A 60,948-nucleotide genomic window follows, 5' to 3' on the forward strand; every position below is an offset into this window, starting at 1 on the left:
ACTGTTTTCCATCCTTTTACATTCAGTCTATGAATTTCTTTTTGGGTTTGGTGTGTTTCTTGTATAGAGCCTATTGTTGGATTTTGCTTCTTAATCCATTCTGCCAGTCTATTTCTTTTGATTGGTGAATTAAGGCCATTAACATCGAGGGTTATAATTGATAGATATTGACTCATCCTTGTCATGTTTTACTTTTGTTGGCTCTTTTCTTATTTTGCCCCCCTTTCCCTTTAGTTTCTTACCTTGCCTGGTGGCTTCCCTCTGTTGGGCCTCATGGAGTTGTGACCTTCATTGTTTTTTTCTAGGATATTGTTTAGAATTGCTTGGAGTGCTGGTTTGGTGTTCATCAAATTTCTCAGCTGTTCTTTTTTGTGGAAGTATCTAATTTCCCCATTGATTTTGAAAGATAATTTTGCAGGATACAACAGTCTGGAAGTCTGAAAGTTATTTTCGTTTAGGGATTGAAATACTTCACTCCAGGCTCTCCTTGACTTGAGGGTTTGTGTTGAGAAGTCTGCTGTGTTTCTGATGGGTTTTCCTTTGTAGGTGATTTGTTTCTTTTCTCTAACTGCTTGTAGGATTTTTGTTCTTTTATTGGGTTTCTAGAATCTTGACTATTATATGTCTAGGTATAGATTATTTTGATCATGGCTAGTTGGATTTCTATATGCCTCATTTATCTGTATGTCTAATTCTCTACCTCTGTCTATGAAGTTTTCAACTATTACTTCTGTGAACATTTTTTTATGTCAATTGTACTTTCTCCTGTTTTTCCATGGACTCCTATCAGTCTTATGTTATTATTCTTTGCATCATCTAGCAGCTGCTGGATTGATTTCTTGTAGTCCCTTACTATTTTTAAGAAATCTCTGTTTTCATGGTCCTTCACCGCAATCCTGTGTTCTATATCTGCTATTCTATCTTCACATTCCCTTAATCTGATGTGCATACTTTCAATGGAGTTTTTAATCTCCTGAACATCTGTTTGAATCTGCTTCATGGATTCCATTTCTTTCTTGTGTTGGGCGATCATGGCCTCCATTTCTTTCTTATGCTGGGTATTCATGGCTTCCAGCATGTTTCTGAGCTTATCTATTTTTTTTTTAATCTGTTTCTGTTCTAGAGCCTCTAATTATGTCTTTTACTCTGCTCATCATCTCCATAGTTATCTGGGAGATTATTTCTGCTTTGAATTTTTCTAGACCCTCATTCATCTGTTTTGTTACTTCCTGTGCTATCCATTCAGGGTTTCCAGGTGGTTGATTATCAGATTTTTCCACCTCGTTTCCCCCAGAATTTGCCTTTTGTGGATGTGGAAGTCTGAGTTTGTGCCTTGCTTAAATGTCTTCTCATTTTTGTTTTTGGTACTGTCCTTGGTTTAATTCCTGTGTTGATACTTCGAAATTCCTTATTGTGAGTATCTTTGTTGCATGTAATTAGAACCCTTATGGAATGATTGTTTCTCAGAGGTGTCTTCCAGATAAAGCTGGTGTTTAGGTTTTGAGTCTCTAATGACTCTGAGGCTGTCTCATTTTCATTATACTAGGCAGGACAACTGAATAGATCAATAACAACAGCTTAGCCCAAGTGATACAATCAGCAACACCATAGCATCAAGTACATCTTTGAAAATGACATTTTGTGGTAGTTATTAATCTATCACCTTTAACTGTGTGAATTAAATAAAAAATCAAGGACCAACCCAACATATGTTTATAATGAATAAACTCTTCAATATAACAACTGTACCCTTCAGGATGGGCAGTTAGAAGTTTGGGAGGGAAGGATAGATAGGTAGAAGGATGGGGGAAGGTTAGCAGTGAGGCCAGAGGACACAGGCGAGAGAAGGAAAAATAGGATAAAAGAAAGATAAAGAAGAAATCTGAATTAGGACCAGAACAGGAACAAAAAGGGAGATAAAGAACAATGTGGGATAGCAAGAGAGCAGGTGTGTGTGTGTGTGTGTGTGTGTGTGTGTGTGTGTGTGTGTCAGAGAGAGAGAGAGAGAGAGAGGGGAAAGTGAAAAGGTAAGAAGAGAAAAATAAAAATTTGAAAAGACTAGGAACAAAATTAGAAATTAGAACAAAAAAATAATAATTTTGAAAATAAATAAAAAATAAAAATGATTATGAAGGGCCTCCTTCAGGATATGTCTCTGCTATCAATAGACAATTTGAGCAGCAGTGTGCAGATATAAGTCAGTGAGTCTCAGCAAGCCAGTCACAGACCCGTGGGATTCAGGCAGATTTCTGGCTGAAAGCCCCAAGTTGAGCTCCCTGTTCTCCCACAGGGTTGAACTCTACAAGGTTCTACTGTAGGTTCCAGCTGCCCTTCCCCTGAAGATAGTCCAGGTTCCGATGGGAGGTGATGATCCCTCCAACTTACCAAGTGCGGTGGTCTGGTGTCCCCTGTGTCTTTGTATTGCGGAACTAGGTAGCAGTACAGCCAGGAGGCCAGAGGCGGGGGATGAGGGAGTGGGTGTCCTGCAGGTCCCCACATGACTAAGCAGATTGCCGCCATGGGCGTGGCCAGTGGCAAGGGGTCCTTACCTTCTGGCTGGTCCCCACCGGTGTGCGTGGAGTGGGCTGGATGGAACAGACTCCCAGTGACCATGACACAGAAATTTTAATTCTACACTTTTTTTATAGTGAAGATAATGAGATGCTTTTATATCTGAAACACAAAGCCATTTTCTAGAAGAGCACAGATAAAAGAAACTTTTGTAGAGGAACTGGGGATTCCTATTTACAGAAATAGATACACATGTAGTTTTCTATGGCTCAGAGGTTATTTCCTGAGATGTTTTCTGAATCTGTAAAGTAAAATCTCAAAGATCAGGAAAGAGTCGTGGATACCAGCATTTCCCCTGACTTGATTTCTGTTTAGGTGGATATCCTGGGGAGGGCGCAGGCCTGGCCCAGAATGTGAGAAAGGCAGTAATTGCTGTAGGACACTCCTACTCTCAAGCCCTCCTAGGCTTTCCTTCCTCATAGTCTGCTATCTTTCCAGTGGGCTCCCTGTCTTTTCCTGGGCTTTGCCATGCATCTCTGTTGATGGTGTGATTGGCTCAAGAGGAATAGTTTGTTTTCCTACCATAGGAGTATAAAAACAGCTAAGATTAACAGCAGTATTCGATTCAAAGAAACTTAGCACTGGATATTTCCTTAAGAGAGAACAACAGTCACTCTGATAATTTTCTAGTAATTCAAGACTATCTTTTGGAAATACAGTGACCTTGGCCTTGATGAAGAGGGGTAGAACTGGTGAATGACCCATCAGAATCAATGCCTTTGGCCAAGGAATTCCCTAAAGAACCTCACTCTGCACAACTTGTAAGAAGCTTGACGTCATCCACAGCCCAAAAAGAAAAGAAGAAAATACCTCTTTTGTTAATGGAAGCCTTTGACCTTAAATGACTAGGTTGAGCCATCTCTGCTATGAGTCTAAAATAAGCTAATGCACAACACAGAAAATTGATAAGGAACAAAGGGAAAGTTACAAGTCAACAAAGATCCAAAAGTTATAATACTAGACTAACATATAATGCAAAATGAATAAAGCCTATAAAATGAAGATTTTAATTAACAAGAATCATCTATAAGAAAAATAAACGGCTCAGTTGCTCATGAAAACTGGTGTTAGCTTTCAATATATATTTAATTACCATACTACATAAATGTCCAAAGTGGAAAGTAAAAGGGGAAAATTATTCTGAAAAATCTAACAACTCAATAAGTGAGAGAAAAAAAATAAAAATACTTATTGAAAAGGAAGAAAATAAAAAATTATTATTTTGTTTCTACGATTCTTTACTTAAAGTGATGTAAGAATCCACAAAATAGAATTAATTGACAGATTGAGGAGAGTGGCTGGATATAAGGTCAACACTCACAAAAGAACGTTGAAAATATGGGTCTATTTTTCAAATTAGTAAAAACAATATTTTTTGTGTATTTTTGTGATTTTTGTGATCTCAGTTTCCCTATACCTTTTTTTCATAGTTTAACATTTTTAATTGACTCAACAATTCCACTTCCAGGAGAATGCTATAGAAACACTCTAACAAGCACTCAAGGATATATGTACAAAGATGTTTGTTGCAGGATTACTTATAGTGAAAACACAGAGTGGATTCGTTATTTGACCACCAGGGAGTGATTGCATGCATTATGTTGCACTCTATAGAATTCCAAGAATCAGTATAGGAAATAAATACTATGGAATCACATGGCTGTGGTTTTACAAGTGTACCCTGTTCTTTCTAGCTTTTCACACCTTTGTATATGCCATTCTCTCACTGGAATCCCTTTCCAGTCTTTCTTTCCCTGATCCCCACCCCCTACACTAGGAAGGGATGCAAAGACCCAAATAGAGGCTGCTTGTGTTGGTAGTGCTGACCCCTCTCAAAGCACTTACCAAGCTGTCCACTCACAGGCCTGTCTTCCCTACGAGTGTGTGCACTTTGTATCCACTCATATATACCAAAGGTTAATAAACACTTGTTAGGGACTGATTACTTACAGTGTCTTTACACACCTCTCTTTTATCCTGCACTTCCAGTGTAATTCCAAAGTCTTCCCAGTAGGGAAGTCTGCATCACAAAATCTGCAAATACCCTCAGGTCCCCCTGCTTCCTTCTGATTATTATACTTCTAGTCAACTTCCCGCAGTGCTCAGACTGGGTTCTTCACATGTGGACAATCTCTGGAATCTAAAGGTGGGTTCTCTTAACTATCCAACCAGGTAACAAAGAACAGCAAAAATGATCTTTCAATAGAGTTGTGTCTACTACTTTCTAAGCAGAGGGGCTCTCTGCTAACTCATCACATCCAAAGCCCTCAAATGAACTCGAGTGACCTCCCTGTTCCCCTATCAGCAGAAATTATTCCAGTGTCCAATCTTTCCAATGACTCACATAGTATGAACATCAAGGGCAGGATCTGTACACTCCATTTTATGCCTTGGTTCAGGATCTACTACAGTACTACCTACACCATTTGAGAAAGCATAATTTGTAAAATTCTATCTGGACTGTCTTCATGTACTCTGGACTTTCAATTTCTTCTACTTACAAAATGAACAGCATTAGACCTATAGCTTGGAGTTTACACACAGCAATGCCTATAACACCTACCACAGGATGCTGCCAATGCTGACATTTTACAAAGATTAAATAAATGTCTGTTTCTGGCCATTAATCTTACTGTGATTGTGGTCAGGGCATGAGGCATTTGCACTTGCTGTCCAGCTGTGAATGGCCTTTTACTGAGAAAGTCTGTGAACTCAATGGACCCGGTAGGGTAACTACTCAGCATTCCTTCCTTTCTGGTGGCCCCTTATCACCTCAGCTCCAAGGATAGATCATGATCATTTATGGTCACACCTACCAACTGGTGCAGAAAGAGGGATATGACCATGAAATGTTAATGCTTCAGTTGCTGCATGCAGCCAACCTATGGCTGTGAAGGGACAAGTTGATGCTGGGAACAGAAGGGAGGAGGAAAGAACCAGGAGCCTTGATGACATCATCGAGCCACTGAAGCTGCTGTTTCTTCTGATTAACAAATATCCTTTGCTAAAGCCAGTTTGAGTAGGGGTTTCTTCCATTTAGAGTCAAAAGCAGTCTGATTCTTATCTACTTTACTGATGAAGTAGTAATTTAAAGTACTGAATGTTCATTTGAATCTAAATTTCTAATATAGTCCTTTTTTCAGCTTTCCAAGATGCTTCTTTATCCCTGGTTTATCAAGCAGGTAACTTTCTTCTGAATGCACTTCCCGAAGAGTATGGCCATCCAAACAATTTTCATGAGCAGCTATGTTCTCTGATTGTGCAAAGTATAGTACAGTATAGTCGGTACCTTTGGGGCAGAGTGCACATGTCCTTTTTTCCATCCTTTCTGCAACCTGAAAGACACCAGTGGGGCGGGGAACCTGGTCCCTTGCAGGCTGGGTCTCAGGTCGCCCAATAGCTCGGGTGGCAACAGCTACAGTGACAGAGATGGAGACGGGAGTGCCTGAACCATGCCTACCTGCTTCAGTGGCTGGGAGTTTCCCTATACTTGATCTTAGCCAAAAGGCCAAGAAGTGATTCAGGTTCCCTAATAATATAGACTTATTCTGCTCATGTGTGGTTCAGAGAATTGGCTGGCATTACATTCCTGCTAAGTACTTGAAGACCCCTGCATTAATAAGTGTACTTGGGAGGGATGATTTAGGCATCACGTGCTGTCGTATAAGATCAACTCATTGCTTATTAACATCTGGATGCATTTCAAGTAGTAGCAGGACAGCAAGGGTTTATGCTAAAAGCCTTAAATCAAAAGAACTCACAAAGGGTCTCTTGATGTGCAAAACTCTTATATTTTAAATAGCTGCTGTATCTACTATAACATAAACTTGTTAAAATTAAGTACAAAATCGTATTCAGCTTCTCTTTTGACTCAGTGTAGAGAACAAACAAACAAGGAGGCAATCACCAGATAATAAATTAGGAAGATGTATCTTAAGAAAAACATATTAACTCATATTTCAGCTGAGTGGTGGAGGCTGGAATATACCCCCGTAGAAGAGATGGTGGGGGATAAGGAGAGTCCGATCCTCAGACACATAGGTAAGTGGCATTTCTGAATAGTTACTGATAGTGTGTAGCTTGTGTATTTTCTTTGCTCCATCCTTTGAGAAAATATACTGCCTGATCTGACTGTAACACTGATACCTGCTACTGGCTCTCTGACCTCAACTTAACATCCTTTCACATGCCTTTCATACCCATTCACAGGATCCCCATACTTTTCTTCAAAAAGACCAGCACGCACCTTTGGAAGGAATTCACTTTCAGAGATTCACATGATTTGGTCTCTCCTTTCCTGCCTTAAATGGCATCAGCAGGCATGCCCTGAAAACTACCCCTGCCCTCTTGTACTCTCTATGGAGCCCCGTCTGCTTCCTTTTCCTTCATAGTACCTATTATCATGTGGTTTATTACTTATTTATGTACTTGTTTAATCTCTCTGCTCTATTATGATGTTTTTAAGGAACCATGTTTGATTTATTCACTGTTTTATCTACTCTCACCGAAGTGGTGTCTGGCACATAATGAGTACTCAATAAATATTTAATAAAATGAATGAATAGCCAAATATTAATCTTTGATATGAAGAGAATTAGACCACTTTCTGGAGACCACTTATGACATGGCTCTCATTGTGCCTCAGTAAGAGAGTGATTAGTGGTATTTCATTAAATGCTCTGTTGGAATCCTTTTCTACTCCTTGCAACCCCATTGTGGGGCAAAAGAAGGGACCCCCCCACCCCGACCCAAACAAATTGCAAAAATACCCAACGTGAGTGTGTCAACAGATAATAGAACTGGAAGGAATTAAAATTCAGCCTGAGCAAAATAGTCTGTACATGCAGATTCAATCTGTCTCTCTTCTCTCTCTCTCTCTCTCTCTCTCTCTCTCTCTCTCTCTCTCTCTCTCTCTGTACTAAGTAAAAGAAAGCTAGCAAAATGGAATGTAAAAATGAAGTCATATGGCCAGGAATATTTTAGGATTCAAACTATTTATTTGAAACAATCAAATCTACTTTGAAATTGAAAATGATAAATCATTAAATTAGTAGGATTTTCTGAAGTTCTAAGAGCCTTTGAAAGGTTAACAGATTTGGGTAAGACATTTCTTAAATGCACTGACAAGTGATTTTAGAAAAAACAAGACCAATGGATGGGAGAAAAAATACTTAGCAAGAAGAAAATCTGACTTTTCATTAAGAAATTTCCTCATACAAAAGGCTGTACTAGGAAAGAGATTGTGCTGACTGGAGCTGGGTTCTGCAGATTAGGCATCAGTGAGAGAGAACTGCAGGAGGTGCTGGAGGTTGCCTGTGTGGAAGGAAGCCAAGACATCGGAGGAGAGTGAAGATATTTGGTTGAATTTGAATGGTCTTATGCTTGTCTAGATGTGTGAGAACATTTTTTCCATATCTAGGAAATAGGAATGCCAGGATAACAAAACTAATTTATCACTCAGTTACTGACATGATACTTTTTATTAATGCCTATACTTTGCATTAAATGTGAATCTTTCTTCCCCAAGGTGATATTTAATTCATCTTTCCCTTCGAAGTCTAGCCTCTTGAAGGAGAAACATACTCTTGCTTTCTGCATTTTCCTACCTCCTTCTATGTTTTACCATTGCTATATGGTGGACATTCATCCAGTATTTCCTAAAGATTGTTCTCATGGCTGCTTCCAAAGTTGTCTAATCAAATAACTTTCTATCCTAAATGTTCTTGCTTTCTCAAGGGCTCTAACAGTGACAAAACCCCACTCATTTTAAAACTTTCATCCCTAGCTGCTGTTCCTCCTCCTCTTCTTCCTCCCTCTCTCCTTGCCTACCTCTTTCCCTTCCCATCTTCTCCCTCCTTCCTCCCCCTTCCTCTAGCTCTCTCCCTTTTCCTCCCTTTTCTTTTCAGTATTTTTATACTTGGCCTCTAACAGTGGCTGGTTATGGCTTTATTCTCTATCTCCTGGTATTTCAACTTTTTGGAAGTTCCTTGGAATACCTCTTTATCCCCTCTTGACTTCAACTATTGTGTATGTATTAATATTTGATCTTTAGGCCTTTATTTTTAGCTTACAATGCATGTGTGTTAGGGCACATTTCAGGAAACTCTGAAATCTCAAGAGCTTAGCACAGTAATAGTGTCTGGCCTACATCATGGTCAGATGTGACTATGTGGCCTTTCTCCAGGGTAAAGTTTTATCCTGGAATGTATGTATGGTCTCCACAGGTGCCAGAAAGAGGGAAAAAGAGAAGATACTGTATGCTTACTGGCTCTTTACTGCTAGATTTACTAATCTCTCAAATGTCTCAACAACACCTAGTTGGCTTCTCAGGTCTTTCATTACCTATAAGACCAATTCATTGAATTACTTTCCCTGTTTCAAGTCAAATGTGGTTTCCATGTTCCTGATTGGACACTTATTGATACAGACACATCTCCAAGAAAACTTTTCCAATGTTCAAAGCATTGAACACACACACACACCATTATTACTCTTATCACACTGCATGGTGTTGTTGATACACTGTTTAAGGTTTTAAAAGCAATTTGTATGAATTATTTGGTTTTCCCAATAGAAGGGCTTATTTACAGATGAAGAAATAGATTCAGAGAAATGATTTGATGTTCAATTCCTTTTATAAGCTGTGCAATGATAAATTTCAAGGACTAGATCAGAATAAAAAAATAACACATCATGTTGTCTGATTTCACTAGCTGTGCTCGTATCTTAAGCTCTCACTTATAAAAAATGTTGGTTATATCTGCAGAGATTATCTTTATCAGGAAGGGTGTTGTATACAAGGGCAACAATACAATTGGTTTTATTAATAAACAATTTGTCTTCATTTTGAAAAAGAAAACATACTTTGATTATTCTTAAAACTGATTTAGCAGAAATTTGATTCCATATTTCATGGATTCAGATTTAGAATATTCATAGTACATGAAGTACTATCCTTTACTTCACCAATATTACACACAAGATTAAAAAAACTATTAAGATTCCCCAAATTTGTTTTACTTGCATGTTATGGTTTACATCTAGAATGTCCCCTAATAGGTCATATATTTAAAGGCTTGGTATCCAGTATAGCAATGTTCAGAGATGGACCTTTGGAAAGTGCTTGAATTATGAAGGTCCTCAATTTGGATTAGTCTATTGATAGGTTCATAATTTGACAGACTCTTGAGGGGTGAAGGAAACTTAGGAGGTGGAATTTCGTTGAAGAGAGTGAGTCCTTGAGCCATGCACTTGAGGACTGTATCTTGCCCCCAGTTCCTTCCTCTCTCTCTCTCTCTCTCTCTCTCTCACTCTCTGCCTTCTCATTACCATGAGGTGAACGGCTTTGCTCCACCATGCCCTTCCACCATAATCTTCCCTCACCGCAGGCCCAGAAACAGTGGAAACCCAGCCAACCATGGACTGAAACCTCTGAAATCATGAGCCAAGTAAATTTTTCCTCTGTTAATTTTCTCAGGAATTTTGTCACACCAACAGGAAGCTGATGAACACCATATACATATATTAAAATGATATATGTGAGGCTATAATAAATTCTGTAGGAAACAACATATTTTCAGTGGTAGTACATGTTTCCTTAGCCTTCAAGTTCTTAAATATCGGGGCATTATTTTTTTTTTAAATGAACAATTGTGTGCTAATTCACATAACATATTGTATGTTTTATAGATTCCTATTATAATTTAAAGAAAATAAGTATAATTATGCACTTCACATGATAAATTCAGGTAATATATGTGAAAAACACTTTAAATCCATAAAGTACTAAAACTCTACATAACTATCAGCATGGATATAGATAAATAGATAACATATATAATGAGGAATCCTGAATGACAGAGACTGAGACTAGAACAGTATACATCAAAACATTAAAGTGATCATCATGGATGATATTCTTCATGCTCATTTTCTATAAAATTGTAATAAACATGTGCTGCTCTTGTAATAGGAAAAATGCTCAAAAATGGGGGAAAGGAAATCTAATCTCATTACAATTTCTGCTCTCTTCTATCGGTCACTGCAAGAAGCCCAGGACTTCCTAGATATCCTCTTCCCAGGATTTGGCCATTTGACGGCCCAGAACTTGAGCTTCTGTCGGTCTCTGTAGGCAGAGAAACTGCCCTCATGTTCCTCTGGTTTATTTTCACTCTCCAGTATTCTTATATATATTTTTACATATTTTACCCATATTCATTTTATATCCTTCTTTTTGGTCCCCAACAAAATATTTCTTCCTTTTAACTATTTACCATCCTTCTTGGATGGTTGTGACACCAAACTGGACACCTAATGTTGACTCTTCACTTTCAGAACCATAGCCTGAAAGTAGCTGCAGTAGGAAAATCAACTCTAAGGTAATGCTTTTGTGAAAACCCTGATAAGAACAGCTGTATCTAACCTTAATCACTAAGGCCACGAATTCTTGACAGGAGAGCAACTGGGGAGAGAGTCACAAGTTTGAGGTTGTCTCATTTCCAGCCCAAGGTATGGAGTGCAAGGAAGCCTCTTGACTGCCTTTGCCCAGTACAGAGAGGTAATGTGGTCAAGGAAGGAGGTAAGCAGGAGCCTATGTCTCGGATGGAGTTGGTGTGTATAGCAGCATTTTTCCTGGTTTTGATTATATTTTTATTGGTGTATATTTGCAGTACGTAATGATTACAGTCCTTGTGGGGAGCTGGTGCATATACACAACATCTTAATTAGTGTTCATCCCCTTCCGCTCCTTCCTCTCTTCCCTCCCTCCACCTCTTGGTCTCCTTCCCATCTGCAAATGATTTATCTTCCTATTTTCTATTACCTGCTTTGCTTTTGCTTTTTATTTATATTTTGGGCTTCTCATATAAGAGAAATCAGATATTAAGTCTGAATTGTTTCATTTAACATTATGATTTCAAGGCGCATCCACTTTCCTTCAAATGACTCAAGCTTATCTTTCTTTGTGACAGAATGGTACTCCATTGTGTGTAAATGCCACATTTTCTTTATCTAGTCATCTGTTTGTGGACATACAGGCCAGTTCTAAGATTTAGCTATTATGAATTGTGCTGCTAGGAATATGGATAAGTATACATCACTGTGATATGATGGCGTCTCTAACTCTTTTGGAAAGTTATCTAGAAGAGAAATAGCTGGATCAAATGGAATTTCTATTTTTAGTTTTTAAAGGAATCTTCATACTTATTTACATTCCCACCAACAATGTAGAGGGGTTCCTTTTTCCTTGCAGCCTTGCCGGCATTTGTTATTATTTGATGTCTTGATTATGGCCATTCTTTCTGGAGTGAGATGGTACCTCAGTGTTGCATTTTTCTAATGGCCAGAGATGTTGAATATATTTCTACGTATTTATTGATCATTTGTAGTTTTTGTTTTGAGAAGTGTCTATTCATTTCAGTTGCTGACTTTTTGATTGGGTCTTTTATTTTGGAGGGGTTTCATTTTTTTGAGCTCTTTACAATTTCTAGATATTAATCCTATGCCTGAGGAATGGATGGCAAAATTTTTTCCCGTTCTATAGGTTTTTTCTCTTCACTTTGTTGATTGTTTCTTTTGATGTGGAGAAAGTCTTTAATTTGATATGATTCCATTTGGTGATTCTTGGGATTATTTCCAGTGGAACGGGGGCTCTGTTCAGAAGGTCTCTGCCTATGCCTATGTGTTCAAGAGTTTTACCTATTTTATCTTCAGGCAGATTAAGTGTTTTAGATTTATCATTTAGATCTCTGATCCATTTTGTCTCAGTTACTTTTTTTGTTGCTGAGACAAAATACCCAACACTCAAAGTTAAAGGAGAAAATGTTTATTTTGCTCATAGTTTGTAGGGGTTTCAGTCCACAATCAGCTGGTTCCGAGGCAGGGCAGGGAGGCAGGCAGGGATTGCAGAAGAGAAACAGTTCACGGTGGGCAGAAGGTAGCAAAGTAACAAGGGAAAACCATAACTCTTTCTACCCCTTGTATCTTATCCAGGATATTTAGGGCAGGTAGCACTCACACCCTTAATCCTAGTGCCTTTGAGCCTAGCATTGCACCATTAATCAATCCCAGCATCACACAGTTTAGAACCAGCCATCCGTGAAAAAGTCACACCTATGACTGCATAAGACTTTGGGGGGACATCTAGACACAAGCCATAACACATTTTGACTTTAGTTAGTGCATGATGAGAGATATGGGTCTAGATTCAATCTTTTGCATGTAGATAGCCAGTTTTCCCTGCACCATTTATTAAAGAGGCTACCTTTCCTCCAGTGTATTTTTTTTTTGCCACATTGTCAATGATCAAATTGTTGAAAGTGGTGAGGATTGCTTCTGTATCCTCTATTCTGTTCCATTGATCCAGATGTCTGTTTTTGTGTCAGTACCATGCAGTATTTATCACTGTATCTTTGTAATATAACTTCAAGTCTGGGTTGTGATACCTCCTGCTTTGTTCTTGTTGCCTAGGGTTGCTTTTGCTATTCTGGGTATTTTCTGGTCCCATATGAATTTTAGGATTGTTTTGTTTAATTCTGTGAGGAATGCTATTGGTATTTTAATTGAGATTTCACTAAATCTGTGTATCAGTTTTGGAATTATGGCAATGTTGACTACATTGTTTCTGCCTATCCAGGAACAGAAGATATCTTTCAATTTTCAATCTCCTTTGCAGAATACTGTAGTTTTCACTGCAGAGGTCTTTTGGTTCCTTACTTAGGTTAATTTCTAAGTATTTAATTTTCTACATGCTATTGTGAATGGCATTGTTTTCCTAACTTCTTTTTCAGTGAGATCATTATTGGTGAACAGGAATGTTACTGATTTTTGCGTGTTTATTTTATATCACATTATACTACTGAATTTGGTTATTAATTCTAGGAGTCTTTTGGTGGAATTTTTTGGGTCTTCCATACAGAAGATCATGTCATTTGCAAATAATGATAATTAGACCTCTTCCTTCCCTATACATATCTCTTTTATTTCTTTCTCTTGACTGATTGTATATTAAACAGGAATGGTGATAAAGGACATCTTCATCTTATTCTTGATTTGAGAAGGAAAGCTTTCAATTTTTCCCCATTTAATATGATGTTGACACTAGGTTTGTCATAAATGGGCTTCATCAGATTGAGATAAGATCCTTCTTTATTTACTTTCTTCCAGATTTTTATCATGAATGAATGAATTATGGAAAAGTGAATGAAAACACAGTAACTTTTGAGTTACCAGAGGTCCTATAGGATCTTTGTTGTTTGATACAAATGAGAAAAAACATCATATTCAGGTAATGAGATGGCTCATAGCAGGGTTAAAGAGAGGGGAAATAATTTAAATAGCTGCAGTAAGGTATTCATAGAGAAGGGCCCATCCTGCCCATGGACAACTGAACTTGGCAAAGACGGAGCCTGGAGGCAACTGGATTCATGCCAGGAGTTCAATAGGTGAGGAGCAAAGAACTGCTACCAAGGGAAAGTTGAAGTTTTGGAGCAGATTCTGTAGGAAAAAGAACATAGCAAGGTTTGAACCACAATTATGATGAGCAGAGCTGTCCAATATCACAAGAGGGCAATATGAAGCCCATATATTCAGATCTAATTTCTTAAAGAATAAAATGCTATGAATTCAATTAGTGTTTATGGCTTTGATATATGCAGTATCTCTTTAATGCAGAGAAAAATTTTAAGACCAAAGTAAGGAATTCTTACATGCTCACAGATTCAGATCCAGTGGGTGATGTTAGAGCATTGTCCCCAGTAGAAGAACACAATGATCAATGATAGCAGGAGCAGGAAGGCTGTAGTGCACCCAGGAGGCAAAGGAAACAGTTTAGAGAAGCTGAAGTATGAGCCAGGTAAATGAGACAGAGAGAACTGGGTCCAGAACAGTAGCTGTGAATAACAGACGTGGAAGAAGACAATGTGTTACTTAAATAAGAGCTGGGCTCCTCCTTGAAGGCTTGGCAAGATACAGATGAAATGAAAAGGAGGCAGAAATGAGACATCCGAGTTTCTCAGAAACCTGGGTTTGTTTGGACATAATTTACTGTGTAGAACAATAGTGTAGGAGGATTTACTCTGCCTGAGGAGGTTAGGCACAGTTCATGTAGACTTGCAAATGAGATGTTGAAATAGGATAGCCTTTGAGTTCAGTAATAAGACTAAGAGTATTCCAGCAGTTCAATATATAAATAAATAAATAATAAAAACTTCAGATTTGGCTATTCTGTTCTTGTTCACACTTTCAAAGGTCAATACATCCACAGATGGGAACACCAGAGTCCTGATAAAGTCCAGGGGGAGAAAACAGTAGTGGTTGGTACTGAAAACTGTAGAGCTGGTTTAGTGATGGAGCTCTACCACCTAGCCACACAGGTCAGGCTCCTAAAATTCCCTGACTCTCAGTGCAGCTGTCCATTCTCTGAGACATAAACATTGCACAGCATTACAGGCACGATCATTCCCTCTTCATACCTATTTTCTTGACCGCCATCTTAATAGTCCATTCCAAAATAGAAAAAGGAATAAAAATAAATATTTCAAATATTAGAATTACCATGCTACTTATATTTACCAAGAGTAGGGAAGCTTAGACAAGGTTTTCAAAAATGAATATACTAGAAAACCTTTTAACCATGGCTTTGTTTTTGTGGAAATTACACTTGACACAATTTCCCTCCTCTGGCCCATTTGATACTTAAGATTCTAGGAACACAATTAATGAATTTTTCTAGGTACTATAGTGCTATCATTCGTAGATGATGATCTTAGGTGTGCCTTTGTTCGTCTTCCCGCGTTATTTTTTTTTTCCAGCCTTGGCAACAAAGAGGTTCAAAGGGATAGTGTGTGAGATCCAGGGGGAAGCTTGGACAGGATCAAACAAGTTACCTCAGTGAGGGGAGGGATGACTGATGAAAGAAGAAAAAAATTTTTAAGAAAATTGTTTCTTCCTGAAAATCAATTAAAAGTGTTTGATGGAGTTGTCTATCAAGTTTTCCTTATTGTTTTTAATCATAGAATCTGGATCTATTTCCCCAGATGAGGTCTCAAGTTAGCAACTTATTCATTTCTTCCTAACCAGAAAGTTCATGTATAGAATGTTGGGGGGCAGAATGGATACAAATAGTACTCTGTAGAAACTTTAGAAATTTGTATAAAATCCAAAGAACACAAAATATGGCATACAATTACACATTTCTTATTTGTATTATTATTTTTATTAATTATTTGTATTAACATTATCAGAGATGAGACACATGAAAGATAAAACAGAGGAGTGTTTCATTATTTTAAGGAGTTTTAAAGGAAAATGAACATGAGAAATGAGTTGGGAAATCACTACAGGATGTGACTGAATGTCTGGTGTGAGGTCAGAAGCTTGTCGATTGTGCCATATCTTCGTAATGGAAAATTATTCTCAATTATTGAGATTAGAAGTATAATTTATCTCTATTTGATAAATATCTTTTGAGACTACAATGTGATTGTCAGAGCATGTTCTCTAGGATCAAAGGACTTACATCCTAAGAACAATCAATTATCCAGTAACTTTGATTAAAGAAGGTAGGTCAGGTACTATCTTTAAGTAATACTTAAATCAATGTCACCCATATCTAAAGAACTGATCTGAACAATTTATATATCCCAGTCTGACTTACCAAGACAAGATTATATGTTGGATGTGAGTCAAATGCATGGTAAAAATACAGAATTTAGGAAAAGGAACATATTACCACTAAGAAAAAAATCTTCTCAAGTCTGTCTATTCCTATCTAAAACCCTTAAAGTGTTTGAAGTGGGAAAATAAGCTGCATGAATATCTTGTTAGAAACCACTAAGACCAGCATAACTGAAAACAAGGAAATTCCTTTTTTCCTTGATTTTTAGAGACGGCATCAATGGCTTAGTTGCTTTTCATTCTTCCCCTATAAATTATCCTTCCATACAAACCACACCAAATATGTAGAGGCAGTCATTTGGAAGTTGTCTGACTCAAGGTTTCTGGTTATCTTCCTTTCTGGTTTCAGATTCCTGAGTGATCCTCATGATATGCAGAATGCAGTATGTGGGTTATATGGAGGCAATTCCCTCTGAATTAGGAGTAAAACCCACCCTGTTCTCATTCTTCCTCTGGGACCCCAAAGCTGTGTAAGTGACTTTCCCTTGGACCACTGACACCTTATTAGTGCTGCCTCCAGAGGCTGCGGAAATGAGATAGGACCCATCGAGCCACCCCAACTCAGAGAGTGCAGATGTTCAGAACTCCAAGGAGGCCCATACTCACCAGCCCCTGTGCTTTGTGCCTCTGTGATTGAACAGTAACTGAGCATAGCTTCTCCTCTTGGTCCTCACTGTGGTTATTGTGAAGGTAAAATCCTCCTCTGCTCACTATTAAATGATAGACCAACAGTGACATACAATAAAGAAGAAACTGGGTGTATTACAGGGCACTATTTTGTCTCCAACTGTTCCTGATGCAAAGCAAATGCTTCAAAACCATTTATTGAATAAATGCACAAGTAGATTTAGGGGGCAATGAGGATTGGACTCAGCGCCTTTGCACTGAGCTATGCGAGTCCCTAGGCCACCTCCCCACACATACCTTTTTTTATTAAATTCTTTTATTGGTACACTTTAGGTATACAACACAATTACATTTCTCATTGGGAATTGTACCTTTACATAATGCATCTTGGTTCTTATATTTTCCCCATTCCTAGCCCTCCCTTCATGCCCTCCACCCTTCCCTATTTACAAAGACTTTATTTCCATTTTTTCCATTTCTCAGCATTTTTCCTTTCCCTTCATTCCTTTCCCCTGCCCCTCCTACTACCCCTACCCCTTTAGACCTTTTCTTCCTATTTTACATTATCGATTATTCATTCTAATCATTGGTACATTTTAGGTATACAATAGAATGACATTCATCATTGGAAATTTGCACCTTTACATAGTCTCTCTTGGTTCTTATTTTTCACCCTTGCCCAGCCCTCCCTTCAACCCATCCATCCCTCCCTATTTACAAGGACTTTGTTTCCATTTTTCCATTTTCTCATATTAATCCCTTCTATCCTTTCCCCTAGCCCTCCCACTTCCTTCCCCTTTGCCCCTTTTCTTCCTATTTCACATTACCTATTATACATTTAGTCCTTATTTACACTTTCAGTTTCTCACACCAGAGAAACTATTTGGTATTTATTCATGTGTGTCCTATTTATTTCACTTAAGAGTATCACCTCAATGTGCATCCACTTAGCTATAAATGTCTCTCATTTCTCATTTTTGATGGCTGAGTAGTGCTCCATTTTACAAAAAAACCACATTTTCTTTATCCAGTCTCCAGTTGATGGGCATTTGGGCTGTTTCCAAGTTTTAGCTATTACAAACTGTGCTGCTATGAACATGGGTGCACATATATCACTGTGGTATGATTCTTTTAATTCTTTGGGGAAGATCCCCAGCAGTGGAATAGCAGGGTCAAATGGGACTTCCAGTCCTAGTTCTTTGAGGTATCTCCATACTGATTTCCACAGTGCTTGCATCAGTCTACACTCCCACCAGCAGTGGAGCAGGGTTCCTCTTTCCCCACAGCCCCACCAGCACTTGTTATTGGTTGATTTCATGACAGCAGCCATTCTTTCTGGAGTGAAGTGGAATCTCAGCCTTGTTTTCATTTGCATCTCTCGAATGACCAGTGATGTTGAACATTTTTTCATGTATTTATTTGCTGTTTCTACTTCTTTATCTGAGAAATGTCTGTTCATTTCAGATGCCCATTTTTGGATTGAGTCTTTAAATCTGGGAGGTCTGATCTTTTCAAGTTCTTTATAGATTCGAGATAGTAGACCTTTGTCTGAGGAAGAGCGGGTGAAGATTTTTTCCCACATTGTGGGTTGTCTCTTCACACTGCTGGTGGTTTCTCTTGCTGTGCAGAAGCCTTTTAATAAGAAGAGATCCCACTTGTTGATTGTTTGTGATAGTTCACGGGCAACTGAGGTTTTGTTCATAAAATCTTTTCCTACATCAATGTCTTCAAGGGTTCTACCTAACCTCTGTTCCAACTGGTTCAGAGTTTCTATTTTAATATTTAGATCTTTCATCCATTTTGATTTTAGTTTAGTGCATGGTGAGAGATACAGGTTTAGTTTTAATCTTTGGCAAGTTGAAGCCCAATTTTTCCAGCACCATTTATTAAAGAGGCTATCTTTCCTCCAGTGAGGGTGTTTGGCTCCTTTAGCGAAGATGAGATGGCTGAGTGTGTCTGGCATTGTTTCTGCATCTTCTAATCTGTTCCACTGGTCCTCAGGTCTGTTTCTTTACCAGTACCGTGCTGTTTTTATCACAGTAGCTTTGTAGTAGAGTTGCAGGTTGGGGATTGTGATACCCCCTGCCATGTCTCTGTTACCTAGAATTGCTTTTGCTATTCTGTGTCTCTACTTGTTCCAAATGAATTTTTGGATTGTTTTCTCAAGGTCTGTGAAGTATGAAGAATTTCAATTGGGATTGCATTGAATCTATATAGCAGTTTTGGAAGTATGACCATTTCACTATGTTGATTCCTCCTACCCAGGAGCAAGGGATGTCTTTCCATTTTCTGATATCATCTTCAATCTCTCTTTTCAGAGTGCTATAGTTTTCAGAGAACAGGTCTTTGATTTCTTCTGTTAGATTGATTCCTAGGTATTTCAGTTTCTTGGATGCTATTGTGAAAGGATTTGTTTGCCCTATTTCTCTCTCAGTGAGTCTGTCATTGGTGTAGAAGAAAGCTATTGATTTTTGTGTGTTGACCTTGTAACGAGCTACTTGACTGAATTTGGTTATTAAGTCTAGAAGACTTTTGGTAGAGTTCTTGGGGCCTTCTATATAGAGTACCATGTCATCTGCAAATAATGACAATTTGACTTCTTCATTACCTATCTTTATTGCTTTTGTTTCTTTCTCTTGTCTAATTGCTGTGGCTAATGTTTCCAGAACTATATTGAACAAGAGTGGTGATAGTGGACATCCTTGTCTTGCTCCTGATTTGAGTGTGAAGGATTTCAGTTTTTGACCATTTAGTATGATATTGGCTGTTGGCTTTTCATAGATGGCTTCTATCAGTTTGAGGTAGAGACCATCTATTCCAATTTTTTGTAGGGTTTTTATCATAAATGCATGTTGGATTTTGTCAAATGCTTTTTCTGCATCTATGGAGATAATTATATGGTTTTTTGTCCTTGGCTCTATTGATATAGTGTATTACATTGATTGATTTGTGTATGTTGAACCATCCCTGCATCCCTGGGATGAATCCCACTTGATCAGGGTGTATGATCTTCTTGATGATCTTCTGCATTCTGTTTGCCAGTATCTTATTAAGGATTTTGGCATCTATGTTCATTAGTGAGATTGGCCTATAGTTCTCTTTTTCAGTTGGGTCTTTCTCTGCTTTGGGGATGAAGGTGATGGTTGCTTCCAGGAATGAATTTGGGAGTATTGCTTCCCTTTCAATTTCCTTGAAGAGTTTAAACAGTAGTGGCAGTAGTTCCTCTTTAAATGTCTTGTAGAATTCAGCAGTGAAGCCATCAGGGCCCGGGCATTCCTTAGTTGATAAGTTTTTAATTACATTTTCAATTTCATGGGTTGATATTGGGTTGTTCAGAATTTTTAGGTCTTCTTTGTTCAACTTTGGTAATTGATATGTATCTAGGAATCTGTCCATTTCTTCTGTGTTGTCCATCTTATTGGCGTATAGGTTCTGGAAGTAGGTATTGATGATCCTCTGGATTTTTTCTGGGTCTGTTGTAGTTTCACCCTTTTCATTCCTAATTGCATGGATTTGGGCCTTTTCTTTCCTTTTTCTGACAAGGTTGGCCAAAGGTTTGTCAAGTTTGTTGATTCTTTCGAAGAACCAACTCTTGGCTTCATTGATTTTTTGTATCATTCTCTTAGTCTCCATTGCATTAATTTCTCCTCTGATCTTTATAATTTCCTCCCTTGTATGAGCTTTGGGGTTGTCCTGCTCTTCTTTTTCTAGAAGCTTGAGGTTCAACATCAGGTTGTTTAATTGGGATTGTTCTGTTTTCCTAATATGTGTATTCACTGCTATGAATTTCCCTCATAAGACTGCTTTCATTGTGTCCCATAGATTCCAATATGTTGTATTGTCCTTGTCATTTGATTGAAGGAACTGTCTGATTTCTTCTTTAATTTCCTCTGTGACCCATTGGTTATTCAGAAGTGTGTTATTGAATTTCCACGTGTTTATGAAATTTTTTGAGTTTCTTTTGCTATGGATCTCCAATTTCATTGCACTATGGTCTGATAATATACAGGGGATAACTTCAATTCCTTTGCACTTACTTAAACATGTTCTATGTGTGAGGATGTGGTCTATTTTGGAGAATGACCCATGTGCAGCTGAGAAGAATGTGTATTCTGATTTTGTGGGATGGAACACTCTGTAAACATCTGTTAAGTTCATTTGTTCAAGAGTTCGATTGAGTTCTAGTATTTCATTACTTATTTTTAGTCTAGTTGATCTATCTATTTGTGACAGTGGGGTGTTGAGGTCCCCCACTACAATTGTATTAGTGCATATATGACTTTTCATGTCTGTTAGTATTTGTTTTATATAGTTGGGTGCACTAGTGTTTGGTGCATAGATATTTATGATTGTCATCTCTTCCTCTTGGATTCTTCCCTTTACAAGCATGTAGTGTCCTTCTTCGACTCTCTTAATCAGTGTTGGTTTAAAATCTACTTGATCTGCAAAGAGGGTAGCTACTCCTGCTTTTTTTCGGGTTCCTGTCACATCCAGTATTGTTTTCCACCCTTTAACTTTCAGTCTATGAGTTTCCTTTTGAATTAAGTGTGTTTCTTGTATGCAGCATATTGTTGGATTTTGCTTCTTGACCCATTCTGCCAGTCTATTTCTTTTGAATGGTGAATTGAGACCATTAACATTGAAGGTTATAACTGAAACGTATTGACTTGTCATTGCCATGACTTTTTCTTTTTGTTGGGTTCTCCCCCTTTCCATTTAATTTCTTGTCATGCCAGATGGGTTCATTCTGCTTTGGTTCCTGGGGTTGTGATCCTCAATGTCTGTTCCTAGGATACTGTGTAAAATTCTTTGTAGTGCTGGTTTGGTATTCACGAAGTTCCTAAGGTGCTCTTTGTCATGAAAGTATCTTATTTCTCCATCCATTTTGAAAGATAGTTTTGCAGGGTACATCAATCTGGGTTGGAGGCTGTTTTCTTTTAGGGCTTGGAATATGTCACTCCAAGCTCTTCTTGCCTTGATGGTTTGTGTTGAGAAGTCTGCTGTGATTCTGATGGGCTTACCTTTGTATGTGATTTGTTTCTTTTCTCTGACTGCTTGAAGAACTTTTTCTTCTGCTGTGTTTCTGGAATCTTAACAATTATATGCCTATGTGTAGATTTTTTTTGATCAAGGCTATTTGGAGTCCTATATGCCTCACTTATCTGTATGCCAAGCTCTTTTCCCCTGCTTGGGAAGTTTTCTGCCATTATTTCTGTGAAGAGATTTTTTATGTCATCTCCACTCTCTCCTGTTTCTTCATTGAGCCCAATCAGTCTTATGTTATTCTTCTTTGCATCATCTAGCAGCTGCTGGGTTGATTTCTCATGTTCCCTTATAATTTTGAAGCAATTTTTCTTTTCCTGGTCACCAATTGCAATCTTATCTTCTATATCTGAAATTCTGTCCTCACATTGGCTCATTCTGCTCTGTAGACTTTCAATGGAGTTTTTCATGTCCTGGAAATCTATTTGCATCTGTTTTATGGATTCCATTTGTTTCTTATGTTGGGATTCCATCATGTTCCTGAGCTCCTCTCTAGATTTATTAATCATGTCTTGCACTAGGGGCACAATTTCTCCTGTTATCTGAGAAATTATTTCTGATTTCATTTTTTCCAGATCCCCTTTTGTTGCCAGTTCAGTGGGTCCAGGTGGTTGAGTATCAGAGTGTTCCATCTCATTTCCCTTTGGGGTTGCTGTAGGTGGTCTGGAAGTCTGGTTTTGAGACTTCATTCATGTGTTTTCTTATTTCGACTGGGGCGGGGGTCTGTTAGCGCCTGCACAGATTACCTCCTCTGAGTTGGGAGAGGTGGGACAGGGGCCAGGAGCAGCGGTAGGGATGGTGACCCAAAAGCCCTTTCCTGTGGGCTGGGAGCAGTGGGAGGGATGGTGGCCGAGAAGCCCCTTCCTCTGGACCAGGAGCAGTGGGATGGCGGCTCAGAAGCTCCTCCCTCTGGGCTGGGAGCGTTGGGAGGGATAGTGGCCTGGAAGCCCCTTCCTCTGGGCCAGGAGCAGCGGGACAGAAGGTGGCCCAAAAGCCCTTTCCTCTGGGCTGGGAGCAGCGGGACTCAGTACCTTGGTCTGGTGATCTGGTGTCCTCTGCATCTTTGTAGTGTGGAACCAGGTGGCTGCCTGTCTGCAGCAGTGTGATTTGGCATCTTCCACGCAACTCGCCCCACACACCTTTTTGAGACACAATCTAACTATGTCACTAAGTTGCTCAGGCTTGGCTCAAATGTGCTATCCTGCTTCAGCTTCCCAGAGTGCTTAGATTACAGACGTGTACAAACACGCCTAGCACAAGTAGCTACTATCCCCATCCAAAGAACTCACAAATTTAATAAGAAAAAAGCAAATAAACAGAGAAGGGACTATTGAACACCAATACACTGTCTATAACAAAAATAGGAAGTGTTGCTGTAATTCAGAAGATAGAGCGAAAAGCTCAGTGAAGGAAAATGAGTGAGGCTATGCAGAGGTGGGGAGAGTTCAACTGGATCATAAAAGGCATTGACAGGATTTTTCTGAAAAGAGAGAGTGCATCAAATATGCAATACATGAATGAACAGAACAGCCCGGAATGCTAGAATGTGGGGGTGGGTGACGGACGTGAATGTGTAGAGATGAATTCTGGGAACAGAATTGGAAGACCTCTGTCCTACACACCTGTCCCAGTCCTTCTGGTCCCCAGAAACACTGCCTCTACCCATCTCTGCCAACTCATCTTCTCACCTCTCCTCCTGGTTTCCCTTTGTCAGGCCTCTCCCTCCATACTACACTGCTTCCCAAACTGCCAACAGAGGTGACTTCCTTTTCTTATTAGTGTATGTTTGGGATACATAATAATTACATTCATCTTGGGGAGCTGGTATAAGTACATATTCCATCTTGATAATTTTTACTTACATCCCCTTCCCACCTCCACAGAGTCTATCTCCCTCTTCCCTCCAGCTCTCTTTTATTTTGCTCTTTAAATGATATGTAACTTTAGTCTCTCATATTAAAGAAACCATGCTGTATTTAAACTTTCACCTAGTATTATGGTCTCAAGATCTACAGAGTTGACTTTGTAGAAACCAAATCTGGCCACATAATGCCCTGCTTACAAACTAATTTACTCTTTGCTGTTTATAGAACTACATTTGAGCTCCTTAAACCTTGCACATAAAATTTCTTTTTGTACATTGAAAATGAAGTGAAATGTTATACTTCAAGTTGAATTTACTTTATCTAGACAGGCAATATTGGAATTTGAATTAGAATCTGATACATGTTTTGACTCTCCACAGCAGACCTCTATCAGCCATCTTAATCCTTCTAAGAAATCTCATCTTTACTATGCTCTCTCCCAATTTCTCACAGACATAATCACTTAAGGATAATTCTATATAGGAGGATTTTATGGTTTGGGGTTTTTTTTTCATAGTTTTGATCTGAGCTGTCAGTGACAAATGATCCCCTCTGATAATGATTCTTAAATTTCAACATGTGTCATAATTTCCTAGAGAACTTGTTAGAAGATTGCTGCATCCACCTCATGACTCTGTAGGTCTGCAGTAACATCCCAAACTTTGCATTTCTAACAAGTTCCGAGGTGGTGTTTCTGGGGGTCACACTCTAAGAACCACGGCTCTATAGCAGCTAGGGCCATGTAGCAATGACATTTTCTCAATTCGTTTATATATTTATGGGAAATGAATTCAGACAAGAATATGAAAGCACTGGGCTATTAGAAAAGCAACAGATCCCACTCTGCCACTATGGAGTGATTATACAGGTAAGTAAATGGCAGATACCAGGCCCCTGTGGCACCCTGCTACAGCTACATCAGCACCCTCTTCAGGTGAAACAATGACCTAAAGAGGGATCCGTCCTTTGTCACTGCATGTTCTGCCTGAGGGTGTCCCGGATCAAGGGTCAATGAATGGAAACCAAATCCGGTCAGCTTCTACAGTCATTACATCTGCGCAGAGTTTGCCTGAGCACTTCACAATGAGTACTAATGCTCGAATGACTGAGTTCCACTGAAACTGAGAAAAGTTCTGCACAAATAGGAAGCATTTTCTAAATATGTTTCTTGTCAGATGCTTGTCCTGAAGACACAATAATTTTAGGTGTGTTATAATTTTTTTCATCAGATAATACATTGTACAAGATCTTTGAGAGGTAAGAAATTCTTAATATCCTTTCACCTTGAGTGATAAAATAGATATGTTCTGCCATCTGGCCTGAGGCTGTACACTGAGTCACTGGGTGTGAGGATGAAAATCTTGACACTTAAGATTTATATCTTGTTCCTGAGACAACATACTTGACACATCATGGTGCTTTCATGCATCTTTAAAAAAATTACCAAAATAAATGAAAATTAAGAGCTTGAGAATAAAGAATTTATGATATAAGGGCCAGGGATTTAGCTCAGTAGTGCTGCTACCTGCCTCTCAAGCACAAGGTCCCAAGTTTGATCCCTGGTACAAAAAAAAAAAGAATTTATGATACAAGACTGGAATTGTTCTCTGAAACCACACACATATGCAAATGTCTAATATGTCTGAGTACAACACTGAACAAAACAGTGTTTCTTTTTGGGAGGCAAAACAAGTTATATAGCAGTGATGGTTTTAAAAAGAATTATTGGAGAATTGAGGTGGGGGAGACTTTGAGGAACCAGGAACAACAGCAATTCAAGCATGGATCAAAGTAGCAAAGAATGTACAAAAAACATTATCAGTGTGAATATTGACAAACTTATAAAGGATTTTTCACAGATAGAAAAGAAAATGATAGAAACCAGTGGAAAGAACAACATAGATCTTTGTAAATTTACGTTGAATCAGCTCGCTCCCCGGCAGCAATCCACTGGACAACCCCCCCACCCCCCCCACCCCCACCCCCGCTCCTCTGGCCTCTTCTCTGTACAGCCACCTGGTTCCACACTACAAAGACGAAGAGGACATCTGACCACCAGACCACTGTACTGGGTAAGTTGGAGTCATCTTCACCTCCCAACAGGACTGGGTCTATCTTCAGGGGAAGGGCAGCTGGAACCTACAATACAACTCTGCAGAGTTCAGCCCTACAGGAAGACAGGGAGCTCAACTTGGGACTTGCAGTCAGAAATCTGCCTGAATCTCACAGGTCTGAGACTAGCTTGGTGAGACTCATTGACTTATATCTGCACACTGCTACCCATGTTGCCTATTGTGAGAGCAGAGACATACCCTGAAAGAGGCCCTTCATCTTCATTGTTATTTTTTATTCTCAAAATTAGTATTATTAGTTTGGTTTTTTTTCTCTTTTCTTTTCTTTTGCTCCTCTTATCTTTAATTTTTTTCCTACTCTTTGCAAATATTTGTTTTTCTCTCCTTTTTTTCTTTTCTTGTCTTCTTTATTTTCTCTTCCCTTTCTCTCTCTCTTACACTCACTCTCTTGCTCTCCCACATTGTTCATCTTCCCTTTTTGTCCCTTTTACGTTTTCTGCGCAACTCGCGACCTCGGGACGGCGTTCACAGACCTGCCTGTCTGCAGCGGGCTGATTTGGCATTTTCTGCGCGACTCTTGCTTTTCTTTTTCTTGAGTTGTTAACTTTGCATTTAACTCTGAGGTTTCCATCTCCTTTTTCTTTATTAGATCTTTGTGCTTTTCTTCATTTAATTCAACTTTTTTCTGCATATCTTGATAAAGTTTGCTTATTTCTATCTTTTGTTCTTCCTCTTTGATTTTCATTTCATGTGCAAGTTTGGCAATATTATTCTTATATTCCTGTTTGTGAGATTTCAGCTTTTTCCTTGTCATATCAGCATTTCTTTTTAGTTGTTCATTTTCATCTCTCAAATTGTGTTGATATTCAATAGTCTGTTGTAGCCCTTTTATCACATCATGAAGAGCAGCACATTCTTTTTTAATTGAGGCTTTCTTTGCTTGCATTACTTTTAATAAATGGGTATTCTTTTCCAACTGAATTTTACATAATAGATGAATTTTACCATCTGTATTCATAAACCATGGATGCCTAGATTTTTCTGTTACGGACCAGACAATAAATATTTTAGAGTTGACAAGTCACAAGATCTCTGTCACAAATATCCAATTTTATTGTTTTCGTGTGAAAGCAGCTGTACATATATACACGCAGACAGAGATTTCCACACACTAAGGGAAATAAAAGGCATATCATACAATTATATATATGAACACAGTTCTCTAGATGCAATTATACAATAAGTATATACCGTATGGGAGGGGGAGTCCTACCTAAGAGAGAAAATAAAATGTGCCCCAGATACAGGGCTAGCACAGGTAGCAGGAAGAGCAGGTGAACTCAGAGCCAACTTTCCCAAGTAGGGAGGCACTAGATGGTGATAGAGATGAACTAAAACCAGAGAGAAGTCAGATAGCACCACAGGTATGGTGACATTTCTCCAACAAGTCTGAACTACCAAATTATTACTCCTTTTGATTTTTCCACTGAGATTAAACTCTTAATTCCTAGATTATTTTCATGAATACAAAGATTTGGCTCATTTCTGCCCTGCCAAGTCACCCATGATGCTGGGTTTAGTAAACACTGACAGCATGCGCATTTCTGCAACCGTATCAGATTTATGAAAGCCAAGTCAAAGGGGAAAAAAATCCAAAGAAGACTGTTTGTATATCATGAAAAGATAAACTTAACCCACGTGAGAGTATACTAGATAACAATTCATTCATCATATTTCAAGGATATAGAAATTCATTTCTCTGCCTTGCCAAGGACTTTAGAGGCAAATTCCACTTTTCTTCTAAGTTACAATTCATTAATCACATTTTACATTTCTGAAACAAAGGTTTTTACAAATGCTTTAGGAAAAATGTTCCTCATTTATAACTTCTTTTATATTCCCTATACCTACAACTTGAAGGCTAGTGCTAAATATGCGGAGAAAAGAAATGGTGAGAGATGATGCTTGCCTTTGATAGGATGGAGAATGGAAGAGAAGCCTTTTACATGACTTATAAATTAGGCTTGGATATGGTCCAGCAAAGACATAAAAAAAGACATTGACCCATGAATCTTTTTGGAAGGAGGAAAACAAAACTCTGAGAAAACAAGAAAATAAGAGATGTTTCAGACTAACAAGAAACTGTCATTTGAAGTGAATGGCATAAATCTGTAATAACTTCCACCTTCTACAACTTCTAAACTAGAAAGATAGCAAAGGAAATTACTAAATTAGGTGATTGCAACAATGGCGTGCTGAGTCTCACATCACTTAGTAAAATTAGAATATAAAGGTTAAAGACTTTTTATGTATTTGCATCATTTCTATTGCATTTATCATTTTATCAATTAGTCATATATTGAGAATATTTTTCCATTACAAGTTTTCCATTCTTCTATTAGTTGTTATAAAGCATTGACAAATACAATTGTATCCTGTTATGTGATACTATTTTGAAATACCTTTATACTGAAGCAGTGATGAAAAGGAAGGAAGAAAAAACAATTGAAATGGAAGAATTCTAAGTTAGTCCTTTTAAGAAATAATTCCCCCACCAGGGATTTAGCTCAGTGGTTCCAGCGCCTGCCTCACAAGCACAAGGTCCAGAGTTTGATCCCCAGTAACAACAAAAAAAAAAAAAAGCAAGAAAGAATTCCCTTCTCTCAAGAGTGACAGAGTCAGTAAATAGAATGAGATCTCTCTTCAACAAATATTTAATGGGCCCCAAAAATAGCAACTATTCCACTGCTCCCAGGGCAGAGGAGGTGAGCCAATCCCAGCACCCAGGAGGAGGCTCCCCAGCTGCCATTCCACCACTTCCAGGGCAGAGGAGGTGAGCCACGTGGGTGGCACCAGCACCCCACCCACACCCCCACCCCCGTGGAAATGAGAAGACACATAAACAAGCCTCAAAAACAGACTTCCAGATCACCTACAGCAACCCCAAAGGGAAACGAGATGGAAAAATCTGATACTCAACCCTCTGGACTCCCTGAACTGGCAACAAAAGAAGATCTGGAAAAAATGAAATCAGAGATAATTTCTCACATAACAGCAGAGATTGTGCCCATAGTGCAAGAAATGATTAATAAATCTAGAGAGGACACAGATAAAAAAAAATAGAGGAGCTTAGGAACATGATGGAATCCCAACATAAGAAACAAATGGAATCCATAAAACAGATTCAAACAGATTTCCAGGAGATTAAAAACTCCATTGAAACTCTACACAGCAGAATAAACCAATGTGAGGACAGAATTTCAAATATAGAAGATAAGATTGCAATTAGTGACCAGGAAAAGAAAAATTACTTTAAAATGGTAAGGGACTACGAGAAAGCAACCCAGCAGCTGCTAGACAATGCAAAGAAGAACAACATAAGACTGATTGGAGTCAATGAAGAAACAGGAGAGAGTGCAGATGACATAAAAAAACTGTTCACAGAAGTGATGGCAAAAAACTTCCCAAAGGGGAAAAGAACTTGACATACAGATAAATGAGGCATATAGGACTCCAACTAGCATTGATCAAAAAAAATCTACACATAGGCATATAGTAGTTAGAATTCCAGAAACCCAACAGAAGAACAAAATTCTACAAGCAGTGAGAGAAAAGAAACAAATCACATACAAAGGAAAGCCCATCAGAATCACAGCAGACTTCTCAGTGCAAACCCTCAAGGCAAGAAGAGCTTGGAGTGACATATTTCAAGCCCTAGAGGAACACAGCCTCCAACCCAGAGTGATGTACCCTGCAAAACTTTCAAAATTGATGGAGAAATAAGATACTTTCATGATAAAGAGCACCATAGGAACTTCATGAATACCAAACCAGCACTCCAAACAATTTTATACAATATCCTAGGAAAAGACAATGAGGATCACAACCCCGGGAAGCCCAGCAGAATGAATCCACTGGGCATGACAAATTAAATGCAAAGGGGGAGAATCCAACAAAAAGAAAAAGTCATGACAAGGCTTTTAAAACTTTTAACTTCATCTCCCTAATGAGTGTATAATTCAATCTTGTTATTGTGGTGATTACTATTTTTCTGATTCTAGTGTTGCACACCTTTTCTTGTGCTGTACTGGCTATTTATCATCTTCCTGGGTCTACTTTTTAATTGGGTTGTCTATTAATGAGCTGTAAGAGTTCTTTATATATTCTGGTCATAGGTTATATGCATTGTAAATATGGTCTGTTTAAGGACTACTTTTCATTTTAATGATGTCATTTAAAGTTCTAAATTTTGATGGGATCTCATTTATCAATTTGTTTCTTTTATACATCATGTTTTTTGTATCCTTGGAAGTTCTTGCCTACCCTAAATTCATGAACATTTTCCCTTATAATTTCTTCTTAAAGTTTTATACTTTTAGGCTATCATATTTAGGTTCATAGATCCTTTCAAGTTATTTTTATGTATGGAAATAAAGGGTTGAGGTTAATTTTTTATGTACGGATACCAGGTGTTCTAGTGCCATTTGCTGAAAACACTATCTTTTCCCCTGCTCTTGAATTGACTTTATATTCTATAAAATGCTAATGTTAAATAATCTTTCAAAACTCAGTGGACCATATATGTGTGGTTCTATTTCTAGATTCTCTGTTTTATTCCAATGATCTATATGTCTTTCCTTACACCAACACTGCCTTGATTACTGTAGCTTTAGAGGAAGTCTTAAAATTAGGTACTAAACTTCTTCCAACACTGTTTTTTTTTTTCTTTTTCTTTTTCTTTTTACTTTTCTGGGTCCTTTGTAATCCTACATAACTTTTAAATCTCAATATCCAATTCTTCATTTATAGCAAGTATACATAGACCTGAATTTTTATATATACCTTGTGTTTTCTAATCCTGCTAAATTCAAATACAAGTTCTAAGGGCTCCTAGAGATGTCTTAGTATTTTCTCTGTAGATGATCATTTCATCTACATATAAAGATTTTACTTCTACCTTGCCAATCCTATCATGTGTCATTTTATTGCCAGACTATTTTGGTTTAGGCCTATATTTCAAAGTTTAATGGACAGATGAAGAGTAGGCATATCTGCCCATGTTCCCCACCTTAGGGAGAAAGCGTTGTATCTTCTCCATTCATATAAGGCCTTTTTTCTGAAAGTATGGATTACATGTCACTGAGCTGTTGAGAAGTTTCTGTTCTACTTCTAGTCTCCTGATAGCTTTTACCATGAACATCTGTAGAATTTAGTCCAATACTTTTTCTCCAACTAGTGACAGGATCATATGTCTTTTTCTTTTCTTCTGTTAAAATGATGACTTTTAGGGGTGGATCTTCCAATACTGAACCAACACTGCCATCCCTATAATACTACATACTACAAAAATACTACATACAGCAAAAAAAAAAAAAGTAACTATGTCATTCATTATATTGAGAACAGTTATTTCTTTTTGTAATTTACTATTGGTATATTTCTTTTTATTTATCATTTGGCATTTTTCTTTTTAAATTTGCAGCATCCTTTGATCTTTCGTAAAAATTGTGGTATAAGCATTAACTGAGCACTATTTCCATCATCTGTAAAGTTTTCTTAATATAAAACTATCCCAATAGGAAAAAAGGTCCAAAAACAAAGGAGTGAAGGGAGGGGAAGAGGAAAGGAAAAGAGGGAAAGGAAAAGCTATGAGAAAAGAAAAAAAAATGGAAATGAAATCTATGTAAATAGGTAAGGGTGGAGGGGGTGAAGGGTACACAGGTAATGGGGAAAAAAATAAGAACCAAGATATATCATGTACAGGTACAAACACCCAATGATAAATGTAAATGAATTGTATACCTAAAATGTACCAATAACATATACCAATAAAATTAATTTTTAAAAAATATATATAAAACTATCCATACTGATGAAAGTGTTTGTACTTGTAACCAGTGAATTAAGAGCATTGCTTAATTCTGAAAATTTTTGTTAAGCTTTCCCCAGTCCATGAAAATGATTTCATTTAGCTGGTACTTACAATGTTTCAATTAGCATTAAAATTTATCACAGGCAGTTTCAGTTGGTGAGTTGTGAATACCATCGATTTGCCATGGTTTCATGCCTAAAAAGCTCCTGACAAACATTTTTTATCCAAATTGAAAGAATCATGGGAAGAGATTATGAACTATTAATTCAGTAAGCTATAAAACTGTATGCATTTCCTTGGAATGACTTTGTTTTCAAGATGACAGAGGGAGCAATATATCTAGTTTTATTGAGAAGCTGAAACTAAACTTGAATTTTCTTTTTTGCAAAGGTTGATCTTACTTTTTTCCTACAATATACATTGTTCTGTCTGGGGACAGTTTAGGAGCATCATTAATATACTTTATCTGATTATAATTGTGTGGTATATTGTATAATGTTCAACCATGTTAGGTTAATAAGTAGAGAAGTTTAGAAAGTTGTAATTATTTATTCACTAATTTCAATCCATAAATATTGGGTGTCAATTATGGGTCTCTAATTTTGCTGGATGTTTATTACTCAGTTAAAATAAGATAGAATTATAACAAGTGTATGCAGTAAATGCAGCAATAGAGATCTATAAAAGTCACTGTGGTCACCAAGAAAGATGGACTTAATTATGACTGAGAAATCCAGGGAAGGGATGTAATCAGAAGAAAAAGAAGGGCATTTCTTTTTCTTTTTCTTTTTCTTTTTTAATCTTTTTATTACTACATGTTTGTAGTACATGCAGTTTACAGTCATCTTGGGGAGTGGGTACATGTAACAATACAGCTTGGTTCTTAATAAAAAATCTTTCTCTTTCTTCCCACCTCTCTCCCTCCTCCTTTAAGTCCCTTTCTCCATTTTCATTCTTGTTCATATTAATTTTATCTCATGTTTATGGCAAATAATGTTTACACTCATTGATGTTACTAGGTTCCTGTACTTGGCATATCATTATTCTACTTCTTTCCCCTTCCCGCCCATTCATCTCTCACCCACGTTCTCTTTGACCTCTTCCCATTTGCAAGAGATCTATCCCCTTATCTAACCATCTTTTACTGTGCTCTCTGTACTTTTTCTTACTCAAAAGAGAGATACTATATGGTATTTAAGCTTCTGTGTCTGATTTATTTCACTCAACAGTATATTTTCCAGGTGTACCAATTTTCCTACAGATGTCTCAAATTTGTCTTTCTTTACAATTGAGAAGTATTCCATCATGTATAAGTATCCAACCTCCTGTTGATGGCTAGACAGGCTTCTTCTTGGATCTACCTATTATTAATTGCCCTGCTATAAACATTGGTATGCATGTGCCACTATAGTATGGTGCTTTCAGCTCTAAGAAGGGCATTTGTGCAGTGGAAATTGCACTTTTGATGAATGATTTGCATGAAGTACAGGCATGGGTCTACACAGTCAATGTAAGTGGTTTAGCAAGATTAAAGCTCAGTGGGGTGCATCTTAACCTTAGCAGTCACCATATGGTGTCTTTATCTTTACCCCCACCCAGGAAGCTTGTGCCCCTGAGATCAAAGACTGTGTCATATCTTTCTCTGTGGCTTCAGCAACAATCACAGTACATGGTCCATAGTTGGGGTTCAGCAAGTGTTTGTTGAGCAAATAAAGGGGGGCAGGAAATAAATGAATAGATCCACAGTCTAAATCTCAGAGATACTAAGTATTGATACTTCACAATAATTCTAAAAATACTATTTTAAACATTTCCCAGTTATTTCTGTTAGCTTTCACCATATCACTAAATAAGAGAGAAAAATATCAATTTATTTTCCTTTTATAGGCTTTTGTGGAGTGTAATTAGCAAGTTATGGTGTCTACTTTCATGGGTCTGATGTTCTCTTCTACCCACTAAGCCACTGAAACTTCTGTCTGCGATCACAAATGCCCACAACCTGGATACATCATGCACCCATTTCAGGCTTTGTCTTACAGAACTCAACTTCCGCTTTTATTTATGTTGTGCCTGCTGTCTAGAATGCCAACACACACGCACACACCACCGGCCCTGCCACCGCCATCGCCATCTCCGCCTCCACTGCCGCCGCCGCCACTCTTCTGGGTCTCATACCTAGGTCACTCCAATTCATCCACCCTTAAGTTTTTGCCCCTGAGACACTGCCTCTAGCAGGCCAGGTATTCCTTCCCTGTGCTGCTTGCCCTTAGTTCCATGGTACAATATAATGTCGTTGAATTTATTGTATAATCTGGAATTGAATTGCTATATTTTTTCTGTCTGATGCAGAGAAAATCAGGGGTGATTGGATTTTGTGCATTTTTGCATCTATCAGAGCCTTTGATAGGTAATCAATATATTGATATTCTCATTGCTAATAAGAACAATAAAAATTTAGGACAGCAAACTATACACCCATGAGACTTAGTAATTTTTGTTACATGTAGTGATAGAATTCTCAGTTTCTACCAAACACCTAGGCACCGTGGCCAAAAAGCAGATTGCTGTGATTGGAATGAGTGGACTGGGTGCCATCAAGTGCTGCTTAGATGAAAATTTGGAGCTCACCTGCTTTGAAAGAAATAATGATATTGGATGACTGTGAAATATCAAGTAGGTTTAGCTTTTATTTTATTTAAGCATACAATGTCTTAAAGTAGTTGTAACAATTTGGATAAAGGTTTCCTTAATGCAACATGGAGCACATCACGTTTTAAGAATTATTTAATGACTCTAATCTTCTTGCTTGTGTTAGTGATTGAGGAACTACGTCAATTTCAAATTAGGAATGAAATTTAGGAGATTCTATTCAAGGTACTGGAAATTGCATCCAATCCTCAGAAATACCAGAAAGGGATGGTGTTGGAAGATTATCTCAGTTACTCAAATGATTTTCTTATATGAAAAATTTTATGTATGTACAGTGTTTCATATATATAATGTTAATATGAAACATCTTTTGTTTTTACCATAAATCATATTGTATTGGGATTAATATTACTAAGCTAGTTCTCCTTTTGTTAGAACTCGGTAAGCATATTTTTCATCACTTAATTTTTACATCTTACTGTGACATTTGTTTTTAGGTCTGTCTTCATAAAAGTTAATTTTACTTTATTGTCCAATGTGAGCTGTGCAGTCTTTCATTAAACAATTATGTTGAGTATAATGTATGCATTAAAGTGCATAAGCATGCTGATCTTAAATGTGCAGCTTGATAATTGTTATGTTTATTCAACCTGTGCTCAGATAAAAATGTAGAATATTTCTAGAATTTTATAAGTTTCCCATGTGTTTCATTCCAGTTAGTACCCAGCCAAACTTAGAGGTAACTACTTGTTTCATTTCTATCACTTTAAATTGCTCTTGATGATCTTTGGAATTTTGTGTTCATGCTCTTCTTTGTATTAGTTCTTTCACTTATCATTTATATTTGGATATTTATTTAAATTGGGCTTGTAACAATAGTTCCTATTGTATTTTCTATTGCTATATAGTATTCCAGTATAACAATATACTACAATTCATTAATTTTTCCTGTTCATTATTTTTGGGTTATATATACAATGTAGCTTTCTGTCTAATATATAAAATTTTTCTTACAGTTCCTTCAGGAATTGTTTGTGTATGGCAAATTCATTTATGATATGAGAATAGAAAAGCTTACTTCTGTGTAGCATTACATTGTATGAATATGCCTCAAGCAATTTATCCATTATTTTGTGGATAGACTTTGGATTATTTTCACTATTTGGCAATTATTGATGAAGCTACTATGAACATTCTTGCACAGAGGTTTGGTAGATGTGTATTTGTTTATCTTGTGTAAAATCCTGGTTCAAGGTGTAGGCATATATTTAGCCACAGAGGATACTGCCATGCAGTATTCTAAAATTAACATAATGATTTATATATTCACCAATAACATGAGAGCACCACATGTTTCCAAGCATTTAGTATTGCTAGCTCTTCATCTGGGCTATTCTGGAGGGTCTGTAGTGTTGTCTCTTGTAGTCCTGTTTTGCATTTTCTCTATAGGTATAAATGTTGAACATTTTTTTTTGTATACTTATTAGCAATTTGGTTATATTCTTCTGTGAAAAACTTGTTCAAGTCTTTTGCCTACTTTTAATTTGATTGTCTATCTTTTCTTGTTTCATAAAAATTCTTTTATATCATGTATGAGTCTTTTGTAGCATCTTTTGTAGCACACAATTACTGTGAATATCTTCTTCCAGTATGTGGAATATCATTTTATACTATAATGACATCTTTGACAGAGGCTTTTAATTTTAAGAGAGTCCAGGTTATCAAGTTTTTTATGGTTCTTTTTGTTTCATAGTTAAGAAACTTATTCATCCAAAGATACTGAAGATATTCTCATATTTTTGTCCAAAACCTTTATTGATGTACTTACAATGTTTAAGACTCTGATTCATTTTGAATTTCTTTTTGTGTGTGGTGAGATTCAGAGATCTAGTACTTTTTTTTCTTATACAGATATCCAATGATATAGCACCATTTACTGAAATCTTCATCCCTCTTCTTAAGTTGCAACAGTGTCATTCAATTATTTATTCTCTTTTGGAAATTAGGCGACTATTTATTTGTGCTTACTCCTTAACTCTGTTCTGCTCGTCTGTTTTTCCACTACTCTCTTAATTACTACATCTTTGTAACAAAGTTTGATATTTTTGATTTTTTTAAGGATTGTTTTGACTTTGCAAAGATCTTTACATTTCCCTATACATTTTAAACATAGCTTGTCAATTTCCACAAAAAAAGAATCTACTGGAAGATAATTCAGAAATGTATAGATTTATGGATAAATTTCAGAAAGATTGAAATCTTAATACAGAGTAATCTCATATGTGAAATTGTATAACTGTTTATCACATAGTTTTTTGTCTACATATAACAATTATTGTGTGTAATTACTTATTATATACTTAAAATCACAATCACGTTACATTTTTCCTTTCTTTTTCTCTCTTTTGACACATAGTTTTTAGGGTGGAAGTTTTGTATGTCTTTTGTTAAATGTTCCTAGATATTTGATGTTTTTATGCTATTATAACTGATGTCTGTCACAAAAGTTTCATTTTTAATTTGTTGCTAGTATATGAAACAATTATTTTAATGTTATCCTTGTACCTAGACATCTTGCTAATTTCACTAATGCTTTGTATGTAAATTCCTTTAGATTTGTTGTGTACATACTCATAAATTCTTAATAACATCTCCTTCCAGATACCTCAAAGAACTAGGGCTAGAGGTCCCATTTGACCCAGCTATTCCCCTGCTGGGTATCTTCCCCAAAATAATTAAAAGAATCATACCACAGCGATATATGTGCACCCATGTTTATAGTGGCACAGTTTGTAATAGCTAAAGCTTTGAAGCAGCCCAAGTGCCCATCAACTGGAAACTGGATAAAGAAGATGTGAGGTTTTTTTAAATAAAATGGAGTACTACTCAGCCATAAAGAGTGAAAAACTAGAGACATTTATAGCTAAATGGATGCAGACTGAGGCCATACTCTTAAGTGAAATAAATAGGACACACGTGTAAATACCGAATAGTTTCTCTGGTGTGAGAAACTGAAAGTGTAAACAAGGATTAAAATGACTAAAATGAATAATTGATAATTTGAAATAGGAAGAAAAGGTCCAAGAGGGTAGGGGAAGTGGAGGGGAAGGGGAAAGGAAAGGAAAATTATAAGAAAAGGAAAAAACAGAATAAAAGTCTTTGTAAATAGGGAAGGGTGGAGGGAGTGGAGGGAAGACAGGGAATGGGAAAAAAGTAAGAACCAAGATACATCATGTAAAGGTACAAATACCCAATGATAAATGTAAATGTATTGTGTACCTAAAATGTACCAATAAAAGAATTTAAGGAAAAAAATAACATCTCCTTCCTCTCTAATATTTATGATTTTTGCTTCTTTTTCTTCTTTATTGCATTAGCCAGGGCCTCTAGAATAATGTTGCATAAAAGTAATGATAGAAGATAATTCTTCTACCTTCTATTAAAAGTATAGAAGAATGATAGTTCTCTTTCCCAGTCTCAGAGAGAATAGTTCAATATTTTACCAGTGAATATAATGTTACCAATGCTTTTTGTAGATTAAGAAAATGTATCATTTATACACAATTTGTGTAGAATTTCTTTTAACTCACATACATAGGTTATTTTTTTAAGTGATTTTTCTGCATTATCTGATCTTGTCAGATGATTTTTCTGTTTATTCTGTTAGTTCAGTGTATTTCATTGACTAATATTAAAATGGTAAAGCAAATTTTGTTCCTAGAGAAATTCCTACTTGGTCACTTAAAAATATATTTTTTAGTTTTTGCTACATTAGATCCACATTTTTGCTGATATTTCTATACTGCTAATAGGTAAAATTTTGCTATTATTATCATATATGTTTATTGCACACATTGTATTGTACTAAAAATTTTTCTTTCTTATAATACCTATGTCAGGTTTTCTAACTTGAGGTTATGAAATGAATTGAGAAATGTTCCTTGGTTTTCTATTTTCTTAAAGAATTTGTGTAAGGTTATATTCTTCTTCTTTCTCTAAATGTTCAGAGGAATTCTTCTGTGAAACTGCCTGATCCTGGAGTTTTCTTTGTAAAATTTTTAATGCCAAATTCAACAGACATAATTTATTCAAATTTTAACTGGTATAGATTTGAGGCTTTCAGATTTTTCTTTTTTTATGTGAAAATGGCTAAGTATTGTTTTTGAAGGAATATGTGTTTATCCAAATTGACAGTTTGTGGGTACTGTTCATAATATTATCATATAGCCTATTTATTATATATAATTCTACAGTGATGTTCCATTTTTATTCCCAGTATTAACAATTTATATTCCCCATCTTTCTTATTCTTCTTTGCCTTTCCTCCTTGTTCTCCTCCCCTTCTTCCTCCTCATTTTCCTCTTTCTTCTTCTTGTCAATTTTGCTAGAGGTTTATCAATTTTATTAATTTTCTGAAAATCAAATTCAGGGTCATCTTCTTTCCTATTCTGCATTTTTATTTGTATTTCATTATTTGTTTGTATTGATTATTTTCTCTCCTACTTTTTTGCATTTATGCTGTTTATCTAGGTTGTTGATCTGGGGTTTAGTTGGCTTGCAACTTTTTCTTCTTTTCTTAAGAAGATGTATGTTCTTAAGCTATACATCTGCCTTTAATCACTATTTTGTTCCCAGGATATATTCCTTGCTACAAGGATTATTTACACATATTGTTTAATTTCTAAACAATTGGGGTACTTCTGGGTATGTTCGTTTTATTAATTTCTAATTTAATTCTACTGTTATTGGAAAAAATACTCTGATTTTAGTCCTTTGGAATTTGTTTAGACTTTGACTGGACATCATAATGCATGTATTGGAAAATATGTTACATGTGCCTCAAAGCAATGCATAATCAAAAGTTACAGGGTTTATTTATCTGTACATGTCAATTAAACTTAGTTGCTTATTGAGTTCTTCAAAATTCTATGTACTTACCAACTTTCATTTTGTTGTCCTATCAGTTTTGTAGCAGTATGAGTTAAGTTCTGAATATGAGTTCATCTATTTCTCCTTTAAATTCTGATAATTTTCACTTAAATATTTTGAAACTATATTACTAGCTATCTTTCAGTTTAAGATTTCATATCTTTCTGTAGAATTGATCTTTCTATCATTATTATCTCTCCCTCATTACCTCTAATTTTTCCATGATACTTAATTTGTTTGGTATTAATGGAGTAACTTCAGTTGCCCTGTTTTTAATTCATTAAGTTTATTAGTACATTTTAGGTATGCAATATGATGACACTCATCATTGGAAATTTGTGCTTTTGCATGATATATCTTGGTTCTTATTTTTTTCCCCCCATTCCACTCCCCTCCCTTCAACCCCTCCACCCCTCCCTATTTACCTTAAAGACTTTGTTTCCACTTTTTCCTTTTCTCACACTTATTCCTTTCCCTTCTTTTCTTTCCCTCTCCTCCTCGCCCTTCCCCTTTGGACCTTTTCTTCATATTTCACGTCATTTATTATACATTTTGATTCTTATTTATTGCATTTTGATCAATGTTTTCATGTTATATCTCTCTTTCAGTCTAACTTTGCGACTTGTAACTACCATAAAAAGTTTGCTTAGTATTTTGGTTTGTTTGCTTATTTGATATATTAACAAGAGTGCTTATATGTAATGATACGTAAATATATAAAGCTTTAATGTATGATCTTTTATAATTTTTGTTTCATATATTTATTATTTCTACTCATTTGTTTTATTTTGGTTTCACTTCGCTATATTTTATTTTTCTGTTTTTCTTGTATGTTAAGTAACTAGATTCCATTCTTGGAGTATTATTAATGGTCATCCTTAAAATTTCAAAGCATCCTTGACTTACTACTTCCTACTTTGTTTGTATTTTTTATCACTTTTTGAAGAAAGCAAGGATCTCACAACAATTTATCTCCATTTTCCCATTACTATGTTTGTATTATATTATTGACTTCCTGAATATGTTGTGAACCCATGAGATATTATTATTAATTTTACTTAAACTGTCAATATTTTTTGCATTGATCCATTTTTGTTCCTTCTTGCATTTGCATGTTTCCTTCTTGATTCATTCCCTCTCAACCTGTAATATCTCTTGTCACATTTTGCATAATGTTGGGTTGCAGTCAACAAATTACCTCAGCTTTTGTCTGAAAATGTTGATTTCACTTCCATTTTTAAAAGATATTTTCATTGAGCATAGATGTCCAAGTAAACATTTTTTTAATTAGGCATTTAACTGACATCATTCACTTGTTTCTGACTTCCCTTCTTTTTATTGAGAAGTTACATGTGTCATATTGTTAACTCAATGTAACTTTTCTCTAACAGAGGGAGAAAATATTCATGGAGAAAATAAAAGCCAATGTGCTGCTTTATTACGTCTGAGCTTACTCTTCTTCTATGAAATAATTTATTTTGATTTTTTGTAATTATAAATTTTATTGTATTAGGAAGATTTTCTCCACAGAAAAATTCATCAGAGAAATTGCCTAGTATCTACAAATCTGTGACCATCAACACTTCCAAGGAGAAGATGTGCCTCAGTGATTTTCCTATTCCAGATCATTTTCCCAACTACGTGCACAATCCAAACTTGTGGACTACTTTAGGATGTATGCCAAACACTTTGACCTCCTGAAATACATTCACTTTAAAGTAAAATAGAAATGAAATATTGCGTGATGTGTGTGTGTGTGTGTATGTCTGTCTGTCTGTGTCTGTTGGTGTGTATACTGTGATCAGAGGAAAAACTCACTAGTGAGATTTCACCCTAAAAATTCAGGACTTATAATGAAATAATATTTTGAAGATTTCACTTGAATGCGAGGTGGGGAATTCTGCTCATCAGGACCTAGCTTGATAGTATTTCAGTGCAACATGGTAAATGTCCTCTCTCATGGTCTTAAATCAATATGTTTCAGAACTTAAGAAAATGGCAGCAGTAATTGACCCAAGTTATACTGTTTGTAGAACAAGAACCAGGCTTGTATAAAGCAACTAAAAGCTGATGTGTTTGGATCCACTTTGGTTCCCACAGTCTATCTACCTCTACCACCCACAACTCACAGATGCAGAACCCACCTCTATATTCATGATGGAACACTAATTCCTCTCCGATACTCAAAAGCCAACCCTGGAGAAAATGGACACACCTGTGCTGGGATATGGGAAACCTAAGAAATACTATTTTTTCATGTAGAAGTCTCCCTGGATAGATAATATTATTGCTGTGCTTTCAGTCACTCATTTGTTATTTCATAATTAAGTCTCAACTATTTCTGTTTGTATGAAAAATTAGATTTTTAATGAAATGTCCATCATATCTTGTTAATGCACCCACAGAAACATCACTACAGGGTGAGTACTAGGGAGCAGGAACTGCATTAGTGTGAACCAATCAGATGACTTGTACTATTCAGATTTATGGTGTTTGGGAGAGTAGGAAGGGAACCCAAGGATTTCAGGAGTGAATCACCTGTGTTTGTGCCCTGGATCTCAGACCAAAGTGCAAAGTATGAGGAAATGTCCAGATTTCTCAGTCAGTGGGCAATGGGATGTTGTGGAGACTGATGAGAAACAAGAGGCCTTCATCTTTGATGGGATCATGGTCTGCAGTGAGCACCACACAGACCCCTACTTACCACTTCAGTCCTTCCCAGGTGTGTCACTAAAAGTCTATTGGGCAAAACAGTACTTTCCAAATAACTTGCAGAGCAAAATGAAATTTCTCATGTGTAACACTGAACAATAACTACTCAACATTTATTTAAGAGGATGATATAGCCCATGAAGTACCAAAACAGGCAATAATAACAACTTCTACTACCATCTTACAGCTTCTAATAAGTAACAAAAATTAGCTCACATTTAAATGTTTTTAATTTTAGGCACATTAGTCTGATCTCACACCCTTCTAGAGAAAGTGAAATTAATAAAAATAAAGGACAAATGATAAGCAAAACAAGCAAAGCAGCTGGCAAATCCACAAACTTAGAAATCTTAAAGTATGGGAAAAGATCTTTACTAATGCTTATTTATCATGAATTTTCATTGATTAATAAAACCAAGCTACCAGACGACTGTTCTCTTTGAATTTTATGTGCTAAAATGGTGTCCACCATAGAGATTACTTTAATCCCCACCCCCAGATCCAACTAAACACTTTCCCCTTACTCCTGCTTCACTGCCCTCTATTTCCATCAATTACTGTCAGGAGTCAATCAGGAAATAGCTGAAATCTCAGTGCCTTTCCACGATCCCTACCTATCAGGCCATCATGAGAAACTCTTTGGGTTTTGAGGTCTATGTAGTAATTAGAAGAGTACCAGATGGAAATTAAGGGTTTTAAACTTGGACTTTGGTCACCCAACTGATGAGCTGAATTATGTGTGACTGATAACTAACCTTTCTATGCCCACACACCAATGCAAACATGTATAAAATGGAAGTACTTGATCTTCTAAATGTTAAAATGTAATATATTCTGGAAGTCATTTATAATTAAAGTATAATCTACAGATTGCATAATGACCTGTTGCATTTGTCAGCTTCTTTTTCACTTGCTCCTTGACAGAGAGACACTGTCTGTAGAGACGTGTGGGTGTGTGTATCTGGATAGATTTGCAGGAAGAGTAACATAAACATTTTCAAAGTGGGACACTACCTGGGAAGGCCAGACACGGATTGGGGGCATTGGGGACTTGGAAGGAAGAGAAGAGTCAAAATACGGAAGAGCTCTATCTACTTAGAGAACAGTGAAACTATGCAAGGAGCAGTTTCCTGCTTCATTACTTTGCTTAAGAGTACAGCATAATGTAATAATGGAAAACATTAGTCATTGTTTTAGTCTTTTTTGGGGTGGGTACTGGGGCTCGAACTCAGGCCCTTGCACTTTTGAGGCAGGTGACGGAACCACTGAGCTAAATCCCCAGCCCCAACATTGGTCATTGTTAAAAAATTTTCATTTTGGATAGATTCAAGACAGGTAGATCTACTATTCAATAAATAATTTGTGAGGTAAATGATCTATATTTAGAATGCACAGGCAGCACTTCTGAGTTTACTCCCCCTTTCCTCAAGATCTGTGCAATATAAAATATCATTTTGAGGGCAAAGTGTGATATTGAGTGACTGAGACTCTACATCTTGCTTCCAGATTATTCAGAATACCACTTTCCTCTGTGGTTTGATTAGCAAGTAAAATATCTTCTCACAATGAGAAATTCTCTTCTTCCATCTCAGGCATTGAGAAGTTTGAAGGATGTTATTTCCACAGTCAGGAATGTAAAAGTCCTGAGGACTTTGAAGGGAAAAGAGTCATAGTGGTTGGCATTGGGATTTCTGGAGTGGATATAGCTGTGGAGCTGAGTCAGGTAGCAAAACAGGTTTGTTTACTTTCAACAATCTTACTAATGGAAATCTAAAGATCTCATGTGACATACAGAATGTGGATTTGGTTGTGAACACCCAAAGAAAACAGAGAAATCTATGGGAAATTATGGTCTCAGGTGTTGAAATTGAAGCTGAACAGAGAATAAACACAATATTCCCATATTCATGATGGGAAAACACATATAAACAAAGTTCTACTAATTGAACTAATTGAGTAAAATGCTATCATGAGATTCCTCAAAAAATTAAAAATAGAAAATCTATTAGACCCAGCTATTTTCCTTCTAGGTATCTTCCCAAAAGAGTTAAAGACTTGATATTACACTGACACATGCTTATCTGTATTTATTGAATCTTAGAACACCCTACACATCAATCAACAGACAAATGGCTGAAGAAAATGTGGTATTTACACACAATGGAGGCTGCTATTGAAGCACCCTTGTTAGCAAGACAGACTCCATATTGCTGCTTGACCCACCTGCCTGCCCTTTAGATGAACTCAGAAGGAGGAAGCTTAGAAACCTCCTCCCCTTAGAGAGTCTCTTAGAAACAACAATTAATCAACTATTGTTTTACAAGTGTTCTAACAACAGGGTGTTCCACTTCTGTACCTTTTGCTTGCTTTGCTAGTTCTCTCCCATAGGGGGGCCTAGAAACTGCTGGCCTCAAAGGTGTATAAAATATGTTAATCTCCCCCCAGTCGTGGCTCGAGTCCACTGCTCAGCTCGGGTCCCGGCCCGTAATAAACCCCTGTGTGGATTTAATATCGGTCTCTGGTTGGTTCTCTCTCACTGAGTGTAACAGCTATAAAGAAAGATAAATTTCACTTGTAGGAAAATGAATGCATCTTGAGAACATAATGTTAAGTGAAATGGAATCAGACATACAAGCTTAAACATCACATGGTTTTTCTTATATGTGAAACCCAAAGTGTAAATAAATTAGAGAGCAAAATTAAAGAAAGACAATAGGAAACAGAGAAATAGATATTTTGCAAATGGGAAGGAAACAAGGAGATGTGGGGGAATGAAAAATAAAATAAGATGTATTATGTACAGGTAGCAACTCCCCATAATGAATGTAATCATTATGTACTGCAAAACTGTACTAATACAAGTTTAAATTTTTTGTATCTATGCAAACACTTTATTTTGATTTCATTACTGACATTTACATATTATTTTAAGACAATATACAGCTAATCTAACTGAAAAAAAAATACAAGAAATTTATTAGCTATAATACCAATGCAATAAATCTAAAATTAGTTTTTAATTTCATTTATCCTACTAGGAATACCACAACTTCTGGAATTGATACTGGCCTGTGAGTCAGGTGCTTTGTTCACTCTTCCAACTTTAGTGTATGTCCTGCTGAAACAAGCACTGCCTTTCCAGAAAGCATATCAGGCTCTTCTAAGAATTCAGCAAACAACTAGGTGTCTTACCAAAGCACAAAACGTTACTTAGAATTTAGGCCTTCTGAAAGAATCCAATGTTTGTTTTTGTAAAATGGTATTTTAGTTCCTTTTCTTTCCATTAAGTTTTTTAATGAATACATATCAAGAAATCATTGACTCAGAAAGCAGGTACATAGCATTTTTATGTTACAAAGGAAATCAATGAGAACTTCAGAAAAGCAGCTAATACTGTGGAAAAAAATCTCAGATCCTGACATTTGGAGCAACATAATTTCTGTGTCATCTCTTTTTTAAAAAGGCCTTTCCCAACTTTTTCCCCAGACTTCTTTTACTCCTTTAATGCTTTCTTTTTTCACACATTTCAGTATTCTTATATACTCTGTTGTGGTAGCCATAAACCTCGATACATCCTGTTTTTTAACACCCCAAGAAACTCTTCATGGCTAAGGCATATAAGCTCTTGTCCTATAGCTACCTTCACTGCTCTCTTAACTTCTGCTAGTCTGACAGGTCAATGAGCTAAGCTAAACATTTGCATGGCAATAGCAAAATCTTCCAAGTGGGTCGTAAAATGGCAAAATGACTTGAACTCATCCAAACTCATGCTTTCTCCTGCTGACATCTTCTCTCTTACATTTTTCCAATAAATGTCTTTATTTTCAGTGTTAGTGAAAAAAAGCAACCACTCTGCAAAGTCTTCTTTCCTCATGAAATTCAAACCTTTGGAAAACTGAATGAATTCCATTTCTTGAATTTTTGTTTGTAAATTTTCCATAAATCTTCAAAATTCTTTATAATGAAGTTTCCTTTCTCCTCTTTTTCCCAAGAAACACATCGGAAGGGTTGTGTCAATTTCAGATTCTTTTATTGCTTGATCCTGACATTCTGTTTCATTAGTTTTTATTTTCTTGAAGTCATCTTGTTTACTTATGATCTTCTGCAGTTTCAAAAACTCCTTTTTCTCAATCATCTCATTGCCATCTGTATCTAGCATTTTAAAAGCCACATGAAACCCAGTATGGGGTTTAGTGAGGATTGTAAGAAAGAAAAGATACTCAGTATATGAAATCAGTCCTCTATCACCAAGGTCTCTAAAAAAGGTTGATCCACAACCAGCCTTTTGGATTCCTGCCAGGACATCCTTGATATCCTTTTTTGCCAGCTTCTTGACTGAAGTTTTACATTCCCTTTGCTCAAACGTTACTGAAAAGAGGAAGACTTGTGGTGTCATATAATAATCTCCTTCATGTTCCAGTGAAGAAAACTGCATGAACCGCTGCTTACAAAGGGAGAGTTTCTCTACTGCTCCATGGTCAATGTTTTTCTGACAGCGCCGAGCAGCTTGGCTGTCATGAGATCTGGTGGTCTCCGGCTTGCCTCCATGTTGGAGGAGAGGACCAAGGTCCTTAGCGCGAAGTGCAAAAAATTAAAATGTTAGCATAATTTAACCTAAAGTATTAGATAATTAATATGACTTTTCTTACTACCACAATAGGACCTGCATGCTGAAATAGACCTCAAATAGCCACAAAGCCAAGACACTCGGAGTCTATCTGGGATCAGTAGATTGAGGTAGTAAAATAGAGGAAGATTGATAAAAATGCTAAATAGAGGACCTTCTTTAATTAAGAACATTGATGGGGTTAGATAGAAGGAAATAGCAACTTCTATTCAGGCATATTTTATTCAATATAAAAGCAAGTTATCTAAGGCCTTCAATTATTTGTGATCAGTATTTTTTCTAATATTGAAAATTTAATAATATTCTGAGTTTAGAGGAATAAAATACCTTATCTTTACTTATTTATATTTTATTTATCACTCATCATTTTTAAGAAAAATATTGACTTAATTACATTAAAAAATTTACAAAGCTTATTTTAAAACATTCAAAGAGGTGAGTATTTGATCCTCAAAATGTATAAATGATATTGTAAAATAGGAAGAAAAGGTCTAAAGGAGTAGGAGAAGTAGGAAGGGGTAGGGGAAAGAAAAGAAGGGAAAAGAAAAAATAGGAGAAAAGGAAAAAATGGAAACAAAGTCTTTGTAAATAGGGAAGGGTGGAGAGGGTGAAGGGAAGCCAGGGGAATGGGGAAAAAATAAGAGCCATGATACATCATGTAAAGGCACAAGATCCCAGTGATGGATGTAACTGTATTGTATACCTAAAATATACCAATAAACTTAATGAAAAAAAAGAGGTAAGTATTTGATCTTAAGTATATGCTTCACAGATTTCATTAGTAAGAATTCAGATTCACATAATGATCTCAAGACTGCAAAAGTATGAATAGTCAAATGATTTAATGTATTTTCTAAATTACATCAGAAGATAGAAAAACACACAAATATGTTACAGAAAGATTTGAAAAGTGATTCTGTTTACATTCAGTTCAGTTGGATACTAGTGCTAAATGATTTGGTTTATTGAAATGTTTAATGTACATGTTTTTTTAAAGACAAACAGTATAGAATTATGTACTAGATAATATGATAATTCACTTCTACATTTAAACCCTTATCTATATTTAAAGCATAGTTATGTTAATATTCATGAATTTTTTAAAAACAATTATTCAGAGACATACAGGAAAACTGAATGAAATTTTTTGGTTTTCATTCATGAATTCAGTGTCACAAAGGCAGTCTTTTCTCTGGAGATCAGTAGACTCTGCAAAGCACAGCCTGTGACACTCATGATATCTTACCTCCAGTCCTCAGAGCCAACACTCTTAAAAATATATAATGTGTGAATATCAGAGACTCCTGCAGCAGATCTGGTCTCCTGCCTGATGCTACAATGCATTGGGAGAAGAAAGACTTAAGAATTAAACAGACAGAGATGGGCAACTGTTATGACCAGTGCTTGAGTAAGCAAAGGCCTTGAACAGCCAGAACCATCAATATTTATTGGTGACACAGTTATTGTTAAGTGGGGGTAAAGAGGCTATGTGAAGGGGATACAGGTACTTGCTAGGGCTACATTGCTGATGCAGGCAAGGCTTATAAAAAAAGAGACAGGGGCCAGGTATTTAGCTCAGTGGTTCTGCCACCTGCCTCACAACTGCAAGGTCCCGAGCTTGATCCCCAGTAAAAAAAAAAAAAAAAAAGAGACAAAGCATTCTTGTGTTAGGTGGAGAATGGAACTTGGGTAAAAGTCACTCTGATGTTGGGTGTGTGTTATTTCATATGCTTTGGTCAGACTCACTTCTTAAAATAACCCAGTTGCACAGTTGACTCTTTACAGCCTGCACTGCTTACAGCCTGCTTTGGGCATGATCAAAAGAGTGGTCTGCCACTGGCAAAATATGAATAAAATAATATAATCTAAAACTTTCTCTCTCTTCTCCTCTATTTTGTTCTCTATCTCCCTGAGGTATTCCACAGCACTAGATGAGGAGCATGGATATTACACCATGTTTGGAACAATGGTACCCCATGGATAGTTTATTTTTCACTCGGTTCAGGTCCTTTCTCCAGAAAGTATTAACTACAGCCTCAATCAATAACTACCCAGGGAAGACACTGAACCCGAATAGTTTCTCTAGTGTGAGAAGTTGAAAGTGTGAATAAGGATGAAAATGATTAAAATGAATAATTGATAATTTAAAATAAGAAAAGGTCCAAGGGTTTGGGGATGATGGGAGGGGAAGGGGAAAGGGAAGAAGGGAAAGGAAAAACTATGAGAAAAAAAATAGAATCAAACTCTGTGTAAATAGAGAAGGGTGGAGGGAGTGCAGGGTGCACAGGTAATGGGAGAAAAAATAAGAACTGAGATATATCATGTTCTGATACAAACACCCAATGATAAATGTAAGTGTATTTTATACCTAAACTGTATGAATAAATATATATATAAAAAAATTTTTTAAAAAGATTCAACCATGCACACTATGGCCTGCATCCACAGCACAGGTGATGACCAAGGGACTCATGTGGGTTACTGTGTGCAAGTGTACAGGGGAATTCACCTTGGAAACAACTGAACTTCTGGCAATTCACATGCATTTTGGTCAATTACTTGCATATATTCATACATACAAAATGCTTATTAATTATAATGTATACACTATGTACTACAGTACATAAATATGAGTTTTCCTCTCAACACCACATACAAATCACACATTCAGCAATAATTTATAATTTGTTATGTGCAGAGCACAAAAATAAATACATTGCACCTCACTTCAATCAGGCTTTAAGTCTAGAATAAAGACAACAAAAGACGTAGAAACAGGTCAGAGCAAGGCAAGGTGACATGCTATGACAAATTCCAGGGTGGGATACACTGAGACCCAAGTAGGACATGATCTGTTCAGCTGAGGTTGTGCAAAAATGTCAGGGAAGTTCCCACAGAAGGGGAGAGTGTGAGGGCCCCTCCCCTATGACTTCATGACTTCAGCAATGTCTCAGGGAAGTTTCATGGTTCAGAAATCCTCTGCAGCTTCTGGTGAAAAGGCAAAAGAGAGAAGTCAAATTGGTACTAAGCAGAGTTGAGAAAAGATTAAAAATAGAATGCAGAATAATATTTAAACCAATCAAGGCCCAGGATTCATCTGTGAGGAACTTAATCACCAAAGTCATATGTTAATAACTTTGGAGGTGGGGCATGGAATTAGGGTTAGATGAAATTTTGAGGGTGGGCTATCCATGATGAGTTAGTGGCTTTATATGAAGAAGAAATACAACCCATCTCTGTTTCATATGGGACACTCTATGCCATTCCAGGACCCCAGGATGTCCTCATTGACAAAAGGCCCTCTCAGATGTGGCTGCCCCACCTTGGATCTCCTGAACCACGAGCTGAATACATAAACCTTTATTTCTTTATAAGTTGCACACTTTCAGATATTGTTACAGCATTAGGACACAGAGTAGGTTATAAAGTACTTTTTAATATGGACACTTAATTGTCTTTAAGGGCAATTTTGAAAAAAAAAATAGTTCCTCAAATGTTTCAGCAAATGAGACAAAGGAATGAGGTATTTATTGACTGATTCACAAAAAATATTTAGTAAGCTTTTCCTTTGCTGTGGTTCCACAACACTGTTGTGTTCTATGGAGAAAGGTGAATGATAAAATGCTACAGAATGTGATGAGAATGCTGAAGGTCATGAATGAAAACTATGATGAAGAGGATCTGGGGGCAAGAGGAAGACAGCTAATTTGGTGGCACCATCCAGAAGAAAATTTTCTCAGTGAGACTGAAGATAAGATTTAAAGGACAAGAGGGAGCCCACAGTGAAAGGAGTTGGGAGAAAAGGGTGTAAATGGAAAAAATATGAAAGTACACAACTCTTGTACTAGGAAAGGGCCTGATACACACTGAGGAGTAGTAAGGAAACCAATGTGATTGGAAAAAAATTAGTGGAGGGAGAAGAGCAATAAGGACCACAGAAAGGAAAGAGCCTGACTACATATTTCTCATATTTTTTAAATCTTGCTCTCTTTTTTTGAGCTATTGTATATATGCTTTGATATCTAGCTTTCTGTCTATCTATTGATCTATCTATCTAAATGGTTGCTTAGTCAGGCAAATGAACATATTTCACCATGCTATAATTACCCATTTTGTGTATCTGGGATAAAAGCATCTAAAAACTATTTTTGTAGTGAAAATCCCTAACACAATACAGTACAATGTAAGGCAATACAATATTATTAACTATGATACTCATGTGCTCATTGTATATACCTGTAACTTTGTATTCTTTGCTCCAAATCTCTCTATTTTCTTCCCCACCCCTCAATCCCTAGAAACAACCATTTTATTCTCTATCTCTGGTATTTAATATTGTTAAAAAAAGATTCCAAATATAAACAAGACAATTTAGTATTTTTCTTTCTGTGCCTGGCTCATTTCACTTAGCATAGTGTCTTCCAGCTCATCCGTGTTGTGGCAAATGACAAGGTCTTCTTTATTAAGGCTGAAAAACAAAAGACTTTCATGCAACTTCATATTATGAATACTGTAACGCAGAATACAGTGTAATAGAATTTACAGATTCTGAGAGAAAATGTCTTCAACCTGAAAAGCTTAAATCCTAAATCCTGACAAAATGGCTCATCTGAAATAAGGAGAGAAAGTTATTTCAGGGTGTGTTCTCAACAAATAAGTCAGAAAGGCACATTGACAAGGAGGAAAAAGAAAAGGAGAAAGGTGGTGAGTATTTGATTAAATCCATATAAATGTAGGTAGAGAAGGAAAGCAAGCAAGAAAGTGGAAGAAACAGAGAGAAAAGAACAGATCAATCCCACCTGGGGTGTGTAATCTGAATGTTAAATAAATTCATCTTAAACAGAAGGGATATAGCCTGAGAAAAATTGTAATAAACATACTACATTGCAACAAACACTAGGAATGATAAGGGAAGAAATGAAAACAGTTAAGCAGCATGATTTGAGCTGCACTGCAGAAAATTAATATCTCTGGTGGGATTTTTTAAAGGGCCAGAGATCCCTTTTAATAATAACATTTTGTGTTTGGTCTTGGTTTTGTTTTCTGGCACTGGGGATTGCGCCCAGGGTCTTTGTGCTGAGCTTGCTCCCCAGCCCTTTTTTATCTGGACAGGGTCCTGCTAAGTCACTAAATTGCCTAGGCTGGGTTCCAGCTTGTGGTCCTCTTGCCTAACTTTCCCACTGTGCTGCTTACAAATGTGCAGCATGACACCTCGTTCATTTTGTGGTTTTAGAATTCTTTTCATATTCAAGAAGTAAACCCACTTTTAAAATCATGTTTGTTACATTTATCCTCATCATATTCTCCCACTGATTTGGCTTGTACTGTTATTTTAATATGTGAAAGCCTTACCTTTTCAAAATTCATGTATGCCCATTTTTCTCTTGTAACATCTGAGCTAAATGAAGCTGTCCCTTACTCATGATAAAATTAGTCTCCAATATTTACTTGTAATGTTTGTATTTTTTTCAAATTTTTTCTTGTGAAAGTTAACAGTTTTGTGTTTATGATACATAATAATTATAATCATTATAGAAATGTATTTATATATATCACATCTTGATCATTCTTACTACCCTGCCCCTCACACTCCCTCCTCCCTTCTTCCTCAGATTTCCTTCATATCTCCACAGGCTCAATTCCCTGTTTCTTACCATCTCTCTTGGGGTGATCATATTAGAAAACTATGAGATACTTAACCTTCTCTGTATGGTTTATTTTACTTAGTATTATGATCTCAAGTTCCATCCATTTTTCTACAAATGACTCAAATTTGTCTTTCTTGATGGGTAAATAGTACTCCATTGGGTATACATACCACATTTTCTTTATCATTCATCTGTTGATGGACATGTAGGCCACCTCCATGATTTAGTTATTGTGAGTTATGCTGCTGTGCACATGGGTATGCATGTATCACTGTAATATGATGACCTTAACTCTTTCAAAAAGATACCCCAAAAAGCATAGTTGGGTCAAATGGAATTTCTTTTAGTTTTTGAGGGTACTCCATTCTGATTCCCTCAGTGGCTGTACCAGTTGACATTCCCTTCAACAATATAGAAGGATCTCTTTTTCTGTACAACCTCACCAGCATTTGTTTTTTGTTGAGTTCATGATGATAGCCATTGTGGAGTAAGATGGAATCTCAGTATTGTTTTGATTTGCATTTCTCTAATAGCCAAAAATGCTCAAGTTTTTTTTAAAGTTCTTATTGGCCATTTGTACTGCTAAGAAGTGTCCATTCATTTCAATTGACCATTCATAGATTTGGTCTTTTATTTTGGGAGGTTAAATTTTTGAGTTCTTTAAATATTCTAGATATTACTCCTCTCCCTGATAAGTACTTGGCAAAATGTTTTTCCCATTCTGTAGGCTGTCTCTTCACTCTGTTATTTGTTTCCTTTGCTGTGCATAAGACTTTTAATTTGATATAATCCCATTTATTGCTTCTTGATGTTATTTCTTGTGCAACTGGTGTTCAAGAAGTCCTTGCTTTTCCCTTGCCTTCTAGAATTTTGCCTATTGTTTCTTCTAGCAGGTTCAGTGTTTCTGTCTTTATATCTATGTCTTTGATCTATTTTGATTTGATTTTAGTACAGGGTGAGAGAAGTGGATCTAGATTCATTCTTCTGCAGATGGATAGCCAGTTCTGCCCACACTATCTTCTCTGACATATGTTATTGGTACCTTTGTCAGAAGTCAAATGGCTGAAGGTTTCTGGATTTGTTTCTGCATCCTCTGTTCTATTTCACTGGTCAACATGTGTGTTTCTGTGCCAGTGTTATTCTATTTGTATTACTATAGCTTTATAGTATGACTTGAAGTCTGACATTGTGATGTCTCCTGGTTTGCTCTTATTGCTCAGGGTTGCATTGGTTATTCTGGGTCTCTTAAGGTTCCATATAAATTTTAGAATTGTTTTTCTAGCTCTGTGAAAAATGCTCTTGGTATTTTGATTGGAATTGCATTAACTCTATATATGGTTTTTGGTAATATGGCCATTTTGACCATACTAATTCTGACTATTCAAAAAAGGGGGATACATATTTGCAGGACATAATGATTACATTCCTTGTGGGGAACTGGTACCTGCACATAACACATCTTAATTCTTTATTTATCCTCCTCTGTTCCCCTCTTTCCCCCTCCTACCCTTCATCTCTTGGTCCCTTTCCCATTTGCAATCATCATCAATCTCCCTATTTCCAATGATTTATCTTTAATTTTTCTCTTTTATTTATACCTTGGGTTTCTCATGTAAGAGAAACCATATGATATTTAAGTTTATGTGTTTGATTTATTTCACTTAACGTTATGGCCTCAAAGTGCATCCATTTTTCTACAAATGAGACAAATGTATCCTTCTTTATAGTGGAGTAGTACTCTATGTGTATAAATACCATATTTTCTTTATCCTTTCTTCTGTTCATGGACATATGGGTAAATTCCCAGATTTATTATTATGAATTGTGCTGCTATATATGTGGGTATGTATGTATGTATGTATCACTGTGATATGATGTCTTTAACTCCTTTGGGAAGATACCTAGGATGCAAATACCTGGGTCAAATGGAATTGCTATTTTTAAATTTTTGAGGAATTGTCATATTGATTTCCATAGTGATTGTACCAGTTTACATTTCCACCAACAATGTAGAAGAGTTTCTTTTACCCCACAGCCTCACCAGTGTTTGTTATTATTTGATTTCTTGATGATGGCAATTCTTTCTGGAGTGAGATAGACTCAGTGATGCTTTAATTTGTGTTTCTCTGATGGCCAGAGATGTTGAACATTTTTTCATGTATTTATTAGCCGTTTGTACTTCTTCTGTGAAATATCTATTCATTTTAGTTGCCTTTTTTGATTGGGTCTTTTGGGGGTGTCTAATTTTTTTTCATAGTAGAAAAGCAGAATGAGCTCAAATAAAAAACCTAATGATGCATCTTTAGATTCTACAAAACCAAGAACAATCCCAACCCAAACCCAGTTTGAGGAAGGGATTCATAAAGAAAGATCAGAATAGAAATTAACTAAAAAAGAGACTTCAAAATACAAAGAATCAGTGAATGGAAAAGTGAGCTGATTCTTTGAAAGAACAAAATAGGCAAATCCTTAGCTGAACTTACCAAAGGAATACAAGAACACTCACGTCAATCCTATTAGAAAGAAAAAGGTAAAATCACAATGAACACTGCTGAAAGCTTTCCCTCTAAGATCAGGAACAAGAAAAGTTGTCCACTATCACCACTCCTGTTCAATATAGTACTTGAAACATTAGCCGGAGCAATTAGGCAACAGAGAAAAATAAAAGAGATACATATGTGAAAAGAAGAAATCAAATTATCATTATTAGCGGATTACAAGATCCTTTAGACAGAAGATCTAAATAGCTATTTTCACCTTAAACAAAAGCTTGTTTGGACAAGGTGCTCATGTGCCATGGTTTTCTCCAATGAGAGTGAATGGAAATCCTCTGAGTGAAGTTTTGGGGAAGGCTAATGTTTGCTTGGAAAAAGGGTTGCACTTTGTAAACTTACATCTCCACCCCTGCCCCTTCACACTCTTAATGTCTGGAATATGGATTTAATGTCTGAGGAAGAATTACATAAGTTGATAATCCAGCCATTTAACAAATATTTGAGTGGGTACTTCCAGCAGGTAGCTTTAAAACTAATTCTGCTACAAATTTTTCTACTTTTAACTTGGAAATTGGTTTCACCTACAAATGAAGACTGGCTAGAAAGTGAGGTGGAGAGGGGCTGATATTCTCTGGCTTGTTTTCAAACTGGAGTCATGCTCATACATCATTTTCCTCAATTCTATGAAGTGTAAATACTTTAAAAATAAACATGTGGGATAGAAGGCAAGGCATACACATGTTTTCCAGAATAAATTATGAGACTTGAAAAAATGTAGAACTAAGGGAGAAGATTCGAGCAAAAAGTATTCTCTGGAATCAGAGGCAGATATTGGGGTCAGCACAAATTTACAGGAAAAGGAAAATTCCTGGATTCTCATATGCATGGCTATCTTTTTGTATATTTGCTTGCTTAAGACTTTTATTATTTATATACAAACCTCTGAGTCAGCATCCAGCTGTCAGCGATGACCTTCCAAATCGTATCAGTTTTGGAAAAGTCCAAGTGAAGCCCAACATGAAGGAATTCACGGAAACAGATGCTATTTTTGATGATGCCACTGTAGAGGAGAATATCAATGTTGTCATCTTTGCTACAGGATACAGCTTTCCTTTCCTCGATGGTCTAATTGATTCACTAACAATGAAATGTTCCTGTACAAGCTAATGTTCCCTCCCACCTTGGAGAAGCCAACACGGGCTGTCATAGGGCTGATCCATCCTCTGGGTACTATTCTGCCAATTACGGAGCTCCAGTCTCCCTGGGCTGTATGAGTGTCTAAGGGTGTGTGGAGACAACCTGCAATGACGGCCAAACAGTCCACCAAACAGTACTGTTGGCCTTTGTTTCTCCTGACACTTGTTTTTTCCTTCTATCCAAATGTACCCTTCTTTTTCCTAGGAATTCTGTCATACTCTGGATTTTCTCTTCCAGGTCTGAGCACATTACCCTCAGTGAAGAACATGATGGCAGATATCACCCAGAAGAAAAGGACTATGGAAAAACGCTACACAAAGAATTAGTCACAACTAATTAGGTCAAAGACATTCATGGGGAGAGATCATGGTATTTCTAATCTGGGATTCCAAATTCAAACATCATCTCATTTAATTATATTTTTTCCATTTCTTACACTACTTTGTGATACAGTATGAATCAAGTATGAAACAAGTATGAATCTTATTCTCCTAACTCAGTTCTTCAGCAAATGACCATATATTTACTCTCTTTGTCTCATATTAAATCTGAAATTATACCACCCACTTCTATCTCAATCATGCTTCCTCTAGAATTTTCCCTAAATCCAGAAAGCTTATGTGATTCCCCAAATGCAGAAGTAGTCTCTGATTTTATCACATCATTTTCCTTACTGATGCCCCCAAGACCTTATTCTAAGCACACTCATAGTACAGAGGGATTGGGTTGCTCTATCCTTAGTCTATCCTGAGTAAGGTGCAGGAATCTTTGATAAGAATGTGGCTGTGTTTGAGATGGACTTGAGGTTCAACTTCTCCAAGAACCCATCTAGCTTCCCTCTGACATCTTGCCATGAGTTCCTAGACTCATAGCCAGGACTTGTATTTCATACATCGTGTGAAATCTCTCCTTCTCTTCTTTGTTGCCATGAAAGACATGAATCTTATTCTCATCCATGAGACTGTAAATTAAGGAAACAAAAGCTATGAAGGGAGGTCCCTCACAAATAAGGTATTTCTTTGGTTATGTTACGAAAGCTAACTATGAAACAAGGGGTTACAAATGACTAGGCTGCTTTGCAAACTCTAGAGTAAAGGAATAGAAAGAGAAAATAGATTAATTAAGTAATTTGTTAAATTTCCTTGCCAATCTATTTCAGGATTCTAAAGACTATAATATGCATCTGTCCATACAAAAGAATAAAATTCATTTCTTCATTCTGTTAAAATGTACCTCTCTTCTTCTGAGAAATAATCCTAACAATCCTCTGGAGTTTCTCTTCCAGGTCTGAGCAGATTACACTCATGAAGAACCTGATGACATACTTTATAATAAACTGTATAAACACTGCACAATCATAGCTTGAAAAAGCATTAAAATATTTTTCAGTATTTGAAAGAACAGACAAGATCGGGCACGTTCAGGGTGGTATGGCTGTAGACAAGTATTTGAAAGAACAAATACTTCTAATTCATGCATTAAAACTTTATTCTGTGCCTACTGTGACAGGCATACATTTTAAACCTGATTCTGCACAAAGCAAATGGAGAGCAATATACTAGACAATAGTGGCTCTGCTGTTTTTTCTTATGTAACAGCACCTGAAAACAATCTTCCACCTTCTGTTTTCAGGCATGAGGACTGTAAACTCTGCATTTATGCCACACAGAACAAATGCTCCGTTCATGCAATAGTGGTGCCAACTCCCGTACATTTCCAAGAGTACATTATGTGCATTTCCACAACAAAAATATACATTGCCCTTGCCTCGTGTTGTGTACCCAGTGTCACAGGGCTGCTGCCATCCCATAAAATACATTTGTGGAAATTGGAAAGTAGCATTGCTTCCTCAATACAATTGATTTCCAAATGCTGAAAGTAAAACTGTCATAATAAACATCATATCTACTATGTCTATATTATGAATGGGAACACGTGGGCCATGCAGTCACTATATGAATCATGTTCTGCATGATCATGGGTGAAGCACCTGGGGGCAAGGGAGAGCTACTCAATAGCTGCCATCCCAGCAGGACTACCCAGCCACTTTGCACTGCCAAGGAGGCCACATTGCCCACACTCTTACCTCATTGCAGCCACCAAGTCCCTGGAGCCAATTAAGCCATGATGCTCCACCCCCTGGTTGATTGCAAACACATAGGGAGTCTAAAGGTTAAACTTTTCATCCCTATCTACACAATATGTGAGGAAATATCTAACTGGATCAAGTCTTCCTTGCAAAATGGAACATCTGACCAAGTAGGGATCCCTGTGAACCCTAAGCTGCAGTTCAGTCACCCTGGTGCAGTCTGAGATGAAGGGGCTGGGGGCATGGAAATTTGCTTCTGGATCTACACTGACATTGTGTTGACTACACTGAGGGACACTGGGGTTGTCAGTGCACCTTTCCAGTTCTCAGTTTCTTCACCTCTAAAGCCAGTAGTAGTTAAAATTCTTCTAGTTCATGGATGATATACATCTCTGTCCTCCCTCCTCGGCTGTGAGTTTTCCACCTTCTCACCTTGTGTTTCAGGTATGTGAAGACAGCTCAACACACCATTCAAGTGGATCACATTGAGTACATGGATGAGATCGCCACACTGGTGGGGGTGAAGCCCAGCTTGCTATTCCTCTTTCTCTCAGATCCAAAGCTGGCCTTTGAGATTTTTTTTGGCCCCTGCACTCCATACCAGTACCACCTGCAGGGGCCAGGGAAATGGGATGGGGCCCAGAGAGCCATCTTGACCCAGAGGGAAAAGATCATCAAGCCCCTGAGGACTCGAGTTATGACTGAGGATAGCCGTTCATCTTCATGGCTGTCTTGGATGAAGATGACACCATTTGGCCTGGCATTTGTGGCTGCTGGCTTAGCATACTTTATTTTTTTATTTTTATTTTTTGCTTACATTCTTTTATTGGTACATTTTAGGTATACAATACATTCACCTTTATCACTGGGTGCTTGTACCTGTAGATGATGTATCTTGGTTCTTATTTTTTCCCCTTTCCCTGCCCTCCCTTCACCCACTCCAACCTTCACTATTTACAAAGACTTTGTTTCCATTTTTTTCTTTTCTCATAATTTTTCCTTTCCCTTCTTTCCTTTCCCCTTCCCCTCCCACTTTCCCTACCTCTTTGGACCTTTTCTTTCTATTTCAAATTATCAATTATTCATTTTAATCCTTATTTACACTTTCAGTTTCTCACACTAGAGATACTATTCGGTATTTACACATGTGTATCCTGTTTATTTCACTTAAGATTATCTCCTCTATACACATCCATTTAGTTATAAATGTCTCTAGTTTCTCATTCTTTATGGCTGAGTAGTACTCCATTTTATAAAAAAGAACACATCTTCTTTATCCAGTTTCCAGTAGATGGGCACTTGGGCTGTTTCCAAACTTTAGCTATTACAAACTGTGCTGCTATAAAAGCATGGGTGCACATATATTGCTGTGGTATGATTCTTTTAATTCTTTTGGGAAGATACCCAGCAGGGGGATAGCTGGATCAAATGGGAACTCTAGTCCTAATTCTTTGAGGTGTCTCCATAATGATAGCATACTTTCCATATATTCATCATGGTCAATGGAAGGAGTAAATGAACATTGACAAGGGTGAAGTATGTATTTCCACTCATCCTAAATTACTAAAAGCCATCATTTATCAGTAATATATGTCAATATGATTTAACACAACTATAACTGCTATAGAAAATGCTTATGTATACGTTACCAGTAGATATATTCCTTTAAATATGGGTATACATCAAATTCTATATGATAATGTGAAATAGGAAGAAAAGGGACAAAGGGGAGGGGGAAGTGGGAGCAGTAGGGGAAAGGAAAGAGGGGAATGGAATTAATATGAGAAAATGAAAAAAAGGAAACAAATTCTTTGTAAATAGTGAGGGATGGAGGGGTTGAAGGGAGGACAGGGGAAGGGGTGCGGAAATAAGAGCCAAGAGAGTATGTAAAGGTGCATATCTGCAATGATGAATGTCATTATGTTGTACACCTAAAATGTACCAATAAAAGGATATATAAAAAAACAAAAGCCACCAAATTTTTTCCTCACCGACTCAAAATAGGCGAACTTTAGAAGAAAATCAAACTGTAAGGTTAGAGGAAGACAGCAAGTTTTGGAAAATATAGGTTTCAAATGACCATAAGTATCTAATGGACAGTGTTAAGTGGGCAGTTAGATTACCAGGTCTGTAGCTCCAAGGTGTGGTCCAAACTATAGATTCATTTTGAGGTGAATTGCATATGGATGATACCTGAAGAAAGGACACATATTATTACAGTGAAATAATAAAAAGAAAATAAAATACATTTAAGATAAACCTTGAGATAACATTTTAACCATCTGACCAAAGAGACTGAGAGATAGGAGGAAGGAAAATAAAAGGCTCAGGACTAAAGGAAGAACATCTTTCCAAAAATGGTATTGTAATCAACTGAAACATTTCAGAAGTCACTTTAATACTTAACACATGTTCAATGGACTTAGAAAAGGACAAGCTTGTCAAGAATAATGAGTGAGTGTTCTGTTGGTGGCATGACAGCAGTGGGGAAGCCTGATTAGAAAATGGAGAAAGCAAAAGAGTAAACTCCACCACGAGGTGACTCTGCACCAGAGCTTTGAAGGACTCAGCTTGATTAAAACTGAATAGAGGTCGGTTTTCCTTGGGGTCTTTATAGTATATATGGGTGTTTGTGCGTGTGTGTGTCAGGATAGATGGTCATAGTTAATTGTTAGTGGGTCAGTATGTATTTGTTCATTTAAAAGTTTACATTAGGAATACAAATGGGAAGGGATACAAGAAAAAAGCTGGAAGAAATATGTAAAGTATAAAATTAGTAATGAAAGATTCTATATAATTTAACATTGTGAATTCAAATTAAAGCTTATTATTAAGAAGACCCTGTGTAAGAAGTATATTTTTGACACGTAAAGTGCGC

General features: G+C 36.8%; 2 pseudogenes; one reads left to right on the plus strand and one right to left on the minus strand.

Moving 5' to 3' along the window:
- The first annotated feature begins 33,215 nt into the window (after positions 1 to 33,215).
- On the plus strand, positions 33,216 to 59,124 carry LOC101713211 (flavin-containing monooxygenase 5-like; annotated as a pseudogene).
- Positions 45,470 to 46,683, minus strand: LOC106007805 (calcium uptake protein 2, mitochondrial pseudogene; annotated as a pseudogene).
- Positions 59,125 to 60,948: the final 1,824 nt, after the last annotated feature.

Source organism: Heterocephalus glaber, unplaced genomic scaffold, assembly GCF_053883595.1.
Source record: "Heterocephalus glaber isolate CG9 unplaced genomic scaffold, H.glaber_assembly_v1.0 deba00000738, whole genome shotgun sequence".
NCBI lineage: Eukaryota > Metazoa > Chordata > Mammalia > Rodentia > Bathyergidae > Heterocephalus > Heterocephalus glaber.